Source organism: Arachis hypogaea, chromosome 9 (genome assembly GCF_003086295.3).
Source record: "Arachis hypogaea cultivar Tifrunner chromosome 9, arahy.Tifrunner.gnm2.J5K5, whole genome shotgun sequence".
Taxonomy (NCBI): domain Eukaryota; kingdom Viridiplantae; phylum Streptophyta; class Magnoliopsida; order Fabales; family Fabaceae; genus Arachis; species Arachis hypogaea.
In genome coordinates, this window is record NC_092044.1 from 106,936,037 (window position 1) to 107,008,125 (window position 72,089).

The 72,089-nt window shown below is 34.9% G+C and overlaps 4 protein-coding genes, 1 long non-coding RNA gene and 1 other non-coding gene across 6 annotated transcripts; 1 reads left to right on the forward strand and 5 right to left on the reverse strand.

Moving 5' to 3' along the window:
* Window positions 1–7,894: 7,894 nt before the first annotated feature.
* Window positions 7,895–8,299, reverse strand: LOC140175197 (uncharacterized). Its single transcript, XM_072202141.1, has one exon. It carries the CDS (start codon window positions 8,297–8,299, stop codon window positions 7,895–7,897), a length of 405 nt encoding a protein of 134 aa, XP_072058242.1.
* Window positions 8,300–8,489: 190 nt separating this feature from the next.
* Window positions 8,490–13,047, reverse strand: LOC140175198 (uncharacterized). Its single transcript, XM_072202142.1, has 11 exons — window positions 12,963–13,047; window positions 12,722–12,796; window positions 11,277–11,360; window positions 10,909–11,130; window positions 10,818–10,823; window positions 10,583–10,699; window positions 10,261–10,402; window positions 9,938–10,154; window positions 9,735–9,829; window positions 9,227–9,606; window positions 8,490–9,040 (listed from the first exon to the last, which is right to left on the reverse strand). Exons 1-11 carry the CDS (start codon window positions 13,045–13,047, stop codon window positions 8,490–8,492), a joined length of 1,974 nt encoding a protein of 657 aa, XP_072058243.1.
* A 1,612-nt stretch (window positions 13,048–14,659) lies between these two features.
* LOC140175001 (uncharacterized) lies at window positions 14,660–16,454 on the reverse strand. Its single transcript, XR_011865170.1, has 5 exons — window positions 16,026–16,454; window positions 15,736–15,890; window positions 15,514–15,634; window positions 15,239–15,418; window positions 14,660–14,914 (listed from the first exon to the last, which is right to left on the reverse strand). It is a non-coding gene; the product is annotated as an uncharacterized lncRNA (long non-coding RNA).
* A 2,928-nt stretch (window positions 16,455–19,382) lies between these two features.
* On the forward strand, window positions 19,383–21,680 carry LOC112711540 (probable 6-phosphogluconolactonase 4, chloroplastic). Its single transcript, XM_025764219.3, has 3 exons — window positions 19,383–19,849; window positions 19,986–20,121; window positions 20,907–21,680. The coding sequence occupies exons 1-3, from the start codon at window positions 19,494–19,496 to the stop codon at window positions 21,369–21,371; spliced, it is 957 nt and encodes a 318-aa protein (XP_025620004.1). The 5' UTR covers window positions 19,383–19,493; the 3' UTR covers window positions 21,372–21,680.
* Window positions 21,681–22,229: 549 nt separating this feature from the next.
* LOC112711539 (pyruvate kinase 1, cytosolic) lies at window positions 22,230–27,170 on the reverse strand. The gene is made up of 16 exons (XM_025764218.3): window positions 26,823–27,170; window positions 26,277–26,373; window positions 25,894–25,991; window positions 25,551–25,706; window positions 25,267–25,344; window positions 25,056–25,187; window positions 24,726–24,803; window positions 24,530–24,601; window positions 24,295–24,384; window positions 23,987–24,131; window positions 23,668–23,756; window positions 23,414–23,509; window positions 23,213–23,280; window positions 22,940–23,039; window positions 22,806–22,865; window positions 22,230–22,704 (listed from the first exon to the last, which is right to left on the reverse strand). The coding sequence occupies exons 1-16, from the start codon at window positions 26,889–26,891 to the stop codon at window positions 22,552–22,554; spliced, it is 1,581 nt and encodes a 526-aa protein (XP_025620003.1). The 5' UTR covers window positions 26,892–27,170; the 3' UTR covers window positions 22,230–22,551.
* Window positions 27,171–63,992: 36,822 nt separating this feature from the next.
* Window positions 63,993–64,096, reverse strand: LOC112713517 (small nucleolar RNA R71). The gene has a single exon (XR_003158489.1). It is a non-coding gene; the product is annotated as a small nucleolar RNA R71 (small nucleolar RNA).
* Window positions 64,097–72,089: the final 7,993 nt, after the last annotated feature.

Here is a 72,089-nt window from a genome sequence, read left to right on the forward strand (position 1 = left end):
CTTGCGTGAATGTCATTCCCTTTTTCTCTATCATAAACAAATTGATTTGAAAACTCAGCATACGTTAAAGTTTGACTTGCTTTAAATTCTTTTTTGGCCTCCATCCATACTAAGAACATCGTACCTTTTTCTTTCTCTTATTCCATGATTTTCTTAAGATTGTCATTGTTTTTAAAAATGATATTTTGCTTTCCATACAAATGAAAGGTTAATCTCATCACCGAAGGCCATCTCCGATGAATCAAAGCTAAAGTTCTCCACACGGCCTCACGTGCAGACAAATATCCACAATCATAAAATTGTTTGATCTTATAATAATCTGAGCATCCTCTCCACTGAAAGCTTCTTTTGAAACCTCAACTGCCACCTTGGCTGAATATTTATTCATGTACCTGAATAAATATTTGATAGTATTTGACTTGTTGTAGTACTCTACGTTAACATGTGCTTGATAATACATTAGCAGATATGCGTTGTAAAAAATTATATTCCTATTATCTATATAGAATCCATTTCTTTTATTAACTACTCTTGTGTCTTATCTTCTATATGATAGGTATCGATTATCATTAATAAATGTGGTGTTATTGAATATTTTAGGATAATATTTGGTGTAGTACCTATCTTTCATGCAGGGAGATTTTGAGCGAATGGTCCATGAATCATATATGTAGATACAACTCTAAATAATTTTGGGTATCGAACAGAATCGGACAATTCTAACAATATTAACCAGTCAATTTAAGTTGTGTTTGTTATCTTGTGGTCTCCACTCACCTACAAAAGAATGTGAATATGTGGTGGACCTCTCTTTTAGAATTCTACCATGTACATCATTATAATAAAAAGATAAAAAAATAATATGTTATAAATAAATTATCTATTTTATATATATGCTTTGATAAATATATAACTGTGCAAATAATTTAACGAAAAATTTTTCTAAAAATAAGGTTAAATGATGAGCAATACCTACATCTAGACTTCGAATGTAATCCCTTGCTTAAGATCAGGGGGTTATCATGTCAAGCTTAATTTTTAACGCTCTACATAATATATCTGGTCGGTCTTCAACATTTAAGTTTTTTGGATTATTAACTCTACTAATTTCCTGCCAACCCGAGTTACGTGTCATTGTGACGAAGAGATTTGGATATCCATATATTTCTTATAAATTGCTAGAGTATATTGATAATTATTAAACATGTATCTCATGCTACCTGTGAAAGACGTGGGTAGCTAGAATGACACATGTATCTATTTTGGTAGCAAAAATTTTATCCCTAACAACTATATCTTGAATCCTAACCCCTTGTGTATATCACTCCTGTTCTTATCATTAAATTAATTAATTAATTTTATACTCTTTTCAAAATAATGGCATGAGAAAAATTGAAATTCAATATTGTTTTAAAATATAAAACTCTTTTAATCTAATTAGAAAATAGAAATAAAAAATAATTATTTTAGTTTCATCATAAATTGTATCTATCCTATTATTTATCAATAAAAATAAATAATTAATTACAATTTAAAAATTAACAACTTTATAAATTGTGTAAATATCTAAAACTAACAACTTAAGAAAGTGTACTTAAAAATTTAAAAACTAACAACCTAAGCAAATAACTTAAATTTAAAAAATAACAACCTAAAAAAATAACTTAAGTAAATAACTTAAAATTTAAAAGATTACCACCTAAGCAAATGACTTATAATTTATAAATAAAATTTTAAAAATTATTAATAACGACACCTAAGCAAATAATTTTCAAGCTCAATGTATTAGCGTCACATGAGCAAAAAATTCTCCATTTTTTTGAACTACTAAATTAGTTCAATTTTTTAGGAACAATAGAAAAAAAAAAGTATAAAAAAATATATATTAATTTTCTTTAAAATAGTATAAATAACCTCACATTTTAAGAAAATAAGTAATTTCATTCAATTTAATCTAATATTTTGCAATTAGCAAATTTGCTTATAAATTATGTAAATAAAAAAGATATTTTTAAAGACATTTGTTTACTTAAGAATTAAAAAAAATTATATTTTAAACTAAAAAGTTTAAACAAAGTGTTTTAATTAGCAATTGGAAATTAGAATTAGATTTTTTTTTAAATAATTACATATTAAAAATTAATAACTAACTTAATTATATCAACAATATGTCATATTAGAAATATAAAATTTTATGATATCAAATACTAAATTAGAAATTAACAAAATATCAACCGTATAAATAGGAAAAAAATCACAAATAATAATAACCAAATAACATTAACTTATATTAAAAAAAATTCTAAATTCAAACATAAAAATAAAAAAAACAAAAAAATAACAACTTAAAAACAAATAATATTTTCACCAAAACAAATATATGTTTGACATTATTCTATTAGATAAATTTAAAAAAGAGATTCTAAAATATGCCCATTCAAATTCTCAATTTTTATTATCAATCTTGATTATTTTGCAAGTTGAAGTATCTCCTTCCGCTTCCGAATCTTCGGACTCCGAAAAAAGTCGCTTGATTGGTGTAATAGCATTTTTCAACACTTCAGATCCTCATCGTCTGCAATCTCGTTAGAGAATTCAAATAATAAGTTATGTACAAAATACTATGTTAAATAAAAAACATCATTCTCACATTTTATTTTAACTCAATAATATTTTTAAATAAAATTATACTTCAATTTTAAGAAAACAAACAAAAAAATCTTTTGAAAGAAATAACCACAACTTGAAGACTTGAAGATTTAACATAGGTAGATCTCTTTAAATTTTAGAAAAGTATAGGTAAAATTTAAAATTTAAATTTTATTATATCAAATAAAATTAAAAAATTAGCTCCATGTTAATAATTAACAATCTTTTCAAATGTCATACTTACTTAGTTGTTTCACAATGATGTGTTGATATAAAATTTTATTTTATTTTAAATTTTAAAACTTTAAAACATCAATAACTAACTAATAAATAAATTTAAATTATAAACTCTAATAACTAACTAATTTAACACTAATTTTTTCGAAAATCAAAGAGAATAAAAAAGGAATATAAGGTAACTACAATAATTACTACAATAATTACGTGAACTTATTTATTACTATTAGTTACTAATAAGTGAACTTAATTTTTTCCAAAATAATAATTTATTAGCTTTTTCTTTAAATAAAAGAGTAATATTATTATAATTAAAGTAAAATGTAACTATAATTTAAAAATGTAAAAGTAACTTTTTAAGCAAATAATTTATAAATAATTTTTTAAATTAGCTCAATATTAAAAACTAAATATCTAACAACTTAAGAAAGTGTATTTAAAAATTTAAAAACTAACAACCTAAGCAAATAATTTAAAATTTAAAAAATAACAACCTAAGCAAAACAAATTAAGCAAATAACTTAAAATTTAAAAAATAACCACCTAAGCAAATAACTTATAATTTATAAATAAAATTTTAAAAATTTCTAATGACAACACCTAATAAAATAATTTTAAGTTCAATGTATGAGCGACACGTCAACAAAAAAAACTCTAAATTTAAAAGATAACAACCTAAGTAAAACAACTTTTAACTTAAAATTTAAAAAATAACTACCTAAACAAAATAACCTAAGCAAATGACTTAAAAAATAAATTTAATTTAATTTGAATATAAAAAATAAATTTCTTGATTCGGTGAGTTTTTAAATATAAAAAGTGTATAAATAAATAAAATAAACAAATAAAAATAATCTATGAACAAATAAAAGCATAGATAACTTTATTAAGATTAAGTACAGAAAAATTTATGATTATAAAATATTGCAATCTATTATAAACTAAAATTTAAAAATTCAATTAAGAAGTTAATATTACAAATATTAAAATATTTTTTATCTTAAATAATGTTCTAAACAAACTAATTTACACGCATTTAACTTGCACGTATTTTATTCGAATGTAGCAATTTTTCCCTAGAAATTGAATTGATTTGCTAAAAATTATGTTTATAGAAAATAAAAGGTGTGAATCAAATTAAAAATAAAACCATAAGTAATAACTAAATAACTTCAATTTATATTTAAAAAAATTCTAAATTTTAAATAACAATCTTGATCAAATAAGGTGTGTATTTTTCCTCCCAACACCAAAATATCTTATTTGGTAAGATATTCCTTCCTCCACCAAATTTACGAATCGAGACACAAAAACCCTCTTAACTAAGGTGTGTATTTTTTCTCCCTAGAATTAATGAACAAAAATAAAAAATGATTAGATGGGAATAAACAAATAAATTTAAAATATAAAATAGATAAATATTAGTAAAAAACTTACGTCTTCATCGAGTCAAAACATCTCAATTGAGTATGGCAATGGAGAATTTCCGTAACTTGGTAGTGTTCATAACCGTATCACTCATATACGTACACACAAATTGTTGATTGTAGGATTGATGTCAGTAATTTTGTGAATACCAGCCATTGGAATAAGTAGAGAGATTTTGGATATATGGAAAGAAAGGGATTGATGTACTTTAAATTGTGGTGCTTTACATCTCTTATAACTTATACTTTTATAGTTGCATCATAACTAAATTTTATTAAATTTGGTTGACTTTAATTTAAAATTTAAAAAATAACAAACTAAGTAAAACAACCCAAACTTAAAATTTGAAAATAACAACCTAAACAAACAATAATTTAAAAACTCTAAACTAACGTGAATCAACCGAAGTATAATTAACACGTAAATTTTTTTAAAAGCTCTAAATTTCTTTAAAAGAATTTATGTAGCTGCAATTTAAAAAAAAATCAACAAAAGATTTTTTTGCTAAAATATAAAAAAGAAATCTAAGTAAAATAATTTAAAATGTAAAAAATAACAATCTAAGTACAACAATCTAAAATTTAAAAAATAACAACTTAAATAAAATAATTTGAAATTTAAAAAATAACAATCTAAGTAAAACAACCCAGACAAATAAAATAATTTAAAATTTAAAAAATAACAACTTAAGTAAAACAACCCAAACTTAAAATTTGAAAATAACAACCTAGGAAATAATAATTTATAATTTATAAAAGTATAATTAACACGTAAATTTTTTTAAAACTCTAAATTTCTTTAAAAGAATATATGTAGCTACAATTTAAAAAAAATCAACAAAATATTTTTTAAAAAATAGTGTTAAAATATAAAAAAGAACAATCTAAGTAAAATAATTTAAAATGTAAAAAATAACAACCTAAGTACAACAATCTAAAATTTAAAAAATAACAACTTAAATAAAATAATTTAAAATTTAAAAAATAACAATCTAAGTAAAACAACCCAGACAAATAAAACAATTTAAAATTCGTAAAATAACAACTTATGTAAAACAATTCAAAGTTAAAATTTGAAAATAACAACCTAGGCAAAAGAATAATTTATAATTTATAATTTATAAATACAATTCTAAAAATTTCTAGTAACGACACGTAAGTAAATAAACTCCCAGACTCAACGTATGAGCGCCACGTCAGCATATAAGCTCCCCATTTGTATTACTACTAGTGTTAAACCCGTGCGATGCACGGGCTTATATTTAAATTTATTAAGTTAAATTAAAAATAATATTTTATAATCATATATTTTTTAAATTTAGTATAACACTAACATCGTCGTTATATAATAAACATGCTAAATATGTTGTTTTATCTTTATTCAAAGTAAAATATAAATAGAAGAGTTTGAAGTTTATAATATTCTTGAACCATAAGGAGGGAGACATGAAAAAAATAAGAACATATATAACTATAATAATAGCATGTTAATTTTACACTAAATTTTATATTAAAAAGCTAATAAAAATTTATCGGCAACCTAATATCTTACTAACTTCATTAGAAAAGCAATTGGCATAGGATGTTGTGCTCCTTGTTACACATTTCATTTCAAGTCTGAAAAAAGAGTTATAGATAAATTAGTTATATCTATAGTAAATATTTGTACAAAAGTATAAATCATAACATACTATTAAAATGAAAATAATATTATTCTTAACTAAATATTATTAAAAACCTCTTTGAACACGACATTTGTTGTTGATGACTTTGGATTGTCGTCTTCGTCTAGAATTAAAACCATGAGGCCACTGCGACTTTTAACTCTTGACAAAGCAACATAAAGTTGTCCATGTGTGAAAACTGATTTTGGCAAATAAAGCCCTACATGTGATAATGATTGACCCTGACTCTTGTTAATGGTCATTGCAAAGCACACTGTTAATGGAAATTGTCTCCGTTGGAACTTAAATGGCAATCCTGAATCTGAAGGGATCAAGTTCATTCTTGGAATGTACACTTTATCTCCAATATTTCTACCAGTCACTACCGTCGCTCCAATTACGTTGCTGCCAAGTTCGTTAACTATTAATCTTGTCTCGTTGCATAAACCTGAAGTCTGGTCTATGTTTCGCAGTAGCATTACAGCGACTCCTCGCTTCAAAGTCAACTTGTGATTGGGTAGTCCCGAACATTTGATGTCATTTAGGAACTCTGGTGTGAACCACTCTTGTTGTACATCTTCATTCTCATCAGCTTGACATGTTGTGTCAGAGCTCAAATACTCCTTTTCTATTCCTGGAAAGATTGTCAAGACAAAATAGTTTACCTTCTCGACACTCTCAAGCGTGGGTGCAAGAATTGCCCTACTCTGAAAATACCTGTAATCTGACATGTTTTGCAACAAATTTGGGTATGCAAAGTCTACCATATAAGAGAGAGGGTCATCAGTAGTTGTAATCAATAGATCATCTGGAATTTCAACTTCTGATTCATTACCAACAACAGAGCCAATATTTCCATTTCCAATATCAAGTATCCAATTAGCGAATCTCTTCATTTCACCTTCATCTTGATCCGAAGAAGACATTAGAAGCCTCATATTCGTATGCAGTTTCAGAACCTTACAAAACGACCACAGATGGGATGAGTTAATAGCGGATGCCAATATATCGTCTCTACTCCCTTTCAAAATCACTAGAAGTATCTGTCTAAAATCACCTCCTAGAACAACAACCTTACCACCAAATGGTTGATGTGTCTTATGTTGATCGGTAACTGACATAAGATCCCTGAGCGTCCGATCAAGTGCTTCAAAGCACATTTTATTGAGCATTGGAGCTTCATCCCAAATTATTAAGCTACTTTGGATGAGCAGCTCAGCCTTCAAACTGCCATGCTTGATGTTGCAAGTAGATTCATCAGTAATTGTAATGGGTATTGAAAATCTAGAATGAGCCGTTCTGCCACCAGGTAGGAGTAAAGAAGCAATTCCACTGGATGCGACATTTAAAACGATCTTTCCTCTAGACCGAATAGCAGAAGAAAGTCCATTCCAAATAAATGTCTTGCCACACCCACCATGCCCATAAACGAAGTAAAAACCACCAGAGTCTGTAATAACAGTATTGAGTATCTCATCAAAAACTAACCTTTGCTCATGAGTCATCTTTTGTTCCGTATATAAGTTTGTATGAGTCAACTCATTTGTGTCATATGCTAACTCCTCCTCTATTAGCTTATTCTGAAAAAGGCGAACATCAGACATCGCAGGATATGGCATTGATTGATAGTCTCTTAAAGATCTCGCATTGCTGTTGAGTATCTTCTCAATCTCAATAAGGCAGAGGTTTTTCAATTCATCATCAGTCATGTTTAGTCCTAGCAAAAGCACATGGTGATTTTATGAAATATTTAATAAGTAATTTCAAAATAAAACTATTAATATTATTAATAAAAGTAAAGATAATAAGAGAATAAAATCTTGATATAAAAAAAAGATATAGTAAAATACCTTGATTTTTCAAAGCTTTTCTCCTCTCATATAGTATTCCATCAGCTAATAATGTCCAAGTTGCATTCTAAACACGCTCTGGGTTGCTAATGCTATTAGATATCAGTAGCATCGCAAATAGTTTTCTCAATTGACCACCAGATGCAAGTTCAGCTACCTCATTAATAGTTGCAATGAATTCCCTATCATCGCACAGTAGTCCCATGGAATAGCAAGCATCTTGGAAGCTAGAATATGTAATTTCATTAACTGTCCTAATAGACTCATATGTTGTGCAATCTCTCTGAACAGCTAACAAAATTCTCATATAATAAATATCACCTGTACCCAGTGGAACATAATTTAACCTCCCGATAGAATACACTCTTTTGCGTGGATGCCATTCCCTTGATTCTCTATCATAAACAACTTGATTTGGAAACTCAGCATACGTCAAAGTTTGACCTGCTTCAAATTTTTTATTGGCCTCCATCCATGCTAAGAACATCGTACATTTTCCTTCCTCTTCTTCCACGATTTATTCAAGATCGTCATCATCTTTAAAGATGATATTTTGCTCTCCAGGCAAATGAAAGGTTAATCTCATCACTGAAGGCCACCTTTGATGAATATCATACGCTAAGGTTCTCTACACAGCCTCACATGCAGACAAATATCTGCAATCATAAAATTGTTTGATCTATAACCTGAGCATCCTCTCCACTGGAAGCTTCCTTTGTAACTCCAACTGCTACCCTGTCTGGACCTTTATTCACGTACTTAAACAAATATTTGATAGCATTCGATTTGTTGCAGTACTCTACATTAACATGCGCTTGATAAGACATCAACAGATATGCATTGTATGGAACCACATTCCTATTATCCATATGGACTCCCTTCTTCTCAGTAACCGCCCCTGTGTCTCGTCTTCTATATGATGGGTATCCACTATCATCGATAACTGTGGTTCTACTGAATGTCTTGGGATAATATTTGGTGCAGTACCCATCTTTCATGCAGGGAGATTTTGAGAATGCTCTACCACATGGTCCATGAATCATATATGTAGATACAACTCTAAACAATTTTGGGTGCCGAACAGGATCTGGCAACTCTGAAGATATTAACTGATCAATTTGAGTTGTCGTTGTTATCTTATGATCTCCACTTAACCATAAAAGAATGTGAGCATGTGGTAGACCTCTTTTTTGGAATTCCACCGTATACATTCCTTATACCAAAAAGACAAAAAAATATATGTTATATTTAAACTATCTATTTTATGTATGTGCTTTGATAAATTAAGGATGATAATAAAAAATCAACAATATGCTAAGTAAGAAAATATTTTGCCATTTATTTTATAACAATCTAAAGGAATATTTATCTAAAAATAAGGTTGGATGATGAGCAATACCTGCATCTAGCACTCCAAATGGAATTCCTTGCTTAAGATCCGAGATTATCATGTCAAGCTTAATTTTGAACACTCTACACGATATATCCGGCCGGTCTTCAACCTTTAAATTCTTTGGATTGTTAACCCTGCCAATCTCTTGCCAACTCAAGTTACATGTCATTGTGATGAAGAGGTCTGGATATCCATATTTCTTACAAATTGCCATAGCATCTTGACAATTATTAAACATGTATCTCATGCCACCAGTGAAGGACGTAGGTAGGATGATATGTTTACCTGCTTTGGAAGCACGTGTCTCACCCCTAACAACTGCATCTTGAATCCCTTTGTATATATCACTCCTCACCTTGGTTTGGTTGTTTCGATAGTAGGTCAACCTTTGTGCTTCAATCATAGAAAAGCAATCAACTAAGAACTGCTGAAATAATCTTCCACCATTGACAATGGTTGCATACTCGACCTTTCTCTCTTGTATTCTAAATGCTATGAACTCCCTTAAACTCACATGCTGTCTCTTTCTATTTTCATCAGCCCTATGAGATTCTCGCAAAGGAATGTCTTCTTGGTAGCCATCTTCACCGTAGGAAACATCATAGGGTACTGAAGAGGAATAAATGCGGTGTGTGTCTCATGAATTCTTTGCAGATGTCCGGACTTTAATTGAACTATAATATCACCCCCTGCATCTCTAGAATCAAAATCTCATACTATTAGAGCTGCGACCTCGTTAGAAGATGGTAAATTGTAGAATCTCGCGTCCTTTGATCTTTTCCGGTACAACCGTAGCCTTATATTTGCGATATCTCCTTGATTCAGGTAGTTTCTCACTATCCTAAATGTGTGAGCAAGAACATTATGTTGATCGATCATGTCCTTGAGGTCTAGAACTAAAGACTGGTCAATGTTGTTGTTGGTTGTTCTTGAACTGTATAAAATATCAATTGAAAAATATTAGTATTCATAATTAACCAAAATCAAAGTACGAATTACCTGAATATATTTTTAATCAATTTGAAATGCATGATACAAACCTGAAAATCTCTATCCTGTTTGAGACCTCATTTTCTGTATCATAAATATATAACTGCGCGAATTTTGGTCTTTGTCCTTCAATTGGTACCAAGCTTCCAATTCTGTGGTAGTTTTGTCCACTCACAATGAACTGGAGAGGACCTGTCCCATCATTGATAGAGGTCTCTATTTTACTTCCGAGGGACATGAAGCAAAACATGCTATTATAAGTTCTTATATTATCCTTAAAGTGTTTGCTTCTCTGGTCTACTCCAGATATTAAACCTTGCAAGAGTTGAGGTGGACGTTGCAAAAACGGCAGTTGTACCTTCCCTCACATACAACATATTGAGAACTCAATATTGGATCCTGTTTTGGACTTCTCAGATCTCTCCTCGTACCACATCATGGCGTCGCAATGCCGACAAAAAAATTCTGGGTCACCAATATCTATCACATCTAATAATCACCAAAATAATAAATTATGTTTCAGTTATATTTGCAACAAATACTTTATATAAAAATATACCTTTCTTTCACCATGTTAAGTATAAAAATAATATTTATAAAAGATTACCAAAAACTGCAATTTAAACGATAAATTTTTTTTATAAAAAGCATAACAATAGTAAATAATAGAGTGCTGATATTGCTACTTCTTAGATTACCTGTATTCTCAGCAACATCGAATATGGCTGAATATTCAATTTGCACAGAATCATCTAATATAGTCGTGTTTTCAGTAATATCCTCAACTTCTTCAAAAATTTTTGAAAGATTTATAGCCAATTCCTTCAAGAATGTTTTTCTTTGTCTCAGGTGTCTTCCTTTTTCAGCTATGCACACTTCTAATTGTTTAGTATCTAAATTTGAATTAGATGTACTTGCTCCTGTAATCATTCGAGATAATACATAAGGTACTTTATATTATAAAAAAAGAAAAATGAATATATGTTAAATGTTTGAATTTATATTAAAGATAAAAGAAGTAAAATTTTAGCTTTGTGATAATTACAATCTATCATGCTTATCTTACCATGTCTCTTTTGAAATAGCATAGTCTTCCTATTCAGTCTTGCATCCCTTTGCAATCTAATTCGATTTGTATACTCCAATGAATCTATAATAATTATTTAGCAGATACCAAAGATTATTTTCAATAGACCAATTGAAAAGTTAAATGTTTAATCTTTAAGTAATAAAAACATATTAACATACGCTGGCTTTGCAACTGGTCGATATTGTTTGATGTTTGTTGAAGTTGTTGTTGACTTTTCTGATGACATGGGCTATCATATGCTTCACGTGTGATACTCGAATTACTGATATCACTAATATTGGAACAACAACAACAACAACAACAAAGCCTTGTCCCACTAAGTGGGGTCGGCTACATGAATCAAACGACGCCATTGTGCTCTGTCATGTATCATGTCTACAGAGAGACCGTTTACATGTAGATCTCGTTTGACCACCTCATGGATGGTCTTCTTAGGTCTTCCTCTGCCTTTCGCCCTTTGTCCATCTTCCATCTCATCCACCCTCCTGACTGGATGTTCTATCAGTCTTCTTCTCACATGTCCAAACCACCTGAGACGCGATTCAACCATCTTTTCCACAATAGGTGCTACTCCAACTCTCTCCCTTATATCTTCATTCCTTATTTTATCCAATCGCGTATGACCACTCATCCATCTCAACATCTTCATCTCTGCCACACTCAGCTTATGTTCGTGCTCCCCTTTAGCCGCCCAACACTCCGTACCATACAGCATAGCCGGTCTTATAGCGGTGCGATAGAATTTACCTTTAAGTTTTAAAGACACTTTTTTGTCGCATATAAAACCAGATGCACTCCGCCATTTTAACCAACCTGCTTGGATCCTATGATTTACATCATGTTCAATCTCTCCATTATCCTGTATGATGCACCCAAGATACTTAAAACTTTTAACTTTTCGTAGGGTGTTCTCTCCAATTTTCACCTCTATATTGGAGTTTTCCCTTCTCAGACTGAACTTACATTCCATATATTCCGTCTTGCTACGGCTTATGCGCAGACCATACACTTCTAGAGCTTCTCTCCATAACTCCAACTTCTTATTTAGGTCTTCCCTTGACTCTCCCATAAGGACGATATCATCGGCAAAAAGCATGCACCATGGCACAGGCTCTTGGATGTGCTCTGTGAGTACTTCTAAGACTAATGTGAAAAGGTATGGACTTAAGGATGATCCCTGGTGTAATCCTATACCAATAGGGAATTCCTCTGTCACATCGTTCTTTTTTGTGTAGATTAGTAGTTAGAGACATTGATCGATATGGTGTTAGGTTATTATCTAATAAAATAACTCGAGATATTAGTTTTGAACATATTTCCTATTAAAGATTATAATTGAATAAATAGTAGTAAAATCAAAATACATAAAGTGCATGTACATTCACATAAGTAAGTTCAAAAAAAATAATCCAAAAATTAACCTGTATTAATGCTATTTGTAATGTTTGACGACACCGATTGAAAATGCACATCATTGGAACCACCACTGGAATTTCCTGTAATTTTTTCATAAACAAATTTAGTAACATATTACGAAAACAATGTAAATTAATAATTTATTACTTGTCAATAGCTAAATAATATATAGAAAATATTGTATTTTATGGGCTTTTATTCGACCAAAATACTCATGACATGTTAGTTTTTTTGTATGAAATTTACCTTCAATTGTGCTCCGCTTTGTATTTTCTTTGTCTTTTAATATCAATTTTCTCTTCAATCTTGCTTCTCTTTGAACTTCTTGCATCTTTTAATATATACCTGAAAATATCAAATAAATAAATTTTTTAACCAATTAAAAATATATATACATTATACATAATACATTTTTATTATCAAATTTTTTATATTATTAAAAAAAAGTACACAGGAGTACACATATGGCAGCGTTTATTTTTGGTATACATGTCCATCAAAACATAGATACGGGAGTACACATGAGTATATGTATAGTGTTTGTTTACTGAGACAACAATGATGAAAGACATGGTCATACACAAACACCCATTAGTTTCAAATAAATATAAGTTTAATCTCACGATCAATAAATTTAATTTATAGTTAATTTTTTTTTTCATTTCCTTAAATAAAGAGATTGAAAATGACTAACTTATAAGTAAAAAGAGAGAAAAAGATGAAAGTACCTCTATGGTTGTGCTGAAATAATCTAAAAAATAACAATGTAAACGAAGTAAACAGAAAAAATTTATAGATGTGACAAATAAAAAAATTTAAATTTAAAAATCAAAACGGTTAAGAAGTCACTTAATTAGGAATTAATATTAGAATTTTAAATTTTAAATTTTTAAATAGAGTATCCTAATTAGCTAGTGCAAATAAAAATTTTTTAAATAAACTTTTTTAATTAACCGTTTATTGTTCATTAAGAATATAGGAATTTGTTAATTTAAAAATAATTTTATTAGTTTCGTCATAAATAATATCAATCCTATTATTTATCGATAAAAATTTAATAAAATTAAATATAATCTAAAAATTAATAACCTTATAAATTACTTAAATTTAGAAAAAAATATTTAAAAAGAGAGAAAAAGATGAAAGTACTTCTATTGTGGAGAGACAATCTAAAAGATAATAATAAAAATTTATAAATGTGGCAAGTAAAAAAATTTAAATTTAAAAATCGAAATGGTTAAAAACTTAACCAATTAGAAATTAGTATTAGAAATTCAAATTTTAAAATTTTAAATAGAATTTTCTAATTAGCTAATATAAATTTTAAATTTTTAAATAAAATATTCTAATCAAACGTTCGTTGTCCATTAGGAATATTGAAATTTGTTAATTTAAAAATAATTTTTTTTACTTTTGTCATAAATAGTATTAACTTTATTATACCTTTTATAAAATTTTTAACAGTAATACATTTTTTTAAATAGTATAAATAATCTTACAACTTAATAAGACTGATAATTCTAGTTACTTTATTATAATCCTTTGTAATTAGCATATTAGCTTATAAATTATATAAATTTTTAAAAAATATTCTCAAACCCAATTGCTTACGTAAAGATTAAAAAAAGTATATTTGAATTTAAATTTTAAATTCTAAGCATAATACTTCAATTAAAAAATTATAATTAGATTTTTTTAAAATAAATACATATTAAAAATTAGTAACTAACTTAATTGTATCAACAATAATTTAAAGAAGAAATTTATAACTTTATGATATTAAATATTAAATTAGAAATTATCAGAATATCAACGGTGAAAATCAAATTAAAAATAAAACCATAAGTAATAACTAAATAACTTCAATTTATATTTAAAAAAATTCTAAATTCCAAACATAAAAATCCAAAAGAACCAAAAGAAAAATAACAACTCAAGAAAAGACAATGTTTCCACCAAAACAAACATATGTTTGGCATTATTCTATTAGATAGACTCTAAAAGGAATTTTCAAAACATGTGCATCCAAATTTTCAAGTTTCTTTCTCAATCTTGATCTTCTTGCAAGTTGAGGTATCTCCTTCCACCTTCGATTCTTCCGACTCCGAATATAGTCGCTTAGTTGGTGTAATAGCATTTTCCAACAATTCGGATTCATCGTTGGCCGCAACTTCATTGGAGAATTCAAGCAACAAATTCTGTATAAAATACCACGTTAAATTAAAGACTTCTTTTTAACCTTTGATTTTATTTCACTAATATTTTTTGAATAAAATTAAGATCTAATTTGAGAGAACAAACAAAAAAAAATTATTTTTTGTACAAATATCTTAGCACCTTCCACTTTTTCTCCTTCAATGATTGAGGATGTTTTTGAAATTGGAAGCAAACCTCCAGTGTAGTCAACATCTTAAAATTATAATTAATTATTAATTATTATTTATAAATTAGATACTACTAAGACCAAGGAAGCAAAAAATAAATTAATTTTTCATAAAAAGTAAACTTATAATTATACTCACAATTTGAATAGGGTGAGCCTCTTTGAATTTATTTATGAGGTCCACGTTATCAGTCATCTTCTTAACTTTATAAGAAGGTGAAAAATGTGGATTATCAGATATTTGAACTTCAACGATGAAGAGAAATGTCTTATCAATTAGATTGAGCAAAACTGTAGGTGTATCCGATAGATCTCCTTTCTACAGGGTATTACATAATATATTAATAATAAATAATATAAAAATTACCAATAAAAATATCTTCACTAATGTTTTTACCAATAAAAATATCTTACCAATAGGAGTGGATCAAGTATCTCTATACAGCTCTTTCCCAAAACTTGTTTTGCCTCCTTGTCAAAGACCACAAAACATGCACAGTCAGAATCATTAATGACACCAAACTTTATTCGGTATCTGCTTAAAAAAGAAAATAACATAAAAAAAATTAAATATAGACTTATTCAATATCTAATCCAATATGCATAGACTTTAATTTAAAAAAATAAATAAATAACCTTGGAGTTATGGATAAAAGGAGACGGCCACAACTTGAACATTTGAAAGTTTTTGTAAAAACATATGTGGACCTGTTGCATTCACATTGGTCGTACCACCAGTCTGGAGTATCTATAATATGACTTATAGTAGCCAAGACAACACAAACAGCATTCTGAAAAAAAAAATGATTTAGATTCCCTGAATTTTGTGAGTTTTTAAATAAATAAGATGAATAAACAAAAATAATCTATGTACAACGAATTTCAATTATTTTTTTCTCAACTTTTTTTTTTAAAAAGGAAATTACCGTATCTAATTCTTTTAACTGCTCAATAGTTTTGCCTTAATGCAGCCTCGTTTGAAATTCCGCTGATGTTACCTCTAGGTTCTCCAAATCTTATAAAGCTAGATAAATAAAGCAAAAAAAAATATATGTTAGATAACATACACATAGTATGAAACTTAAGAATTAAAAAAATATACCCACCTATTTTTAAATTGGATGACACTTGCATCTTCAAGATTGAAGAACATCTTTGTGCCATACATGAAATTTTGTAAAACAATCTTTTTTGAAAAATTTAATTTAATACAAAATGATTAAAAATTCACATAAACAATAAGTAAAAGCTCACATATAAAAATATATTGTTAAAAATTATGGATAAATATTACCGTTATATAATTTCACTCTAACAAACTGTAAGACGACAACAGCTCCATCCTTATTGCCGGATCCCAGAAAAGCATTTAATTCATGTGTATAGTTATCAAAAAGTGCACATTCCATTATTTTTCTATATCAAATAGAATGTTTAATGTTAAATATATTTTTTTATAACAAAATAAATAAAAAATAGTTATAACTAAAAAAGTAACTACCAATAAAATAATATCAAATTAATTATATTTTATATTTTTAAAATTTAAAAATTAATAATAAAATTAAAATGTCAAATACAATTTAAAAAAATTAATAAATAATTAATTAATTATTTTAAATTCGTAAGTAACAAATCAGAGGAAAGAACGGTTTTTATAAATTTTTTGTAAAATTTGAATTTTTTTTAAATCAATCCGAAGTGATTTTTTCAAAAAATTTAAATACTTAGACGTCTTTAAACGTACCTTTGAATCTAAAAAAATTTAACTAAGCTTAATGTTAGTTAAGATACATTTGTTACTTATTAATAATATGAATAAAAATATTTATAATAAATTAAATTAAAATAATAATTTAAAAAGATGAGATTATCAAAATTTTTATATTTGTAAAAATAAATAGATAATTACCCATCATCAATCTTTAACTCGATAACAGTATATTTGGTAGATTTGTTATCCTTTTCAAGAATCCTCTCATTCCCAATTCCAGCAAGATATCCAACAACATCTTAAATGATTTAAAAAAAATTATTGTAAATAAATTTGTTAAAAAAAACACAGAATAAATTATCAATAAAATAAATCAATTTATACATAAATTAATTTTTTTCTAAAATAATAAACTTACCAATTAAATAGGTGCAATCATACCCAGGAGCATTGAGAGTATCAAAACTCACAAACTTAAATTTATATCGTGGGATCGACGATTCTGGAAGTTTGTGCACATCAGTACGTTGGTTTAAATTAACCACATACTCATGATGTGTACTCTTGAGAAGTAACCATTGTTGAGTCCAACACCAAAATATCTTATTTGGTAAGATATTCCTTCCTCCAGCAAATTCATGAATCGAGATACAAAAGCCCTCTTAACTGAGGCGTATATTTTTCCTCCCTAAAATTAATGAACAAAAATAAAAAAATGATTAGATGGGAATAAACAAATAAATTTAAAATATAAAATAGATAAATATTAGTAGAAAACTTACGTCTTCATCGAGCAAAACCATCTCAATTGAGTATGGCAATGGAGAATTTCCGTAACTTGGTAGTGTCATAACCGTATCACTCGTATACGTACACACAAATTATTGATTGTAGGATTGATGTCAGCAATTTTGTGAATACCAGCCATTGGAATAAGTATAGAGATTTTGGATATATAAAAAAAAAAGGGATTGATGTACTTTAAATTGTGGTGCTTTACATCTCTCATAACTTATACTTTTTATAGTTGCATCATAACTAAATTTTCTTAAATTTGGTTGACTTTAATTTAAAATTTAAAAAATAACAAATTAAGTAAAACAACCCAAACTTAAAATTTGAAAATAACAACCTAAACAAATAATAATTTTAAAACTCTAAACTAACGTGAATCAACCGAAGTATAATTAACACGTAAAATTTTTTTTAAACTCTAAATTTCTTTAAAAGAATTTATGTAGCTACAATTTAAAAAAATCAACAAAAGTTTTTTTAAAAAATAGTGTTAAAATATAAAAAAGAACGATCTAAGTAAAATAATTTAAAATGTAAAAAATAACAACATAAGTATAACAATTTAAAATTTAAAAAATAACAACTTAAATAAAATAATTTAAAATTTAAAAAATAACAACCTAAGTAAAACAACCCAGACAAATAAAACAATTTAAAATCAAGAAAATAACAACTTAAATAAAACAACCCAAACTTAAAATTTAAAAATAACAATCTAGAAAAATAATAATTTATAATTTATAAAAGTATAATTAACACGTAAATTTTTTTTAAAACTTTAAATTTGTTTAAAAGAATTTATGAATAATTTATAATTTATAAAAGTATAATTAACATGTAAATTTTTTTTTAAAACTCTAAATTTCTTTAAAAGAATTTATGTACCTGCAATTTAAAAAAAATCAACAAAAGATTTTTTAAAAAATAGTGTTAAAATATAAAAAAGAACAATCTAAGTAAAATAATTTAAAATGTAAAAAATAACAATCTAAGTACAACAATCTAAAATTTAAAAAATAACAAATTAAATAAAATAATTTAAAATTTAAAAAATAACAACCCAAGTAATTTGAAAATAACAACCTAGGCAAAAAATAATTTATAATTTATAATTTATAAATACAATTTAAAAAATTTTTAGTGACGACACGTAAGCAAATAAGTTCCCAGACTTAACATATGAGCGCCACGTCAGCATATAAGCTCCCAATTTGTATTACTATAAAGATAAAGATATTTCAGAGTCCTTTTTGTCAATAATGTAAACTTTCGGGTACTATTTTAGTAGTTTACTTTATGTGTAGACTAAAAATAACAATATTATAGAGCTAACAAATATTATCATTTAAGACTAACACTTGATTAGTAATAATTTACATTTATATTTCTAGAAATTTGTATATAAAAAATACATAATTTACACCTATATTCATTATATTTTACACATAACTCATTACAATATGCATCCATATTTATCAAAATTTGCACATATAAAAATTTAAATAAAAAATATTTTTAATATGAAAAAAAAGATAGTATTTGATTAAATATTGGTATTTAAAATGTATTAGAGTACTTTGGATGTTTGATATAACATGCAGAGAGTGTTGTGCAGCTTGAATATGTTAACTCTTTACCTATAAAATTCATGGACACTAAATAATTTTATTTTCAACAAAAACACCAATATTTTTTTTTCATATAAAAAAAATTAATCCAGAACAAAACTCATAATGCATTAAAATTAAATTTATATTTAATAAAAAAAAACCCTGCAATGGCAACATCAATTACTTGCTTCAGAAAGAGTTGGTCTTAGAATCTGTCAGTATCAACGACGGGTAACAACAACTGCTTTTTTTCCACGCGACAGTATCTCATCGAAATGATTCAAACCCCGTTTCGCTCTCTCACTAACCCAACCCAAGTTCTTCTTCCGCCTTCTTCTTCTTCTTCTTCTTCTTCTTGCCCTTCTTCCCTCAGATTCTCGTCGACCCTCTTCTCCTTCAGAGGGTTTTCTCTTTCTTCGGTTACTCCGAAACACAAAAGTCCGCTTTTGTCACCTTTGAAATCGTCGATGGCGGAGTCCCAGAAGAGCAATGCGGTTGTCGAGGTCTTCGAAAAAGAGGAGCTTCCGGTGTCTCTGGCCAAATGCGTCGCTGATGTCTCCAACAAGTTCACCACTGAAAGAGGCGCTTTCACCGTTTGCTTGTCCGGTGGCTCTCTCATCAGTTATCTCAGGTTAGCTCAAGTTCCCATTTTGGTGCAGACCCAACATAGGAAATGGAAGCAATTTCGTTTACTTTAATGATTCTGTTGTATATTTGTGGGATTAAAACTTCTGTAATTTTGGGGGAGTTTATGTTTGGGGTTTTAGGAAATTGCTGGAACCACCTTATGTTGATTCTCTTGAATGGTCTAAGTGGCATGTGTTTTGGGTGGATGAGAGAGTAGTGCCCAAGACTCATGAAGATAGTAACTACAAACTTGCTTATGATGGATTGCTATCCAAGGTATATCTTTTTTCTTCAGTATTTTTCAGGTTTCATATCATCTTTTATTTAGTTTCAACATGTTTGTTTTTTGTACTTTGGTGTGTTTTGCTGTGAGAAAGTTAAGCTTAGTTCAAAGTATGTGCCTTGCCTGTTCAAGATGAAAACCTGAAACCAATGTTTGATACAGTCCATGTGTGAGGATTGGAGCCTGTTTGGAATTGGTTATAACATAGTATATGTATGGATCAGGTGAATGGATATCTTTGTTGCATAGGATGTTATCCCTTTATTAGGTTTACTTCTTAAAGTCATATAAATGTTGCATTAGAGAGACAAATCACTGTTAGTTTTGGTTTCAATTTTGACTTATGTGCTACTTTCTCAGTCTCTTTTATCTGTCGTTTTCATTTTTGATATATCTTTCGATCATTGATCCAAGGATGTACCAAAAAGTGATAGTAACAAGCGGAGATAGTGTGTTTGCATATAGTCTTCTTTAAAATGACTGCATGACCAAGGTCTGCTGTCTCCATCTCTATACTTTTGTCTGGATAATGTTCTATGAGAGGAAATAGTTGCATAGAACGCGATACGTTCCAGGATGAGAATGGGTCCACGGTATGCAGTACGTCAAATGTGAAATATTTTATATGGAAGATATACATATGATGCTCCAGTAGACAGATGAATTGGTACGTGATACCTGCGAATTGGTCACGGTACACTACCTAGTACCAAATTGGTGAATTCATGTAACTTATCATTCTGACCTGTTGATGCTTCCATCATGGCTCTCTTGGCAGGTGCCCATTCCTCCTGGCAATGTTTATGCAATCAATGATGCCCTGTCAGCTGAGGGAGCGGCTGAGGATTACGAGACATGTCTCAGACAGTTGGTCAAGAACGGTGTGATAGCTTCATCATCAGTCACCGGATTCCCCAAATTTGATCTCATGCTGCTTGGTATGGGTCCAGATGGCCATGTAGCATCTTTATTCCCAGGGCATCCTCTTTTGAAGGAGAATAAAAAATGGGTTACCTTCATCAAGGACTCCCCAAAACCGCCCCCGGAGCGTATAACTTTCACTTTTCCAGTTATCAATTCCTCTGCTTACACTGCACTTGTGGTGACCGGTGCTGGAAAATCGGACGCAGTTCACTCTGCGCTGCGCGGATCTCAAAATTCTCCTAAGCTTCCTGCTGCAATGGTTTCACCCGAAGGAGAGTTGAAATGGTTCTTAGACAAGGGTGCAGCCTCAAAGCTGTAGATCCTGCAGTGTTGATCATGTATTGTTCTTGTGTATTTTGCCTTTGAAGTTGATCAATGTTTTCACATTAACTTAAACGGAATAAGACCTTTTTTCTCTCTCTTAATAATGAGGAGACATAGGAGGAGATAAAACCTTGCAGCTCTTCCAAATGACGTGAAGCCAATAAGAATGGTGGCCGCCAACCTTGATGGCTGCTCATAACTTTGTATTTTGACCAAAGAAGAGAAAGCTTCCTGTTACTTGCATCGTTTGAGGAGTATTGCAGAATGGTAATGTGAAAATTTAGTAAAAGTAATCTTTTCCAAACTTGCATAGCATCCCCAGTTTTTCTTCGGCCTTTACAATCTTATTTCCTCATCTGAAACGGTTTTTGGTGGTTGGGCTATATCAGTCTCTTAAATAATGTGAAAACTCATGTAATTATATATTCATTTGAAGTTGATAGTTAAAAATTATTAGACAACACAATTTAATTAAATATATTAAATTATTTAACAATTCCTAATTATTAATTTTACATAAAGATAAATGTCAAATTATTTAATGGCTTTTACTTTTTAGTTATCAATTGTACATGAAAATAATGAATCTAAATTTCTACCAATAATATATCTTCGGTCTAATTCAAGGTTCTAATATGAGAGGTTTCCAACAATTTTGAGTATGTTGGAAATTTTGTTCATTAAGCCAATTTGGTGATGTTCAATTTCGTATAGACAGCTATGTAAAAATGGCCATGCAATAGTAGCATCTAGACAAAATAAAGATTCCTCTGGGGTGCTGATTTTCCAAGTTTAAATTATATTACTTTAGCAGTTATTCAATGTAATTTCTGAAATTTGGCTTGCAAATGGATTTTAACTGGAATGGCTAAACTAGCAATGTAGTTAGAAATTGCTTTTGTCTGGAAAACACAACAATACAACAAAGTCTCTACTTTCTCTCCCATTGTTCAGAGGAGGAGGAAACACACAATATACCAAAGGAGGAGCAGCAGCACAACCACTCTAAGTCAACGATTAACTAGTGGGGTTGAATAACATAACATTTCCAATCCAACAAAATGAGTGTGGCCACATTCATTAACATGAACATGTACCACTTGTGTGTATTTCTTTTGTTAGTAATTAAACATAGAAAATTGATAGAAGGGAGGCTACAGAGATCTCAGATCTGATTAATCTTCAAGCTCAATAATTTTTACAACTGATGAATCACCAACCTTCTGGCAAACAACAACTCGGTCATGCGGCTTTATAATGCCGAAAGCCTTGCCATGGTCTAAAGCAACCTTTAAAATTGATTCATTTGCTCCACTTTTAGATTCAGCCTACAGATAGATTACACAATCAAAATTAGTTCACAACACTAAAGCACAACAACGAATCGTCCACCATGAATTCCATGAATTTTTACAGTTAAATAACTTACCGGATGTTGAGGATCGGCCAGCATAGGGAAAAGGCCTCTGATAATGAGTGATTGCCTTGCCTGAAATTGGATCATAAAAGTTAATGCAATGTCAATGCAATCTTTAGTTTCAAAAGTTAATGTGAGTTATGTACCTCGAAAGCGCCCGTGAACGTCCAACGGAGTTGATCGGTTTTCAGCTGAGGAATAACAACAGATATCACAGGCATAGTAGGCCTATACTTAGCAATCAACCTGCATAAATACCAACAGATAACTTTAATAATAATGTCTTCAAGAAATGAAGCTTGCAAAAGAAGAAATAATCATTAAAAAAATGATTGAAAGAAAGAATTCAACTTTAAGTGGAATGAGATTTTTTTTCCCTCTCTTAATAAGGAGACATATAGAAGGAGATAAAATAAAACCTTGCAGCTCTTCCAGATGATGTGAAGCAAATAATAACGGAGGCCCTAACCTTGATGGCTGCTCGTACCTGTGTATTTCGACGAAAAAAGAAAGAGAAAGCTTCCTGTTACTGCATCCTTCGAGGAAGCGAATTGCAGAATGGTAGTGTGAAAATTTAGTAGAAGTAATCCAAAAATATTTAGTGACACAAAGAAAAGTACCGCAGATGAAGCGATTGATTCCAAGTGGCTCATCGGTTCTCCAACATGTTTGACAGTCTTCTTGAAATACAAATCTTGATTATAAACTTTCTCTGCCTGCATAGAGCATTGTAATTGTTATCATTAAGCATCAGCTAAAGAATATGGCAACAATTTAGCAGAAGAAATCAGATCATGTGGTTGATTGAAGCACTTAAGCCAAGTAACTGCAGAACTGTGACATGATCTTGTTTCAAAGTAAAGTTCAAACCTACCTCGGCACAAATTTTCCCAACAATAGAAATGGTCTCTACAGGGTATAGTCCCCGCAACGTCTCCGCCCCAAGGAGAATAGCATCACTGCCTGCAATGGAAAAATGAAGAGAAAATATCTATTTAGAATGAAAGTAACATCATATAACTGTAAAATGTGATGAACATGATAGAACTGATAATACAAAAATGAGCAACAGAATTTTGCTTATGTATCTAAATTGAGATTTTAGAAAATTCTATGGTTCCATCAATATCAAACTAAATCCTACAGGATTTACCAAATACTCAAAAGATGCTTAAGTCAGAAAAAGAATTTACCATCCAACACTGCATTGGCAACATCAGTTGCTTCAGCACGAGTAGGTCTTAGGTTATCGGTCATAGTGTCGACAACACGTGTAACAACAACTGGCTTTCCAGCCATGTTACACTTGTAAATAGCAGCTTTTTGAAATAAAAACACCTGTCAGAACCACAGAGATAAAATTATCAAGATTCTAGGATAATCAAACCAAGATGCCCAAAAGTAAAACTAAAATAAAAAATAAATGAAAAATATACAACTATTATCCATTGTATGCAAACCACTTTTTTTTTCCCCTCTCTCAGTAGAGGTAAAAACTGACCTTCTCAGGTGGGAGATCGATCCCTAGATTTCCACGCGAAAGGATGACACCATCTGCTTCTCTCAGTATCTCATCAAAATGGTTCAATCCCTAAGAGAAATCAAATAACAGAAGCAAGATGCAATAAAAATCACAATCAAGTACACTCACCCAAATGATCTTGAACTACAGCATTTTTGTGTCATAAAAGTGGAAACTAGAGAGACTTTTTTCCAAAGCATATAGAAAATCTTACCTCTATATTTTCAATCTTTGCATAAACCTGTGTCTGCTTGAGGTCACCTAATTTAGACAAAAACTCGCGGGCCTAGAGAATGGAAAAAAAAAATGCAGCAATTCATTTAGTATTTCAGAAGTTTATAATAAAAACTAGGCAACATCAGAAGAATTTAGAAGAGAACAATATATAAGCTATAAGGAGTAGCACTTACATGGCGAACATCTTCTACATGCCGAGCATACAGTGAAAGGAAATCGATATTGTTTCTAACACCCCATGTGCTAATTACCTAAATATCAAGCGAAATATCATGAAGAACATTTAGATTCACATTACATGAACATAACAAAATTGTATTGAATGATTGTGACAGTAAATGATATTTGGATTTCCAGATAATAATATACAAAGCGAAAATAAGACATTTTATACACAAATTTAATAAGGTATAAATTCAATGGGGAAGTATAATTCAATTCTCTCCATTAAAAAAGAAAAATGAATTGAAGCATTCATTCTCAAGCAAAGCTCTTGTAGTTACCTCCTTATCCTTATCAGTAAGAGTGGGAAGATTAATACGAATCTGAGAAACATGTAATGTATATAGTGACCCAGAAAGTGTAGCCGAATTTTTTATAAGACAAGTGACATCTTCGCCATTCACCTCGCTGACCTGCACTTGAGTTCAATACTAATTCAGTTACTGCAAGAGAGGTGAGAAAGAAAGTTAATCAAGAATGCAGTTTCATTACCTCCAGCCATACAGAAGTTGTCTCACTTCCAGTAAACAAGTATTTTCCAATAAAAATAGTATCACCCTTCTTCACAGCCTGCATAGTTATCAAATTCAAAGCCATAGTTAAGGGGACAACCACATTGTACACATAATCAATATAACAAATGTTAAGAATCACAATGATGCAGTATTAGAACAACTGATTAAAGAAATTTCGCAAGTGTAAGAGGTTAACAAGCTGTTAGAAAACATTTGCAAGATAGAATTAAAATATGCAAGACTAGGAAAAGGTATGCTGACCTTTGATAGTTCACTAAAATTTACTGGCAAGAGATTCGGCGTAGCTTCTTTGCTTTGATCCGGAGTTAATACAACTAATGTATCTGCTTCGAGGGAAATTGGTCGATCGGTTCTATTCACAACTTGTACTTCTGGACCGACCGTATCTAGCATAACCTGGATTGAAACAAAAACATAATCACACTTCAGAAGGTATTTGTACACAGAAAACATAAAATTAAGAATGCAAGCTATGAAGCGAATGTGTTGAAATCACATTTACTTAATGATATGTTGTAAGTAATCAAATGCATGCATTTGCAGAAAGTTAAGTGAGTAAACAGAAAATGTGTAACATGCTTACTGCACAGAGTTTCTTGGTAGTTTTGATAGCAGCCCTCAAGTTTTCCAATGTCTCTTGGTGGTATTCTGGATCTCCCCACGAGAAATCAAACCTTGCAACTAGTACATGGTAACAAAAGAAGCATGAGATGATAGAAGCAGTGATTCCAAACAATAAAGGAAGAAAAGCAAACACAATTTTCTTCAACTCTTAATGCATTGTTGATTCTAAGCTTTTTAACAAATATAGCAAGAAAATAAACGAACTAGCCGAAAATTGCCATCTAACTGTTCTTTTTCAATAGCTAAGAATCAATCAGGACAATTTGACAAACAACTAAATATATCTACAATCAATTTTCTAAACAAATATCAGAAAGAATCAAGGGTTGCCATGGAGAATACCAGACATTCCTGCATCAAGGCAACGCGAAATTGTGTCGATTGAACGAGACTTTGGACCGAGTGTGCCAACAATCTTAGTCATAGCTGGAAAGAAACTCTGCAAAAAGCATTTCAAACACTTAAACCAAAATCCAAATAAGATTTATCACTAAGAAGACATCATTAGGCAGGGGTAAAATCGTCTCAAAGTTTAATCCGAGACATTCATATTACTACTAGCAGGGAAAAGCACTAAAGTAGAACCATCAATGCACACAACATGATGAAACTCCAAAATCTCCACACAACAATGTATCAACTTGCTTTCTCACAATCACAGTGCTTAAACGAAGATCAGGTCACAAAACCATCACAACACCACACACACAGACATATATGTATATATGAAAAAGAAAGCACTTCGATTTCTGCTTGATCTGCCAGATTCATTAGGATCAAGCAAACAAACAGATGCAAAAGTAATAACACAGAGAGAATCACTAAAAATTCAAGGAAGCACACAACAGCAGGGTCAACAAAAGTTGAAAGAAAGAGAAAGTTAGTTACAGGCTTAGATGGCTCAAGTATGGATGCCATCCTGATAGGTTCTTCGAGAAGCATAGGACTTGACTGCATTTTTTGATCAACAAACACACACTGCAATGATCACAGCAGAGAGAGAAGCGAGAAGAGAGAATTGGAATGGATGAATGAATGAGTAAGTGAATAAAAATAAGTAGTTGTGTTTGAAGTGAAAGATGCAACTGTTCTGTTCGGTGCTGCCATAACACAAGAAGGAACTCATATTATATATCATTGCACCACGCGTCCTCTTCACTCTGTAAAATTCAATTCAACACTTTAGAAACGAGGGACACAAAACTCAACTGATAACGAAAGAAAACAATGGATTAGATGTCAATTTACTTTTGTCACTGTCTAAGTTTCTATTTATTTATTTGATATAATATATCATGGTTTTAATATTTTAATTTTGATAAATAAGATTATTGTATATAATTATTTAATCATATATATTATTTTAAGTAACTACTATAACGTAATAATTAAAAAAATCATTTTAATGATAATACGTATATAAAACTTTTTAAAGGAACCAAAATTAAATTCAAATAAGAAAGCAACCGGTGCCAATTGCAATATTATTAAAATTATTATTGTAAAGTTTATAAATGAATATCATTATTATTAGATTATTACTTGAAAGTTACGTTCCCCGACGTTTACTTGACGCTTTCTAATTTTGATATTGGTTCTTAGCTTGTGTTCAGATTGATTTTTATTAAATTAAAATTTAAATAAAAATAATTTTATCGAATTGATTTTAAATAGAAATGAATTTGTATTAATATAATTTATATTTAGTAATTTTATATTAAAATTAATTTTGATAAACAAATATTATTTATATAATATTAATTAAAATTATTTTTAGATAAATAATTATTAGAATAAATATGATATTAAATTATAATATTATTTTTTTAAATATATATAATTTTTTTATATTTTTTATATAATATTTTTTTAATATGTTATAATTTTTTATTATTATTATTTATGATTAATTTTTTTAATTTATTCTACCTAATAAAATTAATAAATTATATTATAAAAAGATATAAATATAATACACAAGAATTATAATTATAAAAGTGTACAATTTTAAATAAAAGAATTAAAAATAATAAAAATAATAAATAAAAAAAGAGAACTCATAAAAAAACAATAAAAGTTTTCATAAATAAAACAATAAAATGTACAAAGAGTAAGATTGGTAGAAAAAAATTAAAGAAACACAAAAATTAGTTAGTAAAATATAAAATCCAGGATTCATTACTTCTTGTAAACATGGGTTTAAGTACAAAATCACTTTTATGTTGACAGAAAAAAAAATAATTAAACCAAAAATTAAAACGTTCAAGAAATTTAAATTTGATTTCACCCTTCAAACGCTAAAATAAAATACACCTATAATAGTATTTTTTAACAATATGTAAAATTTGGTATATTTTTTATATGAAAATTACAAATTTAACTCTTCAATTTATGAAGTTTAAGAATATATTTAGTTTGTGTTTTCATTTTTTATTTTTATTTTTTTTTGTTTTTTGTTTTTTAAATTTTGTAAAAAAAATTAAAATATTAAAAATAATAAAATTTTATTTTCATTTTCACCTCCTATTTTTATTTTTTTCATAAAATCTAAAAAATAAAAAACACTAAATAAAAATAAAAAAATAAAAACACAAATCAAATACATCCTAATCTTTTTTAAATTTTTAAAACACAAAACCTATTCTTTAATATGTAAATTTTACAAAATTGTCTCTCCAATTTGTGAGTTTACACAAATCTAATCTTTCAATTTGTTAATTTTTAAAAGTTAAATTCAACTCCCCTCAATTCGAACTATTAATTTTTTTTCCAATTCGATATCTCCAATTTATATTTTAAAATTTAAAAAACAAAATCGACTTTATATTTAATTAAAACACATAAATTCTCCATAACTATAAACAATACATCCTAGGATCCATATAAAAAATGAGGCTTATAAAAAATGAGGCTTTACTTGATGGATTAGCTAAATGTTATTTTTTTAATGTGTCTTAAATGTTATTTTTTGATAAACAAAAATGTTATTAGTATGTTGAAATTAATCATTAATATTAGTATATAAATATATATATAATTTAATTTATTTTTAATATATATTTTATACTCAAATAAATTTGATAAAAAATTTTAATGCGTATATAACATAATTGTTTGTGTAATAATCTTAGTTATAAATTTAATTTTAATATATTATTAATATAGATTAATTATATATATAACGTTATATGACATAAATAAATAATCATAAAAAGATTGGGATGATGGGGCAAGCGATGATATGGAATGAAGGAATATGGAATAGAGGATAGAAAGGGCGTCAATGTGGGTCTTCGTGAAGTGTGTGTGAGTTATTATAATTGACGAGAAATATGTGTCAGTGTGTGAGTATTACCAGTGGCGATGAGGGAACAGCACCTTGGTTTTTGGATACACAGACGCACACAAGGTGTTTGATATTTTGACCAGACTGAAGGAAACAGCGGCAGCCACCGAAAACAAAACAGGTAGCGACTTCAGAGAGGGGCAGGGCAAAGTAAAAGTGTGGGCCGCTTTCAGGAAGAACCGCTCCGTCCTATAACAATAAGGTCGTTAGATTTAAATTTTGGGCCCCTCTTCACTTTTATAATTGTATTTGAACCCCACCTTTGACCTTTCCGCTAAGAAATGAAATTTGATCGGATTAGTTGGCAAAAGATGTGACAGTGTCGTTGGATTATTAAATAATTTTAGTAATAAAATATATTTTTAATTTTTTAATAATTATTAAATAGTTTTTATTTAATTTTTGTTATATTGGGTAATCGGAGGTAATGGGCTTGACTCGTTAGGTTGGCCCAATCGTTAGTGGAGAGAAACCTTCGAAGAGAATCGTGCTTCTGGGCTTCCGTCCGATTTGTGAGTACGAGTGAATGGGGGTGGTACCTGCAAAGACACTCCGACGCTTAAGTCAGCAAGGGTGCAAGTAGATCTAGAGAGTATTGGGACTTAGAGATACCTGAGGGATGTCATTGTATTTATAGTGGTGAACCAATAACCACCGTTGGAGTAGTTCCACTTTTTAGGGTGTATAACCGTCCCTTTATCTTAGAGAGGTTACGATATGGCTTCTGAAAGTGGGTAGAGAGATTTTAGGGGCAGTTACTCATTTGAATGAGTGTTTATTGGCCAGCTAATCTTCGTCTCCGACTTCTTTGGGGTAAGTCGTGGTGAGAACCGACTTCGTAGGGAGAAGGTCGGTATAGGGCGAGGCTCAATCCTTTGGATTGGGCCTTTCGTTGGGTCCTGGGCCTTATCATTGGGCCAGGGTATGAACAGTGCCCCTACTTGAGCCCAATTTCTTTTAAGACTTGGGTTCGAGTATTCTACTCGGGGTCGTAGCCGACCTGTGAGGGAACCGACGTGATCCGACGTGACTTTTCGTGGCTTTTGATTTTCACAGTTACGTCTAATCAAACGTCGCGTCCGTTAGAGGTTCGCGTAGGGATTGATTACCTTGGTAACGGTGCACTCATTAATGACCGCTTCTGTTTTTACCATTATGCCCCTAACGTGTTTATAAATACTTTCCCTTTCTGTCGTTGTTTTGTTTCTGCGATTTTTCAAATTTGCTTCTCATCTGTTCGTGGGGAATTCTTGTTTGAAGGCTTTCATCTTCCTCTGCCTTTTCCTGGCAAAGGTTGGTTCTTTCTCCCCTTCTCTTTTACTAAGAGCTTCTGTTTGCATGCCTTTTATTATTTAGAGGGAGAGAAGGTGACGTTGTAGGCTTCTGTTTAATTCCATGCCCTCTTAGGAACTCTCGTTTTTTATTCTTTTTCTTTTCCCTTTGTAGGTTTTCATCATACCTTAGGAAAGAATGTCTTCTGTAGAAGTTCTTGCTCAATGGGTCGATGTCATGGTCTTAGGGGAGGAACCTTTGGTCGATACCGAATTTATCACCAACCTTCGCACTCATCACCGAATTTGTACTTCCGATGAGGATGAGCCGAAGTATGAATTGGTGGTCCCAGGTCCAGAAGACCGGGTTTGTTTTGGGAGGGACACTGAGGTGGTCCCTCATTTTTTCTACATGTATGAGAGCATGGTTACCCGTTTGGGTGTTTTTCTTCCATTTTCTGATTTCGAAATGGCTGTCTTACATCACTGCCGAGTTGCTCCTACCCAACTTTACCCCAACTCTTGGGGTTTTCTGAAAATCTACCAGTTTATCAGCCATGCTTTAGATTTTCCAACTTCCTTGAGGATTTTCTTTTATCTCTTCCACATGACCAAGCCCTTCAGTGGGCAAAATAACAAGCAACAATGGGTGTCTTTTCGAGCTATACAAGGTCGGAGAGTTTTCACCCTTTTTGATGAATCCTTTCATGACTTCAAAAATTATTTTTTCAAAGTTCAAGGCGTAGAAGGTCACCACCCCTTCTTCTTAAACGAGAGTTCTTCCCCTCGCTTTCCTCTGTACTGGCTAGAGGCTTCCCCCCTGTGAGAAATATGGTTTGGACGATCTAGATGAAGTGGAGGCAGCCATTGTGGGGTTCCTCCGAGAAGTGTGGGGGAGGGTCCCATATCTGGATACCAAAAAATTTCTCCAAGGGTCGCCGACCTTTGTCCAGACACAACTAGGTAGCTTTTATTTTTCTGCTTTGTTTCCGACTTGCAACTTGTTTTTGTCGACTTGTCTGACTTTTTTGGCTACTAATTGTTTTTTTTTTTACAGAGATGGCGAAGAAGAATTCCAGTGAATCTTACCAAAGAGTCCAGGAGGCCAAGGCGAGGTCCCGTGCCAGGGCTGGCGGCGCCAGGGTAACTAGCTCTCCTCTTCCTCCTCCTCCCCCTTCTTCCCAAAGTTTGGGGACTCTTTCTCAACCCATCGTCATTTTCTCCTCGGCTTCTTCTCAGCTGCCCCTTCCCCCCGACCTTCTCCTGAGCCAGAGAAGAAGAAGCGTAAGACTTTAGAGTCTAGCTCTTCTTTTGAAGGTGAGGCTAAGGTGGATGCTCTTGCATTTATCCGAAAATACATCTATCCCCATACCCGTATAGGTATGGATGATGTTTCTATCCAAAACCACCTCACTATTCTGGCTCAGGAGAATATCAGGGCGGCGGTGGTGTGCACCAAGTTTCTTGATATTTTTTAGAAGACTCCTCTTAGCTCTCTGGGTTCAACTTCGAGGGTTGAAGAGTTGGAGGAAAGGCTTCTCATATATTAGAAATATGAGAAGGAGTTGAAGGAGGAGGTCGCTAAGTTGAAGGAGGAGAGGGATGGCCTTCGGAAGAAAGAGAGCAAGTTACAAGCCTAATGCAATATGGAGGAGGGTTTGAGGAAGAAGGCACAGGAGAGTTATTCGAGCTTGTTCGAGGACCTCGTGGGGGTGAGGAAGGACTTGTTGAATTCTCGGAATGCTTACGCCGAGTTGGAGGACTCTATTGCTGAAGGAGCCGAGGAGGCTTGGAGGATTTTTAAAGAGCAGGTCGGAGTCCTTGCTCCCGACCTGGATCTCTCTCCTTTGGATCCTGACAAGGTCGTCATTGATGGTACCATAGTTTCTCCTCCTGCTCCCAAGATTGTCTCTGAGTCAGATTTGAAGACTCGGGGGCAGAGAATCATTGAGTCCCCTCCTCATCCAAAGGATGCTTCGAGTTCCTCAAGGTCTCACAGAACCTCCTCTCTGTCTCCTATGGACACTTCTCTCCCTGGTCCTGATGGCACTCCGACTACTCTTCCCGACTCTGGTGGTGATGTTCTCTAAAAAATTTGTTGGCTATATAGGGGCCCGGCCTGTGGGTCCCCTCTTTTTTAAACTCTTTTTATGTTTGTGGTGGTGACTTGGTTGACATTTTCCTTGGCCTCTTAAGGCCGTAAACAAAAAATACTTAGAAATACCCTTTTTGGATAAGGGTTTAAGTTTAACAAAAAATACTTTTTTTGGATAAGGGTTTTAGTTACCTTTTGGTGTGCATGCTTTTCTGATTTTGGCGTTTTTGAAAAACTCCTTTGATCTTTTGAAAACCTTTTTCTAGGTTGTCTGTCCCTTTTGAGCCTTTTTGTTTTAAGGGCTTAGGACAGCCTTTAGCTTTGGCTTTTTAATAGGTTTTTTGATCTCTTTTTGGTATTCCTTATACTCAATTTTTTTATTCATTGAGTTCCTATGACTTAGGTTATTTTTGCGATGCATTTTTTCTCCTACTCGGTTTTTCGTCTCGACTTATGAGTCGGAGTGTCTCCGAGTTTCTCATGATCAACTTTTATAACCTCTTTATACAGACTTGTACCTCGTCGTTTTATCCTGACAACCATCTAGGTCGGTTCATGGGATTTTCACGCTTTGTCAAGCTTAAGTCGGCGCGTTTCGTAGAAAGAAAAATAGACGAGAAGGAATTTATAAGAGATATTGTAAAAGATCTTTATTTATTTGGGAAGGTACCTTATTGCTACTAAGGGTTTTTAATAATCTATTTCCCCTTAGACTCTATTGTGATGCCTCATTAAAAACCCTTCTTCAGAAAAAACCCTTTGATTTTTGGGAAAAATCGTGAAGTTGGGAAAAGAGTACATCAGGGAGTAGAGTTCGCATTTAACTATAGTACCTTTTCAGGTTACAAGCATGCCACGACCTTGGTAACTCGGTGTCGTTTAGGTCGGTCACCTTATAATAGCCTTTTCCTAGGACTTCCCTAATCTTGTATGGTCCTTCCAATTAGCGGCGAGCTTTCCTTCCCCAGACTTGTTGACTCCTATGTCATTTCTGATTAAGACCAAGTCGTCTGCGGTGAAGCTCCTTCGAATGACTTTTTTGTTGTACCTGATAGTCATCCTTTGTTTCAATGCTGCTTCTCTTATCTGGGCTTGCTCTCGGACTTCGAGGAGCAAATCAAGTTCCTCTTTGTGCCCCTGTATGTTCCCGATTTCATCATGGAGGATCACCCTTGGGCTTTGTTCACTGATTTCCACTGGTATCATAGCTTCTACACCATAGACAAGTCGGAAGGGCGTTTCTCCAGTGGCAGATTGTGGTGTCGTCTAGTAAGCCCACAACACTTGGGGGAGCTCCTCTGTCCAGGCTCCTTTTGCATCTTGTAGTCTTTTCTTTAGCCCTGCCAATTTTACTTTGTTGGCTGCCTCGGCTTGTCCATTTGCTTAGGGATGTTCCACCGAGGTGAACTGGTGTTTGATCTTCATACTGGCCACTAGGTTTCTAAAGGTGGAGTCGGTGAACTGGGTTCTGTTATCTATAGTAATGAAATAAGGTATTCCATACCTTGTGATGATATTTTTGTAGAGGAACCTCCGACTTCTTTGGGCTGTGATGGTGGCTAATGGTTCTGCTTCTATCCCCTTTGTGAAGTAATCTATTCCCACGATTAAGTATTTGACTTGTCCTAGTGCCTAGGGAAAAGGACCTAACAAATCCATTCCCCACTTTGCGAAGGGCCATGGAGAAGTTATACTAATGAGCTCCTTGGGGGAGCCACGTGGAAATTTGCATGCATTTGGCATGGTTGGCACTTTTCACAAATTCTGTGGCATCTTTCTGCAAGGTCGGCCAGTAAAATCCAGCTCGGATTACTTGCCTAGCTAGCGACCTGGCTCTGAGATGGTTTCCGCAGATCCCATTATGAACCTCCTCTAGTACTTCAGTGGTCCTTGAGGTCAGTACGCACTTCAACAATGGCGTTGATATTCCTCTTTTATAAAGGATATTTTTCACTAGAGTGTAATGTTGTGCTTCCCTCCGGATTTTCTTAATCTCTTTTTCCTCTTTGGGGAGGATGTCGAATTTTAGGTATTTGACCAAGGGATTCATCCATCCAAGGTTTAGCCCAGTTACCTCAAGGACATCTCGTTTGTCCTCTACTTTTACCACAGAGGGTTCTTGGAGAGTTTCCTGGATCAAGCTTCTATTATTCCCTCCTGGCTTGGTACTTGCTAACTTGGAGAGGGCGTCTGCTCTGCTATTGAGATCCCGGGTTATGTGCTTAACCTCGGTTTCCGCAAAGTGCCCGAGGTACTCCAGAGTTCTTTCCAAGTATCTTTTCATGTTCGGGTCTTTAGCCTGATACTCTCCATTTATCTGGGAGGTCACCACTTGAGAGTCACTGCATATCATCACTTTTGTTGCACTGACTTCTTTTTCCAGCTTCAATCCTGCGATCAGGGCTTCATATTCTGCCTAATTATTTGAAGCTGGGAATTCAAATTTGATGGATACCTCTATTTGGGTTCCCCTTTCATCAGCCAGTATTATGCCTGCACCACTTCCTGTCTTGTTTGAGGATCCATCTACATAAAGTTCCCATGCAGTTGGCTTTTCCTCTTGATCTCCCGCGTATTCTGCTATGAAGTCGGTGAGGCATTGGGCTTTGATTGCTGTCCGAGTTTCATACTTCAAGTCGAACTCGGAGAGCTCTATTGCCCATTGAACCATTCTCCCTGCAACATCCGTCTTTTGGAGGATTTGCTTCATGGGTTAGTTCGTTCGGAGTCTTATCGTATGAGCTTGAAAGTAAGGTCGTAGCCTCCGTGAGGCTATTACTAAGGAGTAAGCAATTTTTTCTAGTTTGTGGTACCTTAGTTCGGGGCCTTGTAGAACTTTGCTGATGAAGTACATTGGATGTTGTCCGACCTCATCCTCCCTTATCAGGGCTGATGCGACAGCTTTGTCTATTATGGACAGATATATGACGAGATCTTCCCCAACTAGAGGTCGGGTTAGGATTGGAGGTTGGCTCAAGAACCTTTTGAACTCTTGGAATGCTCCTTCGCGTTCTGGAGTCCATTCAAACTGGCATCCCTTTCTTAATAAAGAGAACAGTGGAAGGGATTTTAATGCTGATCCTGCCAAGAACCTGGAGAGGGCTGCAAGTCGGCCATTTAGTTGTTGAACCTCCCTTAAGCAAGTCAGGCTCTTCATTTCCAGTATATCTTGACACTTATCGGGGTTTGCTTCAATCCCTCTTTGCGTCAGCATAAACCCTAGGAATTTTCCGGCCTCCACTGCGAAGGTACACTTTGCGGGATTTAGCCTCATCCCGTGTAACCTTATGGTGTCGAAGACTTGCGAGAGGTCTGTCAAGAGATAAGCTTCTTCCTTAGTTTTTACTAGCATATCGTCTACGTAGACTTCCATTAAGCTCCCGAGGTGGGGGCGAACACCTTGTTCATCAGTCTTTGGTATGTGGCCCCTGCATTTTTTAATCCAAATGGCATGACCACGTAGCATAAATTTGCTCGGGGCATGATGAACGATGTTTTCTCTTGGTCTGGCTCATACATAGGGATTTGATTATATCCCGAGTAGGCATCCATGAACGACAAGTATTGATACCCCGAGCTAGAGTCTACTAGAGTATCAATACTTGGGAGTGGATAAGGGTCCTTGGGACACGCCTTAAGTCGGTGTAGTCGACGCACATCCTCTATTGGCCGTTTTGCTTCTTGACTAGCACTACATTTGCTAGCCATGTTGGATATTTAACTTCTCTGATGAAGCCAGCTTCTAGGAGTGCCTGTACTTGCTCCTCCACCACTAGGGCTCGTTCCGGGCCGAGCTTGCGCCTTCGCTATTGTACAGGTCGGGATCCTGGATACACTGAGAGCTTGTGGGACATAAGCTCGGGATCTATCCCAGGCATGTCGGAGGCTTTCCAGGCAAAGAAGTCAGAATTGTCTCTTAGGAGCTTAGTCAACCCTTGCTTCAGGGTTTCCCTTAGGTTGGCTCCTATGTTGGTATTTTTCCCCTCCTCTTTGCCGACCTGTATTTTCTCAGTTTTTCCTCCTGGCTGTGGTCACAACTCTTCTTTGGCCCTTGCACCGCCGAGCTCTATGGTGTGAACCTCGTTGCCTTTTCCCCTTAGGTTCAGGCTTTCATTGTAGCACTTTCTTGCCAATTTCTGGTCTCCCCGCACCGTTGCTACCCCCGCTGTTGTCAGGAATTTCATGCAGAGATGGGGGGTGGATACCACTGCTCCGAGTCCATTTAGGGTAGCTCTTCTGATTAGGGCATTATATGCTGACCCCACGTCGATGACTATGAAGTCTATACTCAGAGTTTTGGATTTTTTTCCTCTTTCCAAAGGTAGTATGAAGGGGTAAGAATCCCAGTGGCTTTATTGGCATGTCGCCTAGCCCGTATAAGGTGTCGGGGTAGGCTCTTAGCTCCCTCTCATCCAAACCTAGCTTGTCAAACGCGAGTTTGAAAAGGATGTCCGCCGAGCTTCCTTGACCTACTAGAGTTCTATGGAGATGGGCATTGGCTAGGATCATAGTTATCACCACTGGATCGTCGTGTCCAGGGATTACTCCTTGCCCATCCTCCTTTGTAAATGAGATGGTGGGAAGGTCGGGCGATTCGCTCCCGACCTGGTAGACTCGCTTGAGGTGTCTCTTGCGAGAGGACTTGGTGAGTCCCCCTCCCGCGAATCCACCTGAGATCATATGTATATGTCTCTCCGGAGTCTGCGGTGGTGGTTCTCTTCTATCCACATCATCTCGCTTTCTCTTCCCATGATTGTCCGACCTTTCCATGAGATATCTGTCAAGTCGACCTTCTCTGGCCAGCTTTTCTATCACATTTTTGAGGTCGTAACAGTCGTTTGTTGAGTGACCATGTATTTTATGGTACTCGCAGTAATCGCTGCAACTCCCCCTATTTTATTTTTAATGGGCCTGGGAGGCGACAGCCTTTCAGTATTGCAAATTTCTTGTATACGTCCACTATAGAAACCTTTAGAGGAGTATAAGAGTGATATTTCCTGGCTCTGTTGAGACCGAGGTCTTCTTTCTTCTTGGGCTCCCTCTCCCTCTCTTTTATCGAGGGTGGGTGCCCAGGTCGCCAACTCGACTCTCTCAGTCTGGCATTTTCCTCCATGTTGATGTACTTTTCCGCTCTCTCCTGTACATCACTCAAAGAGGTCGGGTGCCTTTTTGATATGGACTGTGAGAAGGGTCCTTCCCTAAGTCCATTTACTAATCACGTGATAACTACCTCTATGGGCAGATCTTGAATTTCCAAACACGCTTTATTGAACCTTTCCATGTAATCACGCAGAGGTTCCCCGACCTCCTGTTTAACTCTGGTGCACGAAATTGCAATCACACTTTTGCAACCCCGCACAACTAACCAGCAAGTGCACTGGGTCGTCCAAGTAATACCTTACGTGAGTAAGGGTCGATCCCACGAAGATTGTCGGCTTGAAGCAAGCTATGGTTATCTTGTAAATCTTAGTCAGGATATCAGAAATTATCAGGATTGATTGTGAAAAGTAAAAGAACATGAAATAAGTACTTGTTTTGCAGTGATAGAGAATAGGTTGAGGTTTTGGAGATGCTCCATCTTCTGAATCTCTGCTTTCCTACTGTCTTCTTCTTCAAGCACGCAAGGCTCCTTCCATGGCAAGCTGTATGCAAGGGTTTCACCGTTGTCAATGGCTACCTCCCATCCTCTCAGTGGAAATGTTCAACGCACCCTGTCACGGCACGGCTATCCATCTGTCGGTTCTCAATCAGGCCGGAATAGAATCCAGTGATTCTTTTGCGTCTGTCACTAACGCCCCGCCTTCAGGAGTTTGAAGCTCGTCACAGTCATTCAATCATTGAATCCTACTCAGAATACCACAGACAAGGTTTAGACCTTCCGGATTCTCTTGAATGCCGCCATCAGTTCTAGCTTATACCACGAAGATTCCGGTTAAAGAATCCAAGAGATATCTACTTAATCTAAGGTAGAACGGAGGTAGTTGTCAGGCACACGTTCATAGTTGAGAATGATGATGATTGTCACGGATCATCACATTCATCCGATTTAAGAACAAGTAGTATCTTAGAATGGAAGCAAGCATGATTGAATGAGAAACAATAATAATTGCATTAATCCATCAAGACACAGCAGAGCTCCTCACCCCCAACCATGGGGTTTAGAGACTCATGCTGTGGAAGGTACACAAAGAAACGTGTAAAGTGTCATGAGGTACTGATACAATGTCAAAAGATCCTATTAATAGTAAACTAGTAACCTAGGGTGTACAGAAATGAGTAAATGACGTAAAAATCCACTTCTGGGTCCACTTGGTGTGTGCTTGGGCTGAGCATTGAAGCATTTTCGTGTAGAGACCTTTTCTGGAGTTAAACGCCAGCTTTTATGCCAGTTTGGGCGTTTAACTCCAAGTTTTATGCCAGTTCCAGCGTTAAACGCTGGAATTTCTGAGGCTAATTTGCCACGCCGGTTTGAGCCATCAAATCTCGGGCAAAGTATGGACTATTATACATTGCTGGAAAGCCCAGGATGTCTACTTTCCAATGCCGTTGAGAGCGCGCCAATTGGGCTTCTGTAGCTCCAGAAAAATCCACTTCGAGTGCAGGGAGGTCAGAATCCAACAGCATCTGCAGTTCTTTTCAGTCTCTGAATCAGATTTTTGCTCAGAACCCCCAATTTCAGCCAGAAAAAACCTGAAATCACAGAAAAACACACAAACTCATAGTAAAGTCCAGAAAAGTGAATTTTAACTAAAAACTAATAAAAATATACTAAAAACTAACTAGATCATACTAAAAACATACTAAAAACAATCCCGAAAAGCGTATAAATTATCCGCTCATCACAACACCAAACTTAAATTGTTGCTTGTCCCCAAGCAACTGAAAATCAAAATAGGATAAAAAGAAGAGACTATACTATAGACTCCAAAATATCAAGGAAACTTAGCTCCAATTAGATGAGCGGGACTAGTAGCTTTTTGCCTCCGAACAGTTTTGGCATCTCACTCTATCCTTTGAAGTTCAGAATGATTGGCATCTATAAGAACTCAGAACTCAGATAGTGTTATTGATTCTCCTAGTTAAGTATAATGATTCTTGAACATAGCTAGTATATGAGTCTTGGCTGTGGCCCAAAGCACTCTGTCTTCCAGTATTACCACCGGATACATACATGCCACAAACACATAATTGGGTGAACCTTTTCAGAATGTGACTCAGCTTTGCTAGAGTCCCCAATTAGAGGTGTCCAGGGTTCTTAAGCACACTCTTTTTGCTTTGGATCACAACTTTCTTTTTTTTTTCTTCTCTCTTTTTTTTTCTTTTTTTTTCGATTTTTTTTCTTTTTTTGAATTCACTACTTTTTCTTGCTTCAAGAATCAATCTGATGATTTTTCAGATCCTCAATAACAGTTCTCTTTTTCCCTCATTCTTTCAAGAGCCAACAATTTTAACATTCTTAAAACAACAAATTCAAAAGACATATGCACTGTTCAAGCATTCATTCGGAAAACAAAAATTATTGTCACCACATCAAACTAATTCAACTAGTTTCAAGGATAAATTTCGAAATCCTGTACTTCTTGTTCTTTTGTGATTAAAGCATTTTTCATTTAAGAGAGGTGATGGAGTCATAGGACATTCATAGCTTTAAGACATGAATTTTAAATTTTATTAATTATGAATGAAAAAACAAGACTCAAAAATAAATATAAGATGAGACTAGAAAATAAAAATAGAAAACAAAAATTATTAAATAGGCTTCTAATGATAGAGGTTTTCACAGAGTTAGGACTCAACAACCTTGATTTTGAGAAGTGGATGCTCCCTCAACTTGAGATGAGAGCTTTTGGCGTTTCAACTCTTGGAGTTCACGCCCCTGCTTCTCTTGTTCCTTCAGCAATTTGCAGAGCATGCAATTCTGATTCTGCTGTTCTTCCTTCAGTTGCTCCATAGTTTCTTGTAACTTGATGATAGATGCTTCTAGGCTGGTCCAGTAGTCAATTTTTGGAAATTCAGGGAGGAACTCCTGCGCCCTCCTTTTGATAGAGTTGTCTTGCATTTGTCCTTCCATTGACTTCTTGGTGATTGGATGTTCAATGGGTATGAATTCATCTACTCCCATCTTCACCCCAGCCTCTTTACAGAGCAAGGAAATCAAGCTTGGGTAAGCCAATTTGGCTTCAGTGGAATTTTTATTTGCAATTGTGTAGATCTCACAAGCAATCACATGATGAACCTCCACTTCTTTTCCAAGCATAATGCAATGAATCATCACTGCTCTCTTGATAGTGACCTCAGAACGGTTGCTAGTGGGCAATATGGAACGCCCAATGAAATCTAGCCAACCTCTTGCAATTGGTTTGAGGTCTCCCCTCTTGAGTTGGTTTGGGACACCCTTAGAATTGGTTATCCACTTAGTTCCAGGGAGGCATATGTCCTCTAGAACTTGATCCAACCCTTTATCTGCTCTCACCATTCTCCTATTAAAGGATTCAGGATCATCTTGCAGTTGAGGTAATTTGAAGATTTCTCTTATTTTGTCCAGATGGAAGTACATAACTTTCCCTCTGACCATGGTTCTGTAGGTATGGTAAGCAGTTCCAGTCATTCTCTGCTTATCTGTTAGCCACAGATTTGAGTAGAATTCCTGAACCATATTCCTTCCAACCTTTATCTCAGGATTGGTTAGAACTTCCCATCCTCTGTTTCGAATTTGCTCTTGGATCCCCGGATATTCATCTTCTTTCAGATCAAATTTAACTTCCGGGATCACTGACCTCAGACCCATTATTTTGTGATAATGGTCTTCATGTTCTTTGGTTAAGAACTTCTCTTGATTCCAAAGATTCTTTGGATTGTTCTCTTTCTTTCCTCTTAAATTGGTTTGTTTTCCCTTAGGAGCCATGATCTTGATGAATCTTGGCTTAGTGATCACGGAAAAGCACACCAAACTTAGAGGTTTGCTTGTCCTCAAGCAAAAGAAAAGAAAGAAGAGAGAGAAGAGAAGAGCAAATTCGAATGGTGTGGGGGAATTAGGGGGATGAACGTGAATTTATAAAGGGGGGAGGAGAGATTTCGAAAAAAAAGAAAAATTTGAAAGGAGATTTGAGAAGATATGGAAAGAAATTGAGAGAAGGGTGAGTTTTTTTGAACAAAATTTGGGATTGATTTGAGAGATTTGAAGAATGATTTTAGATTTTTGAAAATTTGAAAGTGAATGATGAGAGATTGAAATGTGTTTTTGTAGAAAAGTATGGGTAAGAAAAGGAAAGTTTGAAAAAATTTGACTTGAAAACAAAATTGTGGTCCCCCCCACCTTTCTGGCGTTAAACGCCCAGAATGGCACCCAAACGCCCATTTGTTGCCCCTTTTGGGCGTTTAACCCCCAGCCAGGTGCCCTGGCTGGCGTTAAACGCCAGAATTCCTTTATCACTGGCGTTTTTCTAAACGCCCAGGATGCTGCACACCTGGCGTTAAACGCCCAGAATGGTGCCCATTCTGGCGTTTAACGCCCAAAATGGCACCATTCCTGGCGTTAAACGCCCAGAATGGTACCCATTCTGGCGTTTAACGCCCAAAATGCCCCTTACTGGCGTTTTTTCGCCAGTAAGCTCTTTTTCTCTGCTTTTTGAGCTGAATCCTTCTGTAACTCTGTGAATTCCTTCATTTTTGATACTTGCCTCTGTAAGAACGAATCATATACCCTCCTAATGACTGGGTTGCCTCCCAGCAAGTGCTTCTTTACTGTCTTTAGCTGGACCTTTACTGAGGATCACTCAAGTCTCAGTTTTGAGCATTCCTGCTCAAAATTGCCTTCAAGATAATGCTTGATCCTCTGTCCATTAACAATAAACTTTTTGTCAGAATCAATATCCTGAAGCTCAACATATCCATATGGTGACACTCCTGTAATCACATACGGATCCCTCCACCGGGATTTAAGCTTTCCTGGAAACAGTCTGAGCCTAGAGTTGAAGAGCAGAACTTTTTGTCCTGGCTCAAAGACTCTGGTTGACAACTTCTTGTCATGCCATTTCTTTGCCTTTTCCTTATAAATTTTTGCATTTTCAAAGGCATTGAGTCTGAACTCCTCTAGCTCATTTAGCTGGAGCAATCTTTTTTCACCAGCTAACTGAGCATCCATGTTTAGGAATCTGGTTGCCCAGTAGGCTTTATGCTCCAGTTCCACGGGCAGATGACAGGCCTTCCCATACACCAGTTGGTATGGAGAGGTTCCTATAGGAGTCTTGAATGCTGTTCTGTATGCCCACAGAGCATCATCCAAGCTCTTTGCCCAATCCTTTCTCCGGGCTATCACAGTCCGTTCCAGGATTCTTTTTAGCTCTCTGTTAGAGACTTCAGCTTGCCCATTTGTCTGTGGATGATACGGAGTTGCCACTTTGTGGCTAATTCCATATCTAACCATAGCAGAGTATAGCTGTCTATTGCAGAAATGAGTGCCCCCGTCACTGATTAGTACTCTGGGAACACCAAACCTGCTGAAGATGTGTTTTTGGAAGAATTTTAGCACGGTCTTGGTATCACTAGTGGGTGTAGCAATTGCTTCTACCCACTTAGATACATAGTCCACTGCCACCAGAATGTAAGTGTTTGAGTATGATGGTGGGAATGGCCCCATGAAGTCAATGCCCCATACATCAAACAATTCTATCTCTAATATCCCTTGTTGAGGCATGGCATATCCGTGAGGCAAGTTACCAGCCCTTTGGCAACTGTCACAGTTGCGCACAAACTCTCGGGAATCTTTATAGAGAGTAGGCCAGTAGAAGCCACATTGGAGGACTTTAGTGGCTGTTCGCTCACTTCCAAAATGTCCTCCATACTGTGATCCATGGCAATGCCATAGGATCCTTTGTGCTTCTTCTCTGGGTACACATCTGCGGATCATTCCGTCTGCACATCTCTTAAAGAGATATGGTTCATCCCATAGGTAGTACTTGGCATCTGAAATTAATTTCTTTCTTTGCATTCTGCTGTACTCCTGGGGTATGAACCTCACAGCTTTATAATTTGCAATATCTGCAAACCATGGAGCTTCCTGAATGGCAAAGAGTTGCTCATCTGGGAAGGTCTCAGAGATCTCAGTAGAAGGGAGGGACGCCCCAGCTACTGGTTCTATTCGGGACAGATGATCAGCTACTTGATTCTTTGTCCCTTTTCTGTCTCTTATTTCTATATCAAACTCTTGCAGAAGCAACACCCATCTGATAAGCCTGGGTTTTGAATCCTGCTTTGTGAGTAAGTATTTAAGAGCAGCATGGTCAGTGTACACAACCACTTTGGACCCCACTAGATAGGATCTAAACTTGTCAATGGCATAGACCACTGCAAGTAACTCTTTTTCTGTGGTTGTGTAATTCTTCTGTGCGTCATTTAGAACACGGCTGGCATAATAAATGACGTGCATAAGCTTGTTATACCTCTGTCCCAACACTGCACCAATGGCATGGTCACTGGCATCACACATTAGTTCAAATGGTAATGTCCAATCTGGTGCAGAGATGACTGGTGCTGTGACCAGCTTAGCTTTCAGGGTCTCAAATGCCTGCAGACACTGTGTGTCAAACACAAATGGTGTGTCAGCAGCTAGCAGGTTACTCAAAGGTTTTGCAATTTTCGAAAAATCCTTTATGAACCTTCTGTAGAATCCTGCATGCCCCAGAAAGCTTCTGATTGCCTTAACATTGGCAGGTGGTGGTAATTTTTCAATTACCTCTACCTTTGCCTTATCCACCTCTATTCCCCTGCTTGAAATTTTGTGCCCAAGGACAATTCCTTCAGTCACCATAAAGTGACATTTCTCCCAGTTTAAAACCAGGTTAGTCTCTTGGCATCTTTTCAGGACAAGTGCTAGGTGATTAAGACATGAGCTAAATGAGTCTCCGTATACTGAGAAGTCATCCATGAAGACTTCCAGAAATTTCTCTACCATATCTGAGAAGATAGAGAGCATGCACCTTTGAAAGGTTGCAGGTGCATTGCACAGACCAAAAGGCATCCTTCTGTAGGCAAACACGCCAGAAGGGCAAGTAAATGCTGTTTTCTCTTGGTCCTGAGGGTCTACTGCAATTTGGTTGTAGCCTGAATAGCCATCCAAAAAGCAGTAATAATCATGACCAGCTAGTCTTTCTAGCATTTGGTCTATGAATGGTAAAGGAAAATGATCCTTTCTGGTGGCTGTATTGAGCCTTCTGTAGTCAATACACATACGCCACCCTGTGACTGTTCTTGTAGGAACCAATTCATTTTTTTCATTATGAACCACTGTCATGCCTCCCTTTTTGGGGACAACTTGGACAGGGCTCACCCAGGGGCTATCAGAAATAGGATAAATAATCCCAGCCTCTAGTAATTTAGTGACCTCTTTCTGCACCACCTCCTTCATGGCTGGATTTAGCCTCCTTTGTGGTTGGACCACTGGTTTGGCATTATCCTCCAACAGGATCTTGTGCATGCATCTAGCTGGGCTAATGCCCTTGAGATCACTTATGGACCACCCAAGAGCTGTCTTGTGTGTCCTTAGCACTTGAATCAGTGCTTCCTCTTCCTGTGGATTTAAAGCAGAGCTTATAATCACTGGAAAAGTGTCACCCTCTCCCAGAAATGCATACTTCAGGGATGGTGGTAGTGGTTTGAGTTTATGTTTGGGAGGCTTATCCTCCTCCTGAGGAATTTTCGAAAATTCCTTTGTTTCCACTGATTCTTCTTGATCAGGTTGAGTATCCTTGAAGATGTCCTCAAGCTCTGATTCTAGGCTTTCAGTCATATTGATCTCTTCTACCAGAGAGTCAATAATGTCAGCGCCCATGCAGTCATTTGGTGTGTCTGGATGCTGCATAGCTTTTACAGCATTCAACTTGAACTCATCCTCATTGACTCTCAAGGTTACTTCCCCTTTTTGTACATCAATGAGAGTTCGTCCAGTTGCTAGGAAAGGTCTTCCTAGAATGAGAGTTGCACTTTTGTGCTCTTCCATTTCCAGCACCACAAAGTCAGTTGGAAAGGCGAATGGCCCAACCTTGACAATCATATCCTCTATTATGCCTGATGGATATTTAATGGAGCCATCAGCAAGTTGGAGGCATATCCGGGTTGGTTTGACTTCTCCAGTCAACCCAAGCTTTCTGATAGTGGATGCAGGTATTAGATTGATGCTTGCTCCAAGATCACACAGGGCTGTCTTGGTGCAAGCACCTTCTAATGTGCATGGTATCATAAAGCTTCCTGGATCTTGAAGCTTTTCTGGTAAGCTTTTTAGAATGACTGCACTGCATTCTTCAGTGAGAAACACTTTTTCAGTTTCTCTCCAATCCTTCTTATGACTTAAGATTTCTTTCATGAACTTAGCATAAGAAGGTATTTGCTCAAGTGCCTCTGCAAACGGAATCTTTATTTCAAGAGTCCTTAGATAGTCTGCAAAGCGGGCAAATTGCTTATCCTGTTCCGCTTGGCGGAGTTTTTGAGGATAAGGCATCTTGGCTTTATATTCTTCAACCTTAGATGCTGCAGGTCTATTCCTTACAGAAGTGGTTGAAGAAGCCTTGTTAGAGGGATTACTGTCAGCACTCTCAGGTGTCTGATCCTCCCTTGGCGTCTGAACGCCAGGATTGGGTAGAAAATGGGCGTTTAACGCCAACTTTTCCCCCTTTTCTGGCGTTTGAACGCCAGAACTGGGCAGGGAGTGGGCGTTTAACGCCAGCTTTCCCTCCCTTTCTGGCGTTTGAACGCCAATAACATTCCTCTCTGGGCTCTTACTGTCCTCAGAGGGATTTTGAACAGTGGTTTGGTTATCCCCTGTCAATTGTTCCTTGTTTGGCTTTTTGCTACTTTGAGCAGTGTTATTCAGTGTCTTCCCACTCCTCAGTTGAACTGCTTGACATTCCTCTGTTATCTATTTAGATATTTGCTGTTTAGCTTGATTCAACTGCAGTTCCATGTTCTTGTTAGCAACTTTAGTTTCATGGAGCATCTCTTTAAATTCTGCTAACTGTTCTGTCATCAGGAGCAATTGTTGATTAAGCTCAATCATCTGTTCTTGAGGATTAGGATCAGTGGCTAGTGCCATGACTTCCTCTTTTAGAGAGAACTCATTGCTAGAGTACAAATATTGGTTTCTAGCAACAGTGTCTATAAGCTCTTGAGCTTCTTCAATTGTCTTCCTCATGTGTATAGATCCACCAGCTGAGTGGTCTAAAGACATCTGAGCTTTTTCTGTAAGCCCATAGTAGAAGATGTCTAACTGTACCCACTCTGAAAACATTTTAGAGGGGCACTTTCTTAGCATACCTCTATACCTCTCCCAGGCATTATAAAGGGATTCATTATCCTCTTGTTTAAAGCCTTGGATGTCCAGCCTTAGCTGTGTCATCCTCTTTGGAGGGTAAAAGTGATTCAAGAATTTGTCTGATAACTGTTTCCATGTCTTTATGCTTGCTGTAGGTTGGTTATTCAACCACCTTTTAGCTTGATCCTTTATAGCAAATGGAAACAGTAATAGTCTGTAGACATGCTGATCTACCTCTTTATCATGTACTGTGTCAGCAATTTGTAAGAATTGTGCCAGAAACTCAGTAGGTTCTTCCTGTGGAAGACCAGAATACTGGCAATTTTGCTGCACTATGATAATGAGTTGAGGATTTAGCTCAAAGCTGCTTGCTTTGATGGGAGGTGTACAGATGCTACTCCCATATGCAGCTGTAATGGGGTTAGCATATGACCCCAGAGTCCTTCTGGACTGATCAATCCCACTTAGGTCCATAATGGATAAAGGGAATTGTTTTGCAAATAGATAAAATATTTTTTTTTGAATTAAACAAAAAAATAAAATAAAATAAAAGGAGATTAAGATAAAAATTCGAAAATCAAAAAGAAAATAAGATCAAAGCAAATTGAGAACTGAATCAATTAGTTAATTAAAAAGATTTTGAAAATAGCAATTAAAAAGATATGATTGAAAAATTTTTATGAAAAAGATTTGATTTTTGAAATGAGGAAAGAGAAAAACAACAAAATGACACCAAACTTAAATTTTAGGAAATCAAACACAAATTTTTCGAAAATTTTAAAGGAAAAACACAAACAGGACACCAAACTTAGATTTTTTAAGGATCAAAAAGGACTAAGGACATGCAAATTCGAAAATTTAGAAGAAAAACAAAAGCATGCAATTGACACCAAACTTAAAATATGAAACTAGACTCAACTAAAAGATTCTAAACCAACAAAAATAAAACAGTCCTAATCTAAGCAACAAGATAAGCCGTCAGTTGTCCAAACTCAACAATCCCCGGCAACGGCGCCAAAAACTTGGTGCACGAAATTGCAATCACACTTTTGCAACCCCGCACAACTAACCAGCAAGTGCACTGGGTCGTCCAAGTAATACCTTACGTGAGTAAGGGTCGATCCCACGGAGATTGTCGGCTTGAAGCAAGCTATGGTTATCTTGTAAATCTTAGTCAGGATATCAGAAATTATCAGGATTGATTGTGAAAAGTAAAAGAACATGAAATAAGTACTTGTTTTGCAGTGATAGAGAATAGGTTGAGGTTTTGGAGATGCTCCATCTTCTGAATCTCTGCTTTCCTACTGTCTTCTTCTTCAAGCACGCAAGGCTCCTTCCATGGCAAGTTGTATGCAAGGGTTTCACCGTTGTCAATGGCTACCTCCCATCCTCTCAGTGGAAATGTTCAACGCACCCTGTCACGGCACGGCTATCCATCTGTCGGTTCTCAATCAGGCCGGAATAGAATCCAGTGATTCTTTTGCATCTGTCACTAACGCCCCGCCTTCAGGAGTTTGAAGCTCGTCACAGTCATTCAATCATTGAATCCTACTCAGAATACCACAGACAAGGTTTAGACCTTCCGGATTCTCTTGAATGCCGCCATCAGTTCTAGCTTATACCACGAAGATTCCGGTTAAAGAATCCAAGAGATATCTACTTAATCTAAGGTAGAACGGAGGTGGTTGTCAGGCACACGTTCATAGTTGAGAATGATGATGATTGTCACGGATCATCACATTCATCCGATTTAAGAACAAGTAGTATCTTAGAATTGAAGCAAGCATGATTGAATGAGAAACAATAATAATTGCATTAATCCATCAAGACACAGCAGAGCTCCTCACCCCCAACCATGGGGTTTAGAGACTCATGCTGTGGAAGGTACACAAAGAAACGTGTAAAGTGTCATGAGGTACTGATACAATGTCAAAAGATCCTATTAATAGTAAACTAGTAACCTAGGGTGTACAGAAATGAGTAAATGACGTAAAAATCCACTTCTGGGTCCACTTGGTGTGTGCTTGGGCTGAGCATTGAAGCATTTTCGTGTAGAGACCTTTTCTGGAGTTAAACGCCAGCTTTTATGCCAGTTTGGGCGTTTAACTCCAAGTTTTATGCCAGTTCCAGCGTTAAACGCTGGAATTTCTGAGGCTGATTTGCCACGCCGGTTTGGGCCATCAAATCTCGGGCAAAGTATGGACTATTATACATTGCTGGAAAGCCCAGGATGTCTACTTTCCAATGACGTTGAGAGCGCGCCAATTGGGTTTTTGTAGCTCCAGAAAATCCACTTCGAGTGCAGGGAGGTCAGAATCCAACAGCATCTGCAGTCCTTTTCAGTCTCTGAATCAGATTTTTGCTCAGAACCCCCAATTTCAGCCAGAAAAAACCTGAAATCACAGAAAAACACACAAACTCATAGTAAAGTCCAGAAAAGTGAATTTTAACTAAAAACTAATAAAAATATACTAAAAACTAACTAGATCATACTAAAAACATACTAAAAACAATGCCAAAAAGCGTATAAATTATCCGCTCATCAAACTCCCAAGAGGCTCGGTGCGTGTTTTACTTTATCCTTCTGGTTGGAGAATCACATCAGAAATCTTCTTGAGAGGTCCTTAAAGCTGGTAACCAACCTTGGAGGGAGGCTATCAAACCACTTCATCGCCGCTTTTGACAGGGTGGTCGGAAAAGCCTTGCAACGTGTTGCATCAGAAGCATCAGCCAGATACATCCGACTTTTGAAATTGCTTAAATGATGCTTTGGGTCTGTGGTTCCGTCATAGAGGTTCATATCAGGGCTTTTGAAGTTTCTTGGAACCTTTGCCCTCATTATGTCCTCGCTGAATGGGTCCTCTCCTCCCAAGGGTGACTCTTCTCGGTTGCCGCAGGAGTTTCGGCCTTTAAGGGAGGATTCAAGCTTTGTGAGTTTTTCTTCCAACTCTTTTCATCGTTCTATTTCCTCCCTGAGGTTTCGCTCTGCCTCTCGTTATCGTTCTAGTGCCTGTTCCAGTTGCTCCAGACGACCTTGGTGGTCGTGGACCAGTCCCATTAGCTCGGTTGCATGGGGTGGCCCTTCCTTTCTGGACTCTCGTCCTTCCAAGGAATTTGCCTTTGGGTTTTTGAGCCCAGAGGTGCCTTCTTTATGCTGGTCGCTGGTTCCTTGATGAAGGGTCAGGTCTGCGTCATTGTTTCCGGTATCTGGATTTTCTTTCTCGGAATCAAACGTTGTATGTCCATCTTCTGGTGAGTTGTCCGCCATTACTGGTTTATCTCTCGGTTCTCCGGCAACGGCGCCAATGTTACGTTGGGTAACCGGAGGTAATGGGCTTGACTTGTTAGGTTGGCCCAATCGTTAGTGGAGAGAAACCTTCGAAGAGAATCGTGCTTCTAGGCTTTCGTCCGACTTGTGAGTACGAGTGAATGGGGGTGGTACCTGCAAAGATACTCCGACACTTAAGTCAGCAAGGGTGCAAGCAGGTCTAGAGAGTATTGGGACTTAGAGATACCTGATGGATGTCAGTGTATTTATAGTGGTGAACCAATAACCACCGTTGGAGTAGTTCCACTTTTTAGGGTGTATAACCGTCCCTTTATCTTAGGGAGGTTACGATATGGCTTCTGGAAGTGGGTAGAGAGATTTTAGGGGCAGTTACTCATTTGAATGAGTGTTTATCGGCCAGCTAATCTTCGTCCCCGACTTCTTTGGAGTAAGTCGTGGTGAGAACTAACTTCGTAGGGAGAAGGTCGGTATAGGGCGAGGCTCAATCCTTTGGATTGGGCCTTTCGTTGGGTCCTGGGCCTTATCATTGGGTTAGGGTATGAACAATTTTATTTATAAATTTTATCTATTATTTAATTTTAAAATTTATTTTTTATTTTATAATTATTATTTTATTATTTATCATTTATATTTATTAACAATTAGAAACAGTAATAAAATAGATTTTCTATCAGTCACTAAAAAATAGATATTTCATTAATCGTGACTTTCATAAATATTTTAATAATGTGAATTAACGAATTTTTTTTATCTGTTACATCTGTAAAAATTAGAAAAATCATGTTTGTGTTAATACAATCGATTTATTTAACATCAATTGATTGATAAGAAATGAGTAGTGTCAAAAAATCAATTGAAAATATAACACAATCAATTGAATTGCGTACTAGGATATGAATCTTTTTTTGTATTCAATCGATTGGAAGTACGACACAATTGATTGAATTTCGCACGATAATATGGATTTTTTTATTCAATCGATTGAATTGCACATTAGAATATGAGTTTTTTTGTATTCAATCTGTTGGAATATAACACAATCGATTAAATTTTGCATGGGAATATAATTTTTTTTTCTTATTCAATCGATTGGTGATTGTTTTAGAAAAAGAAGGATTTTCCTCATCACAACTAATAGCATATTAGCATTAAAAAGATGAGAATTAAACATGAAGAGTATGAAAATAATTTTATTAATGTTGTATAATATGAATGGGACGAGGAAAGTCTCTAAAGGTTTTGATCATATTGCCAAGAAAAGAAAGACTATGATAAAAAAATTCTTTTATAATTCATGTGTTGGTTATTTTCATCAAATTGATATACATAAAATGTATTACATAATATAATTTACATTACCATTTGCCTACTTAAATTATCTGCATGCTAAAGAGGACTTGTTCTATACATCTATTGTGTAATCTTTTACTTGTCATTTAGATTAGTTTTATTCTTCTAATCAATTTTTTGACATTATTCATTTCTTACTAATCGATTGGTGTCAAATAAATTGATTGAATTAACAACATGATTTTTCTAATTTTTATAGATGTAACAAATCAAGAAAAAAAACTCAATTAAAATTGCCAAAATATTTATATAGGTCACAATTAATAAAAAATCTATTTCGTTGTTGTTTCTAATTGTTAATAAACATAAATGATGAATAATAAAACAATAATTATAAAATAAAAAATAGATTTTAGAATTAAATAATAGATGAATGATTAATTTATAAATTAAATTAAATAAGAAATATTTAGTAATTATTAAAAATATAAAAAAAACACGTTTTATTATTGACAACATTTAATACTCCAAACATTACGGACCGTCAAATTTATTGTCGGATTAGTTAAGAGGGTTACACACTTTCAGTAGATAATAAGCAGTGTAGAGGAGAATTTAAAATTCACCCTAATGAGTTTTAAATACTTTTATGTATAAATCAAATTAAATAAATTCGATTATTTAGCATGCTAAGTAATAAATCGAATTAAATTGATTCAATTTATTGTTGGAGAAGTATGTAATATGTAAATTGAATTAATCTAATTCGATTTACCATTATATAATATATACATAATAAATCGAATCAACTTGATTCGATTTACTACTGATACAGTTTATTTTTTAATTGTTTATTTATTCTATATTAACTTTAAAATATTTAATGTCAATAAGAAAATATTCACATTTTTTATTCAAATAAAATATCAAACAATCAAAACATATAAGGATAGAAATTCAAATTTTGTATTTTAGTACTATTTCTAAAAAATCTACGTTTTTACAAACTTATAAATTTAAAACAGAATAATAAACGATTTCTAAAAATTTATTAAAAATTATCATTTGACTCATTAACATTTAAAGAATCACTATAATACTTCTGGCGTTTAGTGGCAGTTATGCAGCAATATTGCGGCGATTTTTCACCGCCACTAAATATTTTAGCAGCAGGTAAATAACCGCTCCAAAATAGGTTGTGAAAAAATATTTAGCGACAATTTCTGGCAACCGCTGGAATTACCGCCGCGAAATCAGTATTTGATTTTGCAGTGGTTTTACTCATTGTCATAATTAGTAAGAAAACTGCCTTTAATTTTAGCATGTGCGTAAAATGGCATATGTTTTGCGGCGGTCACAAACCGCCGCCAAATTCTTTATTCAAAATTCATTTTATCGATTTTGCGTATTTTATTTTGTCTATTTTTTTAACTTTAATTAAAAGGTAATTAAAATAAAGAACTTTCAATCAAATAAAAGTACAAAATACTATAAAGAATATAAAAATATATATGTAAAAATAACATATATAATAAAATTGTTATAAATACATTATCCCTTATAAATTAAAATGAGATAATGTCAGAAAAATAAATATTAAACACGAAAAAGTTAAATTCAATAGTATCTATTTTAGTTGACCTAAAGTCATTATTTTTATTACAAGTCATGATTACCAGAAGAAGAAAGCTTTGCGCGCAATGAAATCGGTGTACTCCCCAAAGAATCTATCTCTGCAGCAACTTCAGGTGGCAAATTATCTCTTTACTGTTGGATTAAATATCTCATAAGACTCTCCATCGTTTGTCTGTTCGTCTTCTCTTCTGCTGCGTCAACCTTTAATTCTGCAATCATCATCTGATACTCTTTAATTTGCACACCAGTACAATACTGTTACCAAAATCTTGGGTGGGACATGATCCAACACCTAAGGCACGAACTCGTTTTGCGTGCTCCATTCCAAGAACTTGTGCAAGTGAATCATTTTGTAAAAGTTGTTTGGAGGATTCATCTTGGCTCTCAATATTCGCAATTGCTTCCTACAGATATACCAGAATTCGAGTTATAATGATTTAAAATTAGCATGATAAATACAATAAAAGAAGTTGCAAAATATTGTAACATTACTTACATCAACAACACGTGCATCGACGTGGATGTACGAGCCATTTTTTTTATGAACCGTAGTCAACAACTCTCCTCTACTAATAGGCTTTCCTCGTACTTTCTCCTATAACATTGATGTTGACACAATCATACAAATAACAACACTATATTTAAGAAAATGAAGCAAAATCATAAAGCAAATAATTATTTATTACCTTTTCAACTTTTCGTCCTCCCAATGTTTTAGAGCCCCAATATGTGTGTAAATTTATTTTAAATGATTTAAAGTATTTTGTTTACACTTTTTCTATGAACAAATAACGAAAAAAAATACAAATGAGACTAGAATGAATATTATAAAATTTAAAGATATTTTTACGTAGACATACATATGTTTTAGGAGAAATAATACAAAATACCATTTTTTACCTTTGTTTCTTCCTTCAAGCGATATTTAAGGAACTATTTCCAGTGATTTTCTTCTATTCCCAATGGGCGATGCTTAACATTTTCCTCAAAGTCTTTGTTTCATTGTAAATTTATGATACAAGTTGTGTCTTGTATTCTTCCAGTTCTTTCCTATCATTTGCATAATTTTCCGCTTTATTTTTCCTCCGGCGTCGTCCTCATAGTGAAAGACCCGCTACAATTATTTGCCATTGTTAGTAATCAAAACCAATCAACAAGCATAAGACTATGGTAATGCGAAGAATATCAATAACAAAAAAGGCTACTTAATGAAAAAGTATAAGAATATAAGAATCTAGATGACATTTAATCGCAATTATATATAAGATAGAAATCATGATTTAAACATGTAAAACACAGAATATGGAAATTTAACCAGTAACAATTTCCCCATGCTAAAGTTTTTACCCCAAAAAATTGATAACTAAACTGTCTTAATATGTCGAAACTAAAAGATTTACATTAACCATGTTGCATGCATGTTCCTTGTTAGCTTTGTTCACGTTCTTTTAACTCTCTTCACAGATAGAAAACTGGAAATAGTCAGCACCCAAATTCTTAGGAAACCACTTAATAATCTGGCTGTCTGACCAATTGGTTGCAACTCTTTATTAAATAGAAGTATGATCTTTGTATTTAGAAGAAGTGTTATAGCCTCCTTGACGCTCAGCTCAGACCCTTTTGTCACGCCGTCCTCTAAGAAATATATTTAAAAAATTGCAAGATAATCGTTGCACAAAAGGAAAATAGAAATAAAGGAATTTAAAAATAATTATTGATAAAAACAGGAGGAAAAAAGTTTACCAATGACAATAACTTTTCAATAATTTGTATCTTTTGCGTTTTTTGTCATTGTTCCAAACTTTGGCTTCTTGGGCAGCAAACAAATCATCAATGTGGTCTTCAAACAACTCAAACTTCATCCGCCTCTGGGTCGTAATCTTTATCCTCATAAGGTTTATCGGCCACTTCATCGCAATACTGAATCTCTGTGCGTTCTATGGGAGTTTGAGGGTCATCACTTGTACTTGACGGCGCAAGGCGTCTATCATTGCGCGGTGCACGAAATGGTTCATTATTATGGGATGCTAGAGCACTATTAACTGAGGACAAAACTGGAGGAACTCTATCACGTGGTTGCTCACGTGATATCCAAGCTCCTATGGGCATTGATCCAACCTTAAGGCAAGATAATATCATTTAGAATGATATTGAACAAAAAGAATTTATTTAAGATTATAATTGAATTCATAAACTAAGAATTTTCCACGAAAAAGTTACAAAACGGCTTAATGATACAATAAAAGGCTACATAATTTTAACATAAGCTTATGTAAAAAAATGTTAACGACAATCATTCACCATAGTATCCTCAATTCAGTATTAGTTCCCATATGTAACACCTTTACTACCAGAATGCCACGCTTCCAACTGTGCCATTCTAATAGTGAGGAGTATTACAATGACTTTCATATACTTAATAATAAAATAGAAGCCTTCAAAAAACTCGAAGCCGTATAAACTATTCTTCTAAAAGCCAAAAATACTTTTAGTTTGAAAACTCACATACATACATACAAATCAATCACAACTATATATATATATATATATATATATATATATATATATATATATATATATATATATATATATATATATATATATATATATATATATTCAATAGCTAAGTTCTTGATAGCATAACTTACAAAGATATAATATTAATGGCGAGGGATAAATAAATAAATAAAAATTAAACTAATATAACAATCTCGAATAAGCAAACGCAATTAAATTCTTCGTAAGCTTTTTCATCCGATTTCTGAAAAAGATAAAGCTATAAGGGGGTGAGAACCTAATCACATGATTTTACCACGGATTTTTAGAATTGTTATAAGAAGATATTTAAAAAGAAAATTATTTTTAAACACAGTGATTATCGCTTATCTTATGAATCTTTAAAAAAAAAACAACGATTTAACATCCAAAAATCCAAAATCTTTCCTAAAATAAATTAGTTAATTATCCAAAATCCAAAATCTTTCTTTACTTATAAGAAAATCTTAAAAAGTTTCCTAGACTGTATGAATGACCAACCTGTTCCAAACATAGGTTATTTAAGTCTATGCTAAACCAGCTTGATTTTTCATACTTAACTAAACCTCAATCAAAAACCAATCACGGTCTTCAGCCCATCACATAATCAATCAATACTATCATCAACTCATCACCAATACTCAATCACAAAAGTACTACATCAAAAACAACCCTCAACGGCTCCTCCACCCGCCAGAGGGATCTCTCAGAAATAAACATAGGCAATATAGATAAGAAAAGCACAGGTATAGATTGCATTTACAGCAAATAGCTCAGATAATAATTAATAATAGTTAAGTAATTAGGCAAACTAAAACAAATTCAAACTCAAACAAAACATACAAATGCATATGATGCATGCCTGTCCTACGGCTGATGAGCTCATCTGTCGGTTAGATAGCCAACCCGACATGCCCTGGTAGCTAACCATTGGACAGTCTCTCTGTGTACGCATCCCCAAGCTCAAATATCCATGGGTAAAATCCCTAAGCTCAAATTCATAAATATATGCATGCCCATCGGAGAATCTGAGGAGTTAAAGTGCTCGGTCACATCTTGCAACAGAGGGCCATTAGAGTATCGAGTCTCAACTTGAAGCAAGTAGTGGCAAGCCACTGCATCTACCAAGGAAAACTTATGCCTCAGATATTCCAAATACATAAGCCATATGAATATTTCAATCATAATTCACCAATACCCACATCATTCTCAATATCATTCAATTCATTCAAAAATCATACTTTAAAATCAGTCCTCATCATTCTTCATTCAAATTCAATCATCATCATTCCTCCCATTTCATTCATCAATAATTTCAAACCCAAAATGTGATATTTTAATAACTCAAAATCAAATCATATAACCCTTAAATCCAAATCTTTCTAAATAACCACCCAAACGAAGTCTCCAATTTTTATCAAAATTTCGACAGCATCCCCTCTAAAACTCAGATTCTGCCACCCTTCTCGGGTCCCATCCAAGCATTCCTCAAACCCTTCTCAACCATTTTCAAATAGAAAATCATTTCCAATAATCAAACTATTTCCAAATATCAAATCCTTTCCAAATTTATTTTAAACCAAATTCCGATATTAAATCTCTTCCAAACCAAACCTATTCCAATATTAAATCTTTTCTAAAATTAACTTATTTCCAAAATCAAACCAAATTCTAATGTTAAATCTTTTCAAAAGTCAACTCATTTTCAATAACAAAATGTTTCCAAATATCAAGAAAACCAATTCAGCAACCGCCAAATTAACAAAATCAATAACTCAAAATATCCAACCTTCTCAAATAGTCAATAATTCAATTGGACCTCTGCAGCTCAAGTTATTCCTGTTTGAGTGTAAGAAGGTCAGAGTTGACAACATCATTTGCTTTCTTCCTTTTTTGCTACAAAACTCCGTCAAATACATCCCAATGCTATCTGAAATAAATAGAAATTGCAAACAACTCAAAGTAGCATTTATAGTGGCTAAAGGTAATTAAATCTTGATTAAACTCAACAATTTGAATGCAAATTCACTAGGAAAAGATAGAGAAGATGCTCATGCATCACAACACCAAACTTGAATTGTTGCTTGTTCTCAAGCAACCAAAACTAATACAAGATTAAGATGTGAATTTGCATGAAAAGTGAGAGTTCAATTAGGCTCATGTCTCTTCTTGAAATGGGGTTTACCTATTGCAATACTGAGTAGTTTTGGCATCTCACTCTCCTTTGAATCAGAAGAATGTCATTGTCATTCAGAATTAGAATCCGGATAATATTATGAATTCTCTGGCCTTTATACTTTGGATTAATCCTTGAACATAGCAAATTTTCTTTAATTCTCTTTTCTTAGGTGCTTTGCACCTTGAGCCTAACCGGGACTTTAAATGTTTTGTGTCAAGCTTCACTTGACACAAAAACACCACAAGCACTTAATTGGGGAACTCTCTTTAGGTTCTGATTTTTCTTTCAGTTACTCCCAGACAGTGATGCTCAAAGTCTTTGGCAAACTATGTTAAATGCACTTGATCTCGACTCTTAGTGCTCTGTCTCAAGGATTACTTGACACAATTACACCACAAGCATATGACTAGGAAAACAACTCTTTGAGCTTTTAATAATGTCTGACCTTCCTAGTCATTGATGCTAAGAGCTTTGGACCTTGCTTTTATTTTTCTTTTGTTATTTCTTTTGCTTCAAGGATTAAGCTTTTGTTTAATTCAGAAAATTCATAATAGTTATCTAAATTCCTATTCCTTATGCACCAACATCCCTTGATTCAAATTCAATTATGCACTATTCATATCATGCATTCAGAATCACAAATAATACCACCACATTTAAGTAAATAAGACTACTCTTAAATATAACTCAATTTCACATGTAATATATCATTTTTTTCTTTTTATATTCAAGTTCAGTGAGTGGTACGTGAGACAAAAAAAATTTTTTTGAACTAAAAGCAAATAATAGAATGAAACTAAATCTAAGAACTGAAAGTACTAAAGATCATGCAGGCAATCAAAGCAACAGAAAATAGAAGACAACAAAATAAGAACGGAAGGGGAAATAGAATGAAAAGAACTCAACCACCTCAATTATACTGGTGGCCGTCTCATTCCTCCAGCTGTGCTCCTCCATGAAGAACATTCATCTCCCATGGTGCCTGATGAGCGGATAATTTATACGCTTTTTGGCATTATTTTTAGGTAATTTTTTAGTATGATCTTGTTACTTTTAGGGATGTTTTCATTGGTTTTTATGCTAAATTCACATTTCTGGACTTTACTACGAGTTTGTGTGTTTTTCTGTGATTTCAAGTATTTTCTGGCTGAAATTGAGGGACCTAAGCAAAACTCTGATAGGAGGTTGACAAAGGACTGCTGATGCTGTTGGATTCTGACCTTCCTGCACTCGAAATAGATTTTCTGGAGCTACAGAACTCCAAATGGCGCGCTCTCAATGGCGTTGGAAAGTAAACATCCAGAGCTTTCCAGCAATATATAATAGTTCATACTTTATTCGAGATTTGACGATGTAAACTGACGCTCAAGGCCAGTTCCATGCTGCATTCTGGATTCAAACGCCAGAAACACGTCACGAACTAGAGTTGAACGCCCAAAACACGTTACAACTTGGTGTTCAACTCCAATAGAAGCCTCAGCTCATGGATAGATCAAGCTCAGCCCAAGCACACACCAAGTGGGCCCCAGAAGTAAATTTATGCATCAATTACTTAACTTTGTAAACCCTAGTAGCTAGTTTAGTATAAATAGAACTTTTTACTAGTTTATTAGAAATCTTGGATTGTATTTTTGATCCTGTGATCACGTTTGGGGGCTGGCCATTCAGCCATGCCTGGACCTACACCATAGATTAAGGGTGTGGAGCTCTGCTGTACCTCAAGTTTTAATGCAATTACTACTATTTTCTATCCAATTCGATTTATTCCTGTTCTAAGATATTCGTTGCACTTCAACTTGATGAATGTGATGATCCGTGACACTCATCATCATTCTCACCTATGAATGCGCGTGACTGACAACCACTTCCGTTTTACCTTAGATCGGGCGCATATCTCTTGGATTCCTTGATCAGAATCTTCGTGGTATAGGCTAGAATTGATGGCAGCATTCATGGGAATCCGGAAAGTCTAACCTTGTCTGTGGTATTCTGAGTAGGATTCCGGGATTGAATGACTGTGACGAGCTTCAAACTCCTGAAGGCTGGGTGTTAGTGACAGACGCAAAAGAATCACTGAATTCTATTCCAACCTGATTGAGAACCGACAGATGATTAGCCGTGCTGTGACAGAGCATTTGGACCTTTTTCACTGAGAGGATGGGATGTAGCCATTGACGACGGTGATGCCCTACATACAGCTTGCCATAGAAAGGAGTGATGAAAAACTAGAAGGAAGAAGTAGGAAAGCAGAGATTCAGAAGGAACACAGCACCTCCATACACCTATCCGAAATTCCCACCATTGGATTACATGAGTAACTTTATCTTTATTTTCTATTTATTTACTCTTATTTGATTTTCAAAATTCCATAATCAATTATTATCCGCCTGACTGAGATTTACAAGATGACCATAGCTTGCTTCATACCAACAATCACTGTGAGATCGACCCTTACTCACGTAAGGTATTACTTGGACAACCCAGTACACTTGCTGGTTAGTTGTGCGGAGTTGTGACAAAGTGTGATTCATGTTTGAGAGCACCAAGCCTTTGGAGCCATTGTTGATGATCACAATTTCGCCCACCAAGTTTTTGGCGCCGTTGCCGGGGATTGTTCGAGTATGGACAACTAACGGTTCGTCTTGTTGCTCAGATTAGGTAATTTTCTTTTTATTCTCTTTTCAAAAAAGTTTTCAAAAATCTTTCAAAAAAATTTTTCTTTATTTTCGTTTCTCTAAAGAATATTTTCGAAAAAAATAAAAGAAAATACAAAAAAATTGAAAATCATAAAAACCAAAAATATTTTGTGTTTCTTGTTTGAGTCTTGAGTCAATTTTTAAGTTTGGTGTCAATTGCATGTTTTAAAAATCTCTTGGATTTTTCGAAAATTCATGCATTCATAGTGTTCTTCATGATCTTCAAGTTGTTCTTGGTAAGTCTTCTTGTTTGATCTTGATGTTTTCTTGTTTTGTGTTGTTTATTGTTTTTCATGTGCATTTTTGCATTCATAGTGTCCATGCATTAAAGATTTCTAAGTTTGGTGTCTTGCATGTTTTCTTTGCATAAAAAATTTTTCAAAAATATATTCTTGATGTTCATCATGATCTTCAAAGTGTTCTTGGTGTTCATCTTGACATTCATAGTGTTCTTGCATGCATCATGTGTTTTGATCCAAAATTTTCATGTTTTGGGTCATTTTTATGTTTTTTTCTCTCATCATTAAAAATTCAAAAGGATCAAAAAAATATCTTTTCCTTAATTTTCTCATAATTTTTGAAAATTTGAGTTGACTTAGTAAAAAATTTTTAAAATTAGTTGTTTCTTACAAGTCAAGTCAAATTTTCAAATTTAAAAATCTTATCTTTTCAAAATCTTTTTCAAAAATCAAATCTTTTTCATTTTTCTCACTATTTTTCGAAAAAATTTTTTGAATTTTAAAATCTTTTTCTTATCTTTAATTCATGATTTTCAAAGGATTTACTAACAATTAATGTGATTGATTCAAAAATTTGAAGCTTGTTACTTTCTTGTTAAGAAAGGTTCAATCTTTAATTTCTAGCAAGGTTGTCAAACTCACGAGTCTAAGTAAATTCGTAGAGCTAACCTAGACTCGACTCGTGAGTTAACTCGTAAACTCGTACGAGTTTACCTATTACAAACATTTTTCAAAATATATATATCATTTAAAATTAACAATATCAAATTTAAAGCACATAATAAACTAAAGTAGTAGCACACAAGTATTTTAGAACACAAGTTCAAATCCATTACAATTATATTTATGTAATTAGTATAACATACAATACACACAAAAATTCTAAACTTCTAATAAACTTAAATTGAAATCCTGTAATATCTTCATCTTCCATGACATCAATAACATCTCCATCATCTTTATCAAAATCATCATTTATCATTTTCTTTAAACAACATTCTCAGATATTTGGTACCTAAATCAAGAATATCAAATAACCAAATTACCAATGTTGTCCCTAAATAAACACTATCACCCTAATTTAGTTATCAATTATATGTTGTTATTAACTTTTCATTTTCTATGTTATCCCTAAATAACAACCATGAACATTGAAGTTGAACCATAATCAAAGCACTGTAATTTACTAATTGCCTAAATCTTCAAACTTCATATAAGGCAAGCACTAAAATTTAGAAAAAAACCCTGAATGGAACAAACCACGACAGCTATCTGCAAACCTAGAGATGCAGCACAATTGTGTTCGTGTAGTGCAGAGATGGAGTCACAATGCAGACCCAGAGAGTGAGAAACAGTGAGCAACAGCGAAGTACAATAGAGGTAAGAGGAGTAAGCCAAAACGGCACTGCAGCGGAGTTATGCACGAACGGTGGATGAACGAACGAATGGTGCACGAATAAACCACGGCAGCACGATGGACTGCAGAGCTGCAGACGACACGACAAACAGTGACAATGAGACAAACGAACCAGTGTGGTGGATGGCAGAGGCTCCTCGTGCATCAAATCAAAACCCAGTGATGGTAAAGAGAAGCAGAGCACTAAGAGGAGAGAGTAGAGAGCGACGTACGACTGTTCGGGGACGCAAGCAATCGACGGCGAACGACGGTGAAAATTGAAGAGTGAAAAAATGACAGAGAGGGAGAAAGTTGAGAGAATAGTGATTATGGATTTAGTCATTTAGGGTTACGTGTTACTGGATTAGTATAACATATAGCATTATTCTTTTTTTTTTGGGCCGAAGTCATGTCATTTTTTGCCAAAATTGGCACCCAAAGCAAACTCGCAAACTCGCTCTCAAACTCGTGATTTTGACCGAGTTTACACGATTCCACCGAGTCTACCGGAGTCTACTAAAAAACGAGTTTATGTCCGAGTTAACTCGATTTCACTACCTAAACTCGTAAACTCGTACGAGTTTACGAGTTAACTCGAGAGTTTGACAACAATGATTTCTAGAATCATATCTTTTAGTTTCTTGTTAGTCAAGTAATTAATTTTAATTTTAAAAAATCAAATCTTTTTCAAAATATCTTTTTCAACCATATCTTTTTAATCATATCTTTTTATCATATCTTTTTAAAATTATATCTTTTTCAAAAATTTGATTTTAAAATATCTTATCTAACTTCTTATCTTCTTATCTTTTCAAATTTGATTTTAATATCTTTTTCAACTAACTAATTAACTTTTTGTTTGTTTCTTATCTTTTTCAAAACCACCTAACTACTTCTCCCTCTCTAATTTTCGAAAATATCTCATCCTTTTTCAAAATTCTTTTTAAATTAACTAATTGTTTTAAATTTTAATTTCAATTATATCTTATATTTAATTTTCGAAAATCATTAACTACTTTTTCAAAATTATTTTCGAATTCTCTCTCTCTTCTCTTTTTCTATTTATTTATTTATTCACTAACACTTCTCTTCACCTCTCTTCATCTCCAATCACTGCCTCTATCCTCACCCTTGTGATTGGATTCTCCACTCTTATTCCTTTCTTCTTCTACTAATAATAAGGATCCTCTTTGTCCAGATATAGAGGATTCCTCTTCCTTTTTCTTTTTCTCTTTTATTTCATATGAGCAGGAATAAGGAAAAAGGGCACTCTTGTTGAAGCTGATCCTGAACCTGAAAGGACTCTGAAGAGAAAAACTAAGAGAAGCTAAATTACAACAATCCAGAGGCAACCTTTCTGAAATTTTCGAACAAGAGGATGAGATGGCAGCCGAACCCAACAACAATAATGCAAGGAGGATGCTTGGTGATTTTACTAAACCCACGTCCAAGTTTGATGGAAGAAGCATCTCAATTCCTGCCATTGGAGCAAACAATTTTGAGCTGAAACCTCAATTAGTTGCTTTAATGCAACAGAACTGCAAGTTTCATGGACTTCCATCTGAAGATCCTTATCAGTTTTTAACTGAGTTCTTGCAGATTTGTGAGACTGTTAAGACGAATGGAGTAGATCCTGAAGTCTACAGGCTCATGCTTTTCCCTTTTACTGTAAGAGACAGAGCTAGAACATGGTTGGACTCACAACCTAAAGGTAGCCTGGACTCCTGGGATAAGCTGGTCACGGCCTTCTTGGATAAATTCTTTCCTCTTCAAAAGCTGAGCAAGCTTAGAGTAGATGTTCAAACCTTCAAGCAAAAAGATGTTGAATCCCTCTATGAAGCTTGGGAATGATACAAGCAGATGACCAAAAAGTGTCCTTGTGACATGTTTTCAGAATGGACCATATTAGATATATTCTATTATGGTCTATCTGAGTTTTCCAAAATGTCATTGGACCATTCTGCAGGTGGATCCATTCACCTAAAGAAAACGCCTGCAGAAGCTCAAGAACTTATTGACATGGTTGCAAATAACCAATTCATGTATACTTCTGAGAGGAATTCCGTGAATAGTGGGACGCCTCAAAGGAAGGAAGTTCTTAAAATTGATGCTCTGAATGCAGTATTGGCTCAGAACAAAATGTTGACTCAGCAAGTCAACATGATTTCTCAAAGTCTGAATGGATGGCAAAATGCATCCAACAGTACTAAAGAGGCATCTTCTGAAGAAGAAGCTTATGATCCTGAAAATCCTGCAATGGCAGAGGTAAATTACATGGGTGAACCTTATGGAAACACCTATAATTCATCATGGAGAAATCATCTGAAATTCTCATGGAAGGATCAACAAAAGCCTCAACAAGGCTTTAATAATGGTGGAAGAAATAGGCTCAGCAATATCAAGCCTTATCCATCATCTTCTCAGCAACAGACATAGAATTATGAACAGAATACCTCTAACTTAGCAAACTTAGTCTCTGATCTGTCTAAGACCACTTTAAGTTTCATGAATGAAACAAGGTCCTCCATCAGAAATCTGGAGGCACAAGTGGGCCAGCTGAGTAAGAAAATCACTGAAACCCCTCCTAGTACTCTCCCAAGCAATACTGAAGAGAATCCAAAAGGAGAGTGCAAGGCCATTGATGTAATCAATATGGCCGAATGCACAAGGGAGGAGAAGGACGAAAATCCTAGTAAGGAAGACCTCCTGGGACGTCTCTCAAACAAGAAGGAGTTCCCTATTAAGGACCTAAAGGAATCTGAGGCTCATATAGAGACCATAGAGATTCCACTAAATCTCCTTCTGCCATTCATGAGCTCTGAAGACTATTCTTCCTCAGAAGAGGATGAAGATGTGACTGGAGAGCAAGTTGCTCAATATCTAGGAGCTATCATGAAGCTGAATGCCAAGTTGTTTGGTAATGAGACTTGGGAAGGTGAACCTCCCTTGCTCATTAGTGAACTAGATACATGGATTCAGAAAACTTTGCCTCAAAAGAGACAAGATCCTGGTAAATTCTTAATACCCTGTACCATAGGCACCATGACCTTTAACAAAGCTCTGTGTGACATGGGGTCAGGCATAAATCTTATGCCACTCTCTATAATGGAGAAACTAGGGATCATTGAGGTACAGCCTGCCTTATTTTCATTACAATTGGCAGACAAGTCAGTAAGACAAGCTTATGGATTAGTAGAGGACGTGTTAGTAAAGGTTGAAGGCCTTTACATCCCTGCTGATTTCATAATCTTAGACACTAGGAAGGAAGAAGATGAATGCATCATCCTTGGAAGACCTTTCCTAGCCACAGCAGGTGCTGTGATTGATGTTAACAGAGGAGAATTAGTCCTTCAATTGAATGAGGACTACCTTGTGTTTAAGGCACACGGCCATCCCTCTGTAACACTGGAGAGAAAGCATGAAAAGCTTCTCTCAGTACAGAGTCAAACAAAGCCCCCACAGTCAAACTCTAAGTTTGGTGTTGGGAGGCCACAACCAAACTCTAAGTTTGGTGTTGAGAAGACCCCACATTCAAACTTTAAGTTTGGTGTTGGGAGACCTTCATCATGCTCTGAACTTCTCTAAGGCTCCATGAGAGCCCACTGTCAAGCTAGTGACATTAAAAGAGCGCTTGTTGGGAGGCAATCCAATTTTTATTTATCTAATTTTATTTTTATTTTATTGTTATTTTGTGTTTTAGTAGGTTCATGATCATGAGAAGTCATGAAAAAAATATTAAAATTAAAAACAGAATCAAAAATAGCAGAAGAAAAATCACACCCTGGAGGAAGGACTTAAACGCCAGTAAGGAGCATCTGGCTGGCGTCAACGCCAGAACAAAGCATGGATCTGGCGCTGAACGCCAGAAACAAGCAACATCCTGTCGTTTGGATGCCAGGAATATACCCTGAGAAAAGCTGGCGCTGAACGCCAGTAACAAGCATGGAACTGGCGTTCAACGCCAGAAACATGCTGCACATGGGCGTTGAACGCCCAGAACATGCATCACTTCGGCGTTTAAACGCCAGAATTGCATGCAAAGGCATTTTACATGCCTAATTGGTGCAGGGATGTAAATCCTTGACACCTCAGGATCTGTGGACCCCACAGGATCATCTCAGGATTTGTGGACCCCACAGGATTCCCACCTAACATATTCCCACCTTACCGCTTAATAATCCTATAACACACTTTCCCAAAAACCCTTCACCAATCACCTCAATCTCTCTTCCCAATTACCCCATTCACCACTCACATCCATCCACTCTTCCCCATAAACCCCACCTACCTTCAAAATTCAAAAAAGCTTTCCCACCCAAACCCACCCTAAATGGCCAAACCTACCTCTCTCCCTTCCTTATATAAACCCATCCATTCTACTTCATTTTCACACAACACAACCCTCTCTTTCTTCTATTGCTCGAGGGCGAGCAATATTTTAAGTTTGGTGTGGTAAAAGCATAAGCTTTTTGTTTTTCCATCACCATTAATGGCACCTAAGGCCGGAGAAACCTCTAAAAAAGGAAAAGGAAAGACAAAAGCTTCCACCTTTGAGTCATGGGAGATGGAAAGATTCATCTCCAAAAGCCATCAAGACCACTTCTATGATGTTGTGGCAAAGAAGAAGGTGATCCCTGAGGTCCCTTTCAAGCTCAAGAAAAATGAGTATCCGGAGATCCGACATGAGATCCGAAGAAGAGGTTGAAAAGTTCTAACCAACCCCATGCAACAAGTCAGAATCTTAATGGTTCAAGAGTTCTATGCCAATGCATGGATCACTAGGAACCATGATCATAGTGTGAACCCGAATCCAAAGAATTATCTTACAATGGTTCGGGAAAAATACTTAGATTTTAGTCTGAAAAATGTGAGGTTGGCGTTCAACTTACCCATGATGCAATGAGATGCACGCCCCTACACTAGAAGGGTCAACTTTAATCAAAGGTTGGACCAAGTCCTTATGGACATATGTGTGGAAGGAGCTCAATGGAAAAGAGACTCCAAAGGCAAGCCGATTCAACTAAGAAGACTGGACCTCAAGCCTGTGGCTAGAGGATGGTTGGAGTTCATTCAACGCTCCATTATCCCCACTAGCAACCAATCTGAAGTTACTGTGGATCGGGCCATCATGATTCATAGCATCATGATTGGAGAGGAAGTAGAAGTTCATGAAGTCATCTCCCATGAATTCTAGAAAATAGCCGATAAGTCCTCTACTTTGGCAACGCTAGCTTTTCCTCATCTTATTTGCCATCTATGTTACTCAGTTGGAGTTATCATAAAAGGAGACATCCTCATTGAGGAGGACAAGCCCATCACTAAGAAAATGATGGAGCAAACAAGAGAGCCCACTCATGGAACCCAAGAGACGCATGAGGAAGCTCATCACCAAGAAATCCCGGAGATGCCTCAAGGGATGCACTTTCCTCCCAACAACTATTGGGAACAACTCAACACTTCCTTAGAAGATTTGAGTTACAATGTGGATCAATTAAGGGTGGAACATCAAGAGCACTCCATCATTCTCCATGAAATTAGAGAAGATCAAAAAGCAATGAGGGAGGAGCAACAAAGGTAAGGAAGAGACATAGAAGAACTCAAGGACATCATTGGTTCTTCAAGAAGAAAGCGCCACCATCACTAAGGTGGATTCATTCCTTGTTCTTATTTTTTTCTGTTTTTCGGTTTTTATGCTTATTATGTCATCTATATTTGTGTCTCTACTTCATGATCATTAGTGTTTAGTAACTATGTCTTAAAGTTATAAATAAATTCCATGAATCCTTCACCTCTCTTAAAAGAAAAATGTTTCTAATTCAAAAGAACAAGAAGTACATGATTTTCGAATTTATCCTTGAATTTAGTTTAATTATATTGATGTGGTGACAATACTTTTTGTTTTCTGAATGAATGATTGAACAGTGCATATTTTTGATCTTGTTGTTTATGAATGTTAAAATTGTTGGCTCTTGAAAGAATGATGAACAAAGAAAAATGTTATTGACAATCTGAAAAATCATGAAATTGATTCTTGAAGCAAGAAAAAGCAGTGAAAAAGCAAAAGCTTGCGAAAAAAAATTGGCAAAAAAAAACAGAAAGAAAAAGAAAAAGCAAGTAGAAAAAGCCAATAGCCCTTAAACCCAAAAGGCAAGGGTAAAAAGGATCCAAGGCTTTGAGCATCAATGGATAGGAGGGCCCAAGGAAATAAAATCCAGGCCTAAGCGACTAAATCAAGCTGTCCCTAACCATGTGCTTGTGGCATGCAGGTCCAAGTGAAAAGCTTGAGACTGAGTGGTTAAAGTCGTGATCCAAAGCAAAAAGAGTGTGCTTAAGAGCTCTGGACACCTCTAACTGGGGACTCTAACAAAGCTGAGTCACAATCTGAAAAGGTTCATCCAGTCATGTGTCTGTGGCATTTATGTATCCGGTGGTAATACTGGAAAACAAAGTGCTTAGGGCCATGGCCAAGACCCATAAAAGTAGTTGTGTTCAAGAATCAACATACTTAACTAGGAGAATCAATAACACTATCCGAAATTATAAGTTCCCATAGATGCCAATCATTCTAAACTTCAAAGGATGAAGTGAGATGCCAAAACTGTTCAGAAGCAAAAAGCTACAAGTCTCACTCATCTAATTAGAACTAATATTCATTGATATTCTGGGATTTATAGTATATTCTCTTCTTTTTTATCCTAATTGATTTTCAGTTGCTTGGGGACAAGCAACAATTTAAGTTTGGTGTTGTGATGAGCGGATAATTTATACGCTTTTTGGCATTGTTTTTAGGTAGTTTTTTAGTATGATCTTGTTACTTTTAGGGATGTTTTCATTGGTTTTTATGCTAAATTCATATTTCTGGACTTTACTACGAGTTTGTGTGTTTTTCTGTGATTTCAGGTATTTTCTGGCTGAAATTGAGGGACCTGAGCAAAACTCTGATAGGAGGCTGACAAAGGACTGCTGATGTTGTTGGATTCTGACCTTCCTGCACTCGAAATATATTTTCTGGAGCTACAGAACTCCAAATGGCGCTCTTTCAATGGCGTTGGAAATTAGACATCCAGAGCTTTCCAGCAATATATAATAGTTCATACTTTATTCGAGATTTAATGACGTAAACTGGTGCTCAACGCCAGTTCCATGCTGCATTCTGGAGTCAAACGCCAGAAACACGTCACGAACCAGAGTTGAACGCCCAAAACACGTTACAAATTGGCGTTCAACTCCAAGAGAAGCCTCAGCTCATGGATAGATCAAGCTCAGCCCAAGCACACACCAAGTGGGCCCCCGGAAGTGAATTTATGCATCAATTACTTACCTCTGTAAACCCTAGTAGCTAGTTTAGTATAAATAGAACCTTTTACTAGTTTATTAGAAATCTTGGATTGTATTTTTGATCCTGTGATCACGTTTTGGGGCTGGCCATTCGGCCATGCCTGGACCTACACCACTTATGTATTTTCAACGGTGGAGTTTCTACACACCATAGATTAAGGGTGTGGAACTCTGCTGTACCTCAAGTTTTAATGCAATTACTACTATTTTCTATCCAATTCGATTTATTCCTGTTCTAAGATATTCGTTGCACTTCAACTTGATGAATGTGATGATCTGTGACACTCGTCATCATTCTCACCTATGAATGCGCGTGACTGACAACCACTTCCGTTTTACCTTAGACCGGGCGCATATCTCTTGGATTCCTTGATTAGAATCTTCGTGGTATAAGCTAGAATTGATGGCAGCATTCATGGGAATCCGGAAAGTCTAACCTTGTCTGTGGTATTCTGAGTAGGATTCCGGGATTGAATGACTGTGACGAGCTTCAAACTCCTGAAGGCTGGGCGTTAGTGACAGACGCAAAAGAATCACTGAATTCTATTCCAACCTGATTGAGAACTGACAGATGATTAGCCGTGCTGTGACAGAGCATTTGGACCTTTTTCACTGAGAGGATGGGATGTAGCCATTGACAACGGTGATGCCCTACATACAGCTTGCCATAGAAAGGAGTGATGAAAAACTAGAAGGAAGAAGTAGGAAAGCAGAGATTCAGAAGGAACACAACACCTCCATACACCTATCCGAAATTCCCACCATTGGATTACATGAGTAACTTTATCTTTATTTTCTGTTTATTTACTCTTATTTGATTTTCAAAATTCCATAATCAATTATTATCCGCCTGACTGAGATTTACAAGATGACCATAGCTTGCTTCATACCAACAATCTCTGTGGGATCGACCCTTACTCATGTAAGGTATTACTTGGACGACCTAGTACACTTGCTGGTTAGTTGTGCGGAGTTGTGATAAAGTGTGATTCACATTTGAGAGCATCAAGCCTTTTTGAGCCATTGTTGATGATCACAATTTCGCCCACCAGTGCCACTGATGATAAGCTAAACAGAGAGCGCACTCTACAACATCAAACTTAAAAGTTTGCTTGTTTCCAAGCAAAGAAAAACTCCAGGGCGTCAAAAATTCCTTTTAATTTCTCCTGTTTCTGTTCTAATCACTCTGCATGACCAAAACACATGTAAAACAAGAAAAATTCTAAAAAATTTGAGATAAAGTAATTTAAAGCCAGAATTAAAATAACTATAATGTTAAAATCAAAATAACTATAAAATTAAAACCAAAGTAACTGCAAAACCAAGGATACTAGTAGTTGGGTTGCCCTAACAAGCGCTTCTTTAATATCACTAACTTGATACTTGATTGTTAAATTTTCTTCCTCTTCTTCCAGTTGGTTAAAAGAAATGTCTCCAAGGGGGGAAAGGTGAAAATTAGTGCCCCTGATATAAATTCTTCCTAACAAACTTTCTTTTATTGTGGTTAGCTTGATTCACCTTACTTGTTGGGGGTAGAGATTAGATTGTTTTTTGCTGACCTTCTCTTTTTCATGGATATTTTCTTTTATTTCTTGGTCACAATTCCCTTTTTAGTGCTTTCCTTAGTTACCTTCACTTCTTTGATTTCAAAATTTGGATGTTGTGTGATGGTTGGAGTATACCTTCATCAAAAACTTCTTGAATTGGTGGTTCAAGAAACTCACCCTCTATGTCACTCTCTGCTTCATTAGGACCAAGGAAAGCATATTCAAGTGTTGGGGGAGAAGACTTCAATTCAAATATGGACAGTGTATTCAGATTTTTCTTCTCAGGAGCTTGCATGCATAAAATTATAGGGACTTGTATGGCTTCCTCCGAAATTATTAGAATGTGCAAGCATGGAGTGTGCATGGCTTCCTCCTTTGTTTGTGCATCTTCCTCTTTTGTTTTTGCATCTTCCTCTTCTTCCATAGGATCTTGCATTATATCTCTTGGGAAGAAATTTGCTTGTTCCTCTTTTTGGGGCTTGATAATCAACTCCACATATTTCTCTATATTTTTAATACCCATCCTTATATCATGTATCTATTCTTTCATGCGAAACTCAAGAGCTGATGGTTCTTGATATGAATAAGGAGATGGTGGCTCTTGATATGAATAAAAAGAGGAGGATGGTTCTTGGTATGAGTAGGGAGATGGTGGCTCTTGGTATGAATAAGAAGGAGGTGACGGTTCTTGATAAGAGTAAAAAGAGGATGGTTCTTGGTAAGAATAGGGAGATGGTAGTTCTTGATATGAATATGGAGATGGTGATTCTTGATGTGAATAAAAGAGGAGGATGGTTCTTGGTATGTATGTGGAGATGGTGGTTCTTGATGGATAGGATATGGGACATTGAAATCTTTTTGCTTTTGACCTTGCCAACCAAAATCCGGGTAGTTCCTCCATCCACAATAATATGAATCACTCCTTGGGTGTGAGTAGTAATCCATGTGAACTCTCTCCATTATTTTTTTTAGCACAAAATACCAAACAGAACTA

Bases quoted from the DNA above. Each gene is read 5' to 3' on its own strand.
- LOC140175197 (XM_072202141.1), bottom strand. From the start codon at position 8,299: ATGGAGGCCAATAAAAAATTTGAAGCAGGTCAAACTTTGACGTATGCT.
- LOC112711540 (XM_025764219.3), top strand. From the start codon at position 19,494: ATGATTCAAACCCCGTTTCGCTCTCTCACTAACCCAACCCAAGTTCTT. The intron at 19,850-19,985 runs GTTAGCTCAAGT...TTGGGGTTTTAG, and splicing joins TCTCTCATCAGTTATCTCAG to GAAATTGCTGGAACCACCTT. The intron at 20,122-20,906 runs GTATATCTTTTT...CTCTCTTGGCAG, and splicing joins ATGATGGATTGCTATCCAAG to GTGCCCATTCCTCCTGGCAA.
- LOC140175198 (XM_072202142.1), bottom strand. From the start codon at position 13,047: ATGCAAGAAGTTCAAAGAGAAGCAAGATTGAAGAGAAAATTGATATTA. The intron at 11,131-11,276 runs GTAAGATAAGCA...GAATGATTACAG, and splicing joins GCTATTTCAAAAGAGACATG to GAGCAAGTACATCTAATTCA. The intron at 10,403-10,582 runs GTATGTGAGGGA...ATGATGGGACAG, and splicing joins TATTGAGTTCTCAATATGTT to GTCCTCTCCAGTTCATTGTG.
- LOC112711539 (XM_025764218.3), bottom strand. From the start codon at position 26,891: ATGCAGTCAAGTCCTATGCTTCTCGAAGAACCTATCAGGATGGCATCC. The intron at 24,804-25,055 runs GTAACTACAAGA...CTTGATATTTAG, and splicing joins TTACTGATAAGGATAAGGAG to GTAATTAGCACATGGGGTGT. The intron at 24,385-24,529 runs GTAAGATTTTCT...GATTTCTCTTAG, and splicing joins CAAAGATTGAAAATATAGAG to GGATTGAACCATTTTGATGA.